The sequence below is a fragment of the Chamaea fasciata genome, unplaced genomic scaffold (genome assembly GCF_029207755.1).
Source record: "Chamaea fasciata isolate MVZ Bird 193981 ecotype frontalis unplaced genomic scaffold, bChaFas1.0.hap1 SCAF_17, whole genome shotgun sequence".
Classification (NCBI taxonomy): Eukaryota; Metazoa; Chordata; class Aves; order Passeriformes; family Sylviidae; genus Chamaea; species Chamaea fasciata.
This window is the reverse complement of record NW_027094102.1, coordinates 6,346,244-6,415,637: the sequence shown is the minus strand read 5'-3', so window position 1 is coordinate 6,415,637 and position 69,394 is coordinate 6,346,244. Positions and strand designations below refer to the sequence as shown.

Here is a 69,394-nt window from a genome sequence, read left to right as displayed (position 1 = left end):
TGATGGGAATTGTAAATCCCAGGAAGGCTGGAAGCAGAATTCCTCTGGGCAGACCTTTCCCCCTGTACCCCAGTGCTCCCCATCCCCAGGAGTGCAGGAGCACCTCTGCTATGGAGACAGGCTGAGAGAGCTGGGGGAGGGAAGAGAGAAGAGAGAAGAGAGAAGAGAGAAGAGAGAAGAGAGAAGAGAGAAGAGAGAAGAGAGAAGAGAGAAGAGAGAAGAGAGAAGAGAGAAGAGAGAAGAGAGAAGAGAGAAGAGAGAAGAGAGAAGAGAGAAGAGAGAAGAGAGAAGAGAAGAGAAGAGAAGAGAAGAGAAGAGAAGAGAAGAGAAGAGAGCCTCTTCCAGTGTCTTACGTACATCCGACTCTCTCTCAGGGAGGGACGTGGGGCAAGGGCGTGGAGGGACACGACAAGGGGGCTTGGACTCACACTGACAGAGAGCAGGGTTAGGTGGGATATTGGGAAGGAATTCTTCTCTGTGAGGGTGGTGAGGCGATGGCACAGGGTTGCCCAAAGAAGCTGTGGCTGCACAATCCCTGGAAGTGTCCATGGCCAGGCTGCACAGGGCTTGGAGCAACCTGGGATAGTGGAAGGGAGTTGGAATGAGATGATCCTTAGGGTCTCTTCCAAGCCAAAGCATTCTAGGATTTAATGCTCTTGTAGTTTTGTGCTCCCACAGGTGATGCGTGAACAGAGGAGATGCCATGAGAAGTGGTACAGGAGATGCCAGCCCTGAGATGCAACACAGAGATGGACACCTTTCCCTCCTGGATTTCCAAAACAACTTCAAAAACTCTTTTTTGTCAACAAGGTTTGTTCATTTGCATCAACCCGACTGTGATGTTCACAGATTGCCCTCCTGGAAGAATGGAGCCTTTTTCTCAGGTAAGAGCTTATGGTTTGAAGCAGTGGCAGTGAAGAGAATTTTTCACTTATCTCTGTGTTGGAGACATAATTTCTCAAGTGCCAAAATTCAGTTTTGCTCTGCTGTAGCAGAGGTGAAATAAGGTAAATCATGTTAAGGCCATTTGGAGCTGTGTGAATTGGATCAAATGGGAATTTCAGGCAGGTTCATCATGAAGAAATTCAATTGTCTGATTAACTGAACTGAACTTCTCTGTCCCTGCACGGAAGCACAAGCACTGCTGGGTTACAGCAGAAGGACGTGGCCCTACCACAGGCATGAAAGTGAAGGAGCAGAGTAAAACACAGCCAAAAAGGTAAGAACTGCAGTCAGAAAAATGTAGAGAAAAGTTTGTGTAGAAGGAAAATCTCCTAAAGCCTTTCACTGAGCATGGGCATGGCCATGGGTGTTCACTGGAAGCTTTTTCTGCCTTCATTTACTCTCTGCAGGGTGTCCTGATGGAGGACAACTGGCAGAAGCTTAGGACAAGCTTAGGATCCCTTAGCCAGTGGTCCCTGAGAATAAATATCCCCAGCAACGAGGACTGCTGGAGATAGAGCCCAGCTTGCCCAGGAATCCCAGGAACAAAGTCCCTTTGAGGCTTTGCTGGACTTACCTTGGAGCTGACGGGATTTTGCCCCCTTCTCACAGGAGGAAAAGGAGTCGGACTCATGTCCACCTCACCGGCTGGCATGTTGTTTTCCTGAAGGGCACATAATTGTTTTATGGGGGTTTCGCTCGACTTTGCAGCACTGAGCGGCTCCTTGTGCCAATATTTGATTATGATGATCGAGCTAATAGACGTGCTCGCCTGTCCTTCCTTAACGAATTGGCTGAGCTGGATAATAGAGCACTCAGATTTGTGCTAAATTGCAGCTCAGGGAGCCATCACTGGGAGATGTTATCTTCTCGGAACTGGCGTCCTTTATCGCAGGGAAGGGAATTGAATTGGTTTAAGATGGTACACTGTCAGTTTATAGGTGTGCTTAGGAGAGCTCTTAAGCCTCCTCCACCGGGGCGTAGGGTGAGAGTGGAATGTCAGAGCAGAGTGGGCCTTTGGCTTCAAGGATGCCAGGGAAAAGATACTCGTCAGCATATGGTTGTCTCTAAACACATCGATAAACCATTGACCAACGAGAGTCATTTGGCCTCACTGATGCTGCTGTTAATTGTTAAAAGCTGCTAATGACCAAATCCTCCAGTGGTACCTTCCACTTGTCAGCATTGACCTAATCTCTCCCAGAGAGGCATTCCAGCCATGGCTTTCAGCTGTAAGCAGGAAGGAGGGGGGGCTTTTTCTCAGCCTGGTGCATTTTTCTGATTTTTGCTCTCCTTGCCCCACAGCTCCTCTGAGTGAAGGCTCGAATCACCTCACCCTGCTCCCACAACCAAGGGGTCCTGAAAAACACACAGCTGGGTGATCAGGAAGGGGTTGCCTCGTTCCCATCAGGCTACTGGGGAGAGAAGGCAACTTTGCTCTTTAGAGATGCCATTTAGCATCAAATTCATCCCCCCTGGGCCTCAGAAAGACAGTGCTGAGGCTGGGGAGCAATGGGGTGGGCTGGGGATGACACTGCAGCCAATAAAGCAGCCCCGAGCTGGAACTTGCTCCAGCACAGCTTGCGTGGATTCAAAGGCTCTGGCCTGCACTTGTTAGCACACTCACTTGTCCTACACTTTTATGAGAAGATAAATCCTGAAATGACCTCCTGCTTTGTACAGAAGGGCTCGTGGGATTGAGGCTTTGGAAAGCATGAGGAGGATACACTCTTCAGACAAATAGTTCTTGTTGTTTCAGCTGCCTTCATCCCCATCTCTCAGTGGGATGAATAAACCAGCAACCGTTGTAAAAATGGTAGTATCTGTTTTAAAGACATTTTTGAACCTGTCAACAAGGAAGTATAAGAACCTTTCAAGCCTGCCTTCATATCTATGACTGCAGTGCTCTTTTGTTTAAACGACAGGGACTATCTGTGATGACCCAAAGAAACATGAGCCATCAAGGGGTAGAACACAGACATATGCTCTGCCTGAGCTTCTCCAGGAGGAGGGGAAGCTTGTTTCCCTCATTTCCCTTACTGAAGGGAAATAAAAGTTTGAATATCCTTATTGAAACCAGGACGTGCCAGAACTTTTTCTTGCCTCTTCCTTAGTCACAACAAGTCCCAAAGTCCACCTACACTGAGCATGAGGCAACAGTTGAATGGTTTGGACTCAAACAGGGACTAACCTGGCCTTAGAACTGCAGGGAAGTTGGTTTTGATAAGCCAAGCCCAAGATCAAGATCCTCAGGTTTGCCATTTGTTAGAAGACTCCTTCTCAGGCTCCAACATTTAATAATCCAGCCTAACCATGCTGAGGCTGTTTAGCAATTAAATAACATAAATCCAGAAGCTAGATTAATAAACAGACTGGGCTGTCTAGAGCAGTATACAGGGTGGAGAGATAAAACTATAAAATATTTATTACCAGCTTGGGGATGAAGTCATTAATTTAATAACTACCCACTGCTTTGCTTCTTACAGTTGTTAGGAGTCTGAAGGTTGCAGAAGATTAGGTGGGAAACTTACTGCTTCCCTGCTGTGTGGAGCCTTTCCCATGAAAGCCAGAGCCCAGCTCCCATCTGTCACCCCACTACATTCAGAGGTGGTGAATATATTACTGTGCCGCTTCCCAAAATAAAACAAAACAAAATTTCAGCTGGCCACATGGCAACCCTCTGCAGGATTTAATGAGGACACTGCCCTTTGTGCACGAGGCCACTTCCAACAGCTGTAGAGATGAAGGCAGGGGGATCTCTGACCATGCTCATGATGTGGCTCCCACGGCGAGCCCAGCCCTGGCAGCACCGCCAGTGCAGGTGCCTTTGGGGACCAAAGCTTTGGCTGCCTCTTGTCCTGAGAGGTCGGGAGCACTGTCTGAGCCTCCCTCATCAAGGATTTCTCAGTGGGTCTTCACGTTTTCAGGAGAGGGAACAAGGGTATTAGTTGGGTCCCTGCTGTGATTTGATATTGGGGAGCATCCAGGACTTAGATCCACGCATCCGCTTTGCAGTGATTATGGCTGGAGTCCCCTGATGAGTGTGCTCCCCTGCTGACAGCTACAATTTGCAGCCATGCTGTAGCAAAAGTCATGGGGGGAGAGAGAGGGAGGGAGGGCAGCTGTGTGCCCTTGGCATGTTTTGTCACTGGTTTTGTCCAGGGACAGCAAAGAGGTGCCAGCTGAGGGAGCAGGGTTTGATCGGGAGCAGTGTGTGCTGTGGGACATCACTGCTGATGAGGGGCTGAAACACTGCTAATCCTCCCCGATGACTGCACTGACAGCAAAGGTAATCAAATTCCCTAAATAATTGAATCAAATCGTTAGCCTGTTTTGTAAAATAAATGAACTAGAAACTGGCACAGCTTGTGAACACCGACCACAGCATGGATGAACACAGGGGTGCAGCCACCCAGCCCTGCCTGGCCTGTGACTGCTGACTCCCTTGGGAGGGATCAGCTCCAGCAGCACTCGGTGTCACCCCGTTCCCAAGACAGGCAGGGGAAACAGCTCAGGGAGTACTGAAGGGTGCTGGGGGGCTCCTGTTGTGACAGAGCTCAGCCACCAGCCTCTCAAGAGCTCCATTGGCATCCCTGATCCTCTTCCAGTCCTGGCGAGCTGCAGAGCCACAGGACTGATCCCAAGCAAAGCAGGAATGAGTGGGAATCCTAAATGGGTGCCTTGAAGAAGTCAGAAAGGTCAACGGGAGAGATGGTGGCCAGGGATGGAGAATGGAATCTGTGCTGTCCAGGCGAGAAAGGAAAACAGCAGCTGCAAAATAATGCTCAGGCTTCTGAGGCTCCCACAAAGGAGATTCTTGCATGAGGTTTGTGGGCAGCTCAGAACAAACAAGTCCAAACCTGGGTGTCCAGGTACTGAAGATGAGAAGCTCTGGATGGATGGACCTGCAATATCTTGGCCAAGAATTTGTACCACAAACAGAGTGAGATTTTAGGGGTACTTTTAGCAGGGTAGGGAAGAGAAGGAAAGAGAGAGAGAGAGGTTTCTTCTGAATCACAACAGACCTGCGAGATATTTCTATTGTCACCCAAAAAGTACCAGAAAGGTTTCTGCAGAGCATTCACCTCAATTTTTCTCTCACAGCAGACTAATTTGAATCTGTCAGCACAAGCATCTTTGTCCTGACCATCCAGTACTGCAGTACACATCCAGCACAGACAGGGCTAACTGCAGAGGCCCCACTCCGGTATCATGTCATCACATTACCCTTTCATTTCTCTTATCAATGCTGCCATTCAGTTCCACTCCTTATTCCCAGCCCTTATCACAACGAGCCAAAAAAGTGCAGAACATCAGTTAGGAGGGAAAAAAAAAAAAAAAGAACAGGTGAAATTCTGATTTTGTCAGCTAAAATAGTTTCTAGATGAGCTCTGCCCACAAAGAAGCTGAATCTTGGTGATTTAGTTGCCAAATTTTACATTTGCTCCCTCTCCCCCATCTCTCCTCTCAGCTCTGAGCTCAAAGTGGAGTCCTGACATTGCAAAGTGTTAATAGAATTAGTCTCCTGCTATAAACTGTTCACTGGGGCTTGTTAGCTCAATTGTTGATGCTAAATTCTTATCAGCAGAGCCACTTAAAAGAGCATTAATCAAGAAAGGCTGAACTCCCTGCCTGGGTCACAGAAATTTAATTAAATCCCGAGTAAAACTGGAAAATCATTTTGAAAAGAGAAGAGACGAATGCAAAATGTTTTTCATCATTTGACTCTGCATCTCCGCAGTTCAAACCCTCAGCTGTGATTTCAAAGGATGTTTTGCCACAGCAAAGGCTGAGGGAAACACAGAAAAGACTTTCCTCAGTGCCTCCTTTAACACAAGGTCCTGGTGCTCATCCAGGGTGAATGAAATATGGAAACCCACAGATTAAGGCCTGTTAAGGATTTGCACCCACAAATTCAAAGGAGCAGAATGCAAGTCCAAATAACACAGTGATCTGCTTGAGAAAGGTTCTGTTATGTTTAAGGTTGTGTTATGGTTAATAATTTATGGATTTGCACCTATTTTCCATTTGTTTTGCAGAGAGTCTCATGCAACAAACCATGCAGAGAAATATCAGTATTGCTACGACCTCGTGTGGGATATTGTGTGTTGTTCTGGGATGTCTCTTTGAAAAAAGAAAAGATTAATTTATCCTTGAACAGGTGCGGAGAAGGACTGGCAGAGCGATTAGCAGAACCGAGATCCTATCTTAGGAGAGGAGATTAAAAGAGCTTGGCTTGTTTAGCCTAGAAAAACAAAGGTTAAGAGGGGATATGATTACTTTTCATAAATACATTCAGGATGGGAGGAAGGGGAATGATTTATGTTAGAGGATATATGGGTGGGAGGATCAAATAAGACACATCTTGGTCAGGAATAAATTTCCACTGGAAATTTGAAGATGTTTTCCTATTGCTGGAGGAGGGAGGTTTTGGAAGGGCCTTCTGAGCAGGATGGATATGCCCCCGTGGTCTTTGAAGGGACAAATGTATCTGCCTCAGCCTGACCAGTGAGTCTGGTGGGACACGTAGGGCTGCCAAAGGCAAAGGAGGGAAGTGTGATATGGCTGCCACCTGATGGCATTTTTATTATTTATAAATCCAGAAAACCCATTGATTTTATTTAAGCCATGAATCACTTGAAAGATACGGGAATGGTTTTCTTCCTCCATCAATATGAAAAGCTCGATTTCTGAGATTTTTATTTGGGAGCTGCCCCCTAAATCATGGCACATGGGCCACAACGAGGCAGCAGAGGGACAGGACTGAGAGCTGGGCTTGCTGGTGCTCCTGGCAGTACCAAGAAGACATGAAACACCTCCCTGCTCCATGTCCCCCCTGTCAGGGATGTCTGGGAACACCTTCTCCCACTCTCAGCCAGGCTGCAGCATCTCCTGGCTGCCTTCCTTCAATGACACACTTAAGTGAGATGAATCCAGGGCTTTAGGAGTCCTTTTTCCTTGTGGCACTGGTTATGTGTGGTGCAATCCAGTGGAAATCAAGACATATGTTCTTCCTCTTGCTTCAGCAATTACTCACAGAGCCCTGAGATGAAGTGAAGCAAGAGGACACACACACACACACACACACACATATATATTTATATAAATATAGAAATTCTTTGTATGGCAGGAGGATCTCAAGTGATTTGCTGTCAGTGTGTTAATATTATTTCTAGTGTAAATGCACATGTCTGCATGTATTTGCATATATTCACGTGTGTGCATATGCATATATAGAATATTTGCATATGAAAGTGGTATAGAGCCAAACTGACCACAGAAAAGGCAACACAGCATATTTTACAAATTGAAAAAAAAAAAAAGGTGAAAATATACCCCTATTAATTAATGCTCCTCCAGCTCTTAATTTATGCGAGTTCTCCTGTCACTCACTAATTACCCTGTTGACTTAACCAACCATCTGTATCGCCAGGCTGCAGGTCAGCTCAGTCTGGCTGGGCCCTGGTTTGGGGGATAAAATCCATTTCTACTGTTTGATATCCCAAATAAATGAAATCGTCTCATTTTTAACTCAGCATCACTAAGAGTTCAGAAGCTAATTCATTCTGACTGTTGTTTTGAAAATATTTATTAAAGAAATCAGTCTTAAAAAATGAAGGTGGAAACTGTAAAACACAGGGAAATAAAGACAAGGAAAATCTTGGCTTCAGCTTGGCATTGTGAAAATTGCTCGTTCTCAGAAATTACCTCAGCTAATGAAGGATGGAGACTGATTCTCCCTGGAAAGACTGTGGTTGCTGAGAGTAGGGACCTGTGCCTGTGAGGGACCCTGACCTGCCCCAGCCAGGGAGAAGATGCTGAGGTGCCACGTCTGAACCCCGCGGCAATGCCTGTACTGCTGGGGACACCTTGTGGTGCACGGCTGGGACAGAAACTCTGTCATTTAAACGCCACCAGACTCTGCTTTCCTTATCTTGCTCTGCTTTTTCCACTCCCAGAACCTCCTGGGGCTCTCCAAGCCAGGGGCAGCTGCCCACAGGCATTTGTAGACAGGAGAGAGTCACTGATCTATTGCTGACTGGAACTCCCGGCTCACAAAGCCCCAGGGAGCTGTAAGGAGGAAAGGAAGGACTTTGTAAAGAGCAGGGAAAGAGGAACGCAGAGAATCAGCAGTTGGAGAGCCATGGAATGATGAAACACCCAACCATTCTTTTTTTTTTCTGAATGTGGGGACTCCTGCAATATTATCGGGCAATTTTTGGTATCCTCCAGGGCTGGAGCCCTGTGCTCTGACACCCACAGAGGTGTTTTCAGCCACAACTGAAGAAAAGAGATGGGGAAAAGCTGCCGGGGGAGGAGAACCAGTGGGAAGCTGGAGATGAGCCCATGGAGCAGTGACAGTGTGGCTGTCTGGGCACAGCGTGGCACGGGGAATTTGGGACACGTGCAGCAGAGACGTGCAGGAGTTAGAGGTGCAGAAAACAATGTGACCCTTGGGGATGGCCGTGTCCTTTCAGCTGCTCCCTCCTCATGGCTGTGCTCCTGACATGTTTGGGGTGCAGGCAATGAGGCAGTGGGTAAATATCCTCCCTGTGTGTTTCTCCCTGTCATTCTCTGGCTGGAAACAGGAGCTGCAAGCCTCACAGATCTTGGAAGTTTAAGGCTGCTAGGAGTCGTGAATACACCCAGGAGGGGGACATCGTATTTGGGAATCCCCAGAACACTCCTCAGGTTCTTACTGGGCTTCCTGAGGACTCCTTGATGCCAGAAAGAGGCACAAGCAGTGCTCTCCTACCCCTGCAAGCTCTCTGCTGACAGCACAGCTGCTTTAGCAACGACTGCATTTTTTTTTAAGCCAGCTTTTATTTTACCAATTTTTGCACACAAAAACCTCACCAAAACCAAAATCCAACTGCTATTTCCCAAGTGATTCCAGCAGCAAAGGGAGCAGATGCTGAATGGGTTCACACGTGCAAGGAGTTTGTGTGTCCTGCGTTTGCAGTTTCCAGTGTGTTGCCATTATCCCTGAGCATTCTCCCTGTGAAAGACGAGGAAAGTGCAATCACCACGGCCTGTTTCGGTTGAATCAGCAAGGAGGAGTTTCAGAGCTGGCTCTCCACGAATAATCCCATTCTCCCAGGCAGCTGTCTTCTGCAAAATGAAAGTGCAGACATCTACAGTATTACCCTGTGCCTGTTTGCAGAGTCTGCTGTTATCACATTAATGAAGGGAGCTGAGATAATCACCTTAAAGCATAAATAAATCTCGGATGCTGATTCACTTTCTCTTATTTGAGTCTCATTTACCAGGGTAATTCTTATTTTTTTTCTGCTGCAGGCTTGTTGTGTCTGCCAAGACAGTTTTTTTTTTTTCACAATTCATCTCCAGAGAACTTGAATTAAGAGGCTTCTTGTCTTGTTGCAGTTATTCCTTCTCATTTCACAGCCATATGAAGTCCTACATCCAAGGCCAGTCCAGACAATTTTATTTCATCTGCAGCATCAGCCAATGGGTGATGGGTGGGTCACTTACACACGAAAACAAACGCACTTTTAGAGGATAATTTCTCTCAGTCTTAGACAGGTGACAGGAGACACCTTTCCCCCAGGTCACTGAAGGAGCTCACACGGGTGTGTAAAATTTAAATTCGTGGCCTGACACTCAGTTATGGGACAGGGATCCCTCACAAAACGAATGGCATGTCAGATATAGTGAAGTTTCACAATATTCCATGTTTCCTTCAAGCCCCAGCCCTTGGAATCAAGTGAATCTGCACCTCACTTATTTATCTCTCCGTAAATTCACATCTGGCATTTATGGTTGCAGGGGAAAAAAAAATAATCTGAGCAGGTGACTAAATCTGGATGTTCATCGGCTCAAAACGAAGAATATCAACCAGTTCCCACCACATTTTTTTTTCCTGAATTCCCATGATTTTTTTTTTTTCCCCCAAGCCTGACTAATGGCACCAGAACATCTGGTGCTGGCCAGGCTCCACACAGGAGGTTCGGCTGCCGTGCCTGTGCCAGCAGCTCACGGGCATCTCCCAGTGCCCCTGTCCCCGCATCCCTCCCGCATCCCGAGATGCCCCGATCCCACCAGGATCTGGGACAAGGCGCTGTCACAGCGCCATCGCTTGCACCAGGATTGGGACAACTGGGACAACTGGGCGATGAGCTGGAGGAACGGGTGTGGAGATAAAGCCTCGTGCTGGGAACAAGAACTTTGGGAAGGGCAGAGAGTCCGGGAATGGGGGAAGGCATCCATGCTGCGATGGGGAAATGTTCCCAGGAACGCTGCGATGGGAAAAACGAGAGTCACCGCCTGTGTCTGGCCCTGGTACGCTAAATGAGTGTGCCCGGCAAGCTTTTGGTAGCAGGGGTGGCTTCTGAGAGAAGCTGCTGGACGTTTTCCCCGAGTCTGATGGAGCCAATTCCAGCCGGCTCCATCCCCGGGACTCCCCTCCCGGAACCAGCCGTGGTACAGCCCTGCCCCCCGCGCCGGCTCTGCGTGGTACGGCCCAGACTGCGCCCCCCGGCGGGCAGCAGTGGTGCGCTCCCTTCTCCCCCCGCCCGCGGCGGTGGGGCGCTCCGCGCATGCGCAGTGCCGCGACCGGCGCTCAGCTGGGCAGTGTTTACAGCCCGAGCGCGCCGGCCTCGGCTGAGCCGAGCGAAACCGAGCCGAACCGAACCGGACCGAACCTACTGGAGCCGAACGGAGCCGAGCCATCCGTTGAGGTACCGCTTTTGTCTTAAATCACCGACTAGCCTCCCTTTTACTGCTCCCAGGGCCGTGTCAGGGCAGGGATTGCCCTGGAGACGGGCCGGGGGTGAGCAGCCGCGTTTCTGTGCCTTGTGCATTGTTCCGAGCCCTGCCCCGAGCGCCGGGCGGTGTTGGGGTGCCTGGGCAGGAGCCGCTCCAGTCCCGGTGTTTTGTTCCCGGCGTCGGGCTGGGCGCTTGGTTCCCGGTCTGGTTTGTTTTTCTCGGAGGGGAAGATGGCAACGAGGGGATGTCTCAACACGCAAAGCCGCCTTGGATGTTTCTGGTTTGGGCAGCGGTCCGAATTTCTGCGCGTGGACTTTGTCCGTGCTCAGATTTGGGGAGATCTCTGTTTTGCCTTAGAAGTGAGGAAAATGCTCCCGGGGTTTTGCTGCGGAGGGGAGAGAGTTTTGTTTTGAAAAGTTTAATAAAAATTAGCCCTGCTTGGTTCCCGTTTTCCTCCAAGTTAAGCGAATGCGTGGAATCGCATGAAGAGAGGGGTTTGAATGGCAGAATTTTAAGTTCTGCCTATAAACCATGCATTTTACTGGAAGTAAGTTAATGTCCAGTGAAAGTGATGATTTCAGAAGTGACCGACACCTGTCACAGCTCGGATATTCCTTGATCCCGTTATGAAAACGTCTCAGCCAGCTGTGTTTGTTGTTGTTTTCATGGTGTAGGACATGGAAGAGGTTGTCCGTGGAGCTGAGCTAAAACCAGGTCAGACCAGTCGTCCCAGTGGGGCTTGCGTACATCAGCAGGAATTTGTTGGGGATCCAAAGTGGAGCACTGTTAAAGGCACCATTTCCTAATCATGCTTTAAATCTAAAAAAAGTAGATTTTTTTTTTTTAATAGCAAAAAGTGAAAGAATGAAAGAAGCCTAAGAATGAAAATATAAAAAAGAAAGTCAAGGGAATCCAAGCTCCTTGGTGAAGAGAGTATTTTAATGTGGAGTGTTAAATAAAAGACCAAAGATACAGGCGGCCCTGTGTTGCAAATGCAATGAGGTTTTTTGTATGTAAGAGGAGGGGGAAAAAATAATTTGTAGATTAACCCACCTGAACCTTCAACCTGATGTGTTCCCACTGTGAAGTAATAAAACACAATCATTTTTTGTAGAGAAAATGAAGGAGTAACTGTAGAAAGTGGAGTGGTGGCGTTTTATTTCCAGTGTTATTAATGGTCTTGAACTGGATTGATGTGTTTAGGACGTGAATGGATTAAGAACTGGCTCGAGTTCCCTGCCTAAGTATATCCTGTTTTGTGTGCCTCTACAGGTAATCAGAACGGTGTGTTATTTGAACAACTGTGAAATCTCCTTGGAGTCCTGTAGCTTTGCTTTGTTTCCTGAGAAAATGAAAGTGTGTAATTTGCTCTGGCTGAATGTAACAAATAAACCCCAACAATTTCGCTGTGGGCAGATCTTCTCATCTCAGGAATGAACTCCAAAGCTGCTGCTTTGTGGTTATTACTGTGAGCAGGGGAAGGCATTGTAAATAAACACGTCTTAAAAATTGTGCTGTGCTTTCTGGATGGAGTTTTTTTTCCCCTAAGAGACGAGAAGGGGAGAAGAGGCCAGGTTAATTTTGAGTGGATTTGCTCCCCTATCCGTTTTCCTTTCAAACCTGTAGGCTGCAGTGGGAATTCTCTCTGGAGCTGCTGTGTTTGTCATTAAGTGCTTTAGTAATGGTGGTGGCTCAGGCTCTGGGGATGAGCTGTGTGAAAGTGCATTTGCTAAAGTGCATTTGCCAAAGTAAGCAAGGTTGACAGGTCAGAGTTTTGTTGGGTGTTTTGAACCTCTGTGCAATCAACATCCTGATGCACGTTCAAAGGAAATGCAATTTGAGATTTTTCTGGATTTTTCTGTGTTTTAGTCTCTTCGGTTGCCATTGCTGTTAGAGGTAGAAAGTTTGTGTGTGACAGGAGCTCTGACAGACAGTGCAGACTTGCCCTGCTGTCTGGGCTTGCAGTGAAAAATGACCCCTAAGCGCAGGAGCTGGAATAATCCTTTATATAAAAGGGTTCAGCTGATGTGCTGGTAAAATGGTGGGAGGGTTTGAAGACAGGCCTCTCACATTGAAATTGCCTATTGTGATTTTTTTCCCCCACTGGTGTCAGGTACTGGATGCCAGATCTGCTGCATTTTGTTTTCCATTGTTGGGATGGGGGATGGGAGCGCTGGGATGAGGCTTTTCTGGAGCTTGTGACCCTTGGAGTAGGTAAAGACCTCTCTCAAAGTACTCCATGTACAGCAGCATCATTTAGTGTTGGAGTGCATGTTCTGTACCTCACATTGCTTTGTTGTTATTTCACTTTCAGTGTTTATAGGAGGCTGCTGAAGATGGGAGGCGCGGTGAGTGCGGGAGAAGATAACGACGAGTTAATTGATAACCTGAAGGAGGCCCAGTACATCAGGACAGAGCTGGTGGAGCAGGCATTCCGAGCCATTGATCGGGCAGATTACTACCTGGAAGAGTTCAAAGACAATGCCTACAAGGACTTGGCATGGAAGCATGGCAATATTCATCTCTCAGCACCGTGCATTTACTCGGAGGTGATGGAAGCTTTGGACCTACAACCAGGGCTGTCGTTTCTGAACCTTGGCAGTGGCACTGGTTATCTGAGTTCCATGGTCGGGCTCATCCTGGGTAAATACCTTTTCAGTTTGTGTTAGAGCTTTGAAAACAGCTTTTGAAATCAGGGATGAGGCATTCCTCCACTAATGGAGCTGAAAAGGTGTCTGGGAAAGTAAAGAGTGCATTAATCCAGCTCGGCAATTTATCAGGATTCTCACAACCTTCTCTCTGGAACTGGATGGGATCCAGATTTCCGTGGCAGATCAGAACAGACAGCAATGTAGTTCCAGAGGTGGCTGTAGTGGATTCCTGCAGGTCTGGACACAAACCTGGGTTTGTTTTCCCTTAAGCAAGACCCCGGGTCAGGATCAGGAGTACAGAGTTGAAACTGGGACTGAGCAAGTCCACAAAAAGCTGTGACTATACCTACCTACTCCATGCCTGGTTTGTTTTCACAGTCCTGTCTGGACTGAGACATGTTGGAGATCCACTTTTGACTTTTAACTCCCCAACACACAGATGGGAATATTCTCTGGAAAGCACTTTAGTGCAGCAAAACTGATTTTGTGACCACATCTGCAGTGGCACAAAGCAAATCATCCAAGTGTAATTGGACAATTTAAATTCCCCCTGCAGTGTTTCAGTCAGAGTTGTGCTGCCAGGATAGATGGCAAGTGGCTATAGGGTACTCACTTAAGTTTTGGGGAAGTGTCCAGAATTTTAACTGCTGGGATGTTTATTCTCAGGGTAAAATCTCATTTCCCATTTGTGATTTTCTCCTAGGTTTGTTGACATTACTTACAATACCAATATGTAACTCCAGGGCTTTTATATTCTTTTTGCAAAAGTTTCCCTGTCAGTTCTGAATAAAAAGCACGAGTGCTGAACATCTTTTGTATTTTCCAGTTTGTTTCTGCTCTTAATTGAGGTACAGTGTGTGATAACTGTTCCTGATTAATTGCAGAGCTTTTTAGTATATCAGCAAGGGGGTATAAAAAAACATGCAGACCATCGGGATTTTTTTTCCAGGTGGTCACTTTCACAGCAATGGCATCAGTGTTTCTCTCCTATGGAGAAGTTTCCTCCATAGTTAAGAGCAAATGGTTCAGAATCAATTGTGCACAAGAGGCTCATTTGCTGCCAGAAATTGCAGGTATAGGGTTGCAAATCCCATTGTAGCAGTGAGAGAGCTGACCCTACACGAACACTGGCCCTGGCACTCATGGAACAATCTGCTGGAGGAAGGAACCTAGAGTGCATTAGTCCTGCTGGATTTTCTGTTGTTGCTGTTGCCATTCCCTGGTGTTCTGCACTTGCAGGTCCTTTTGGGGTTAACCACGGTGTGGAGCTCCACTCTGACGTGATCGAGTACGCCAAGCAGAAATTGGACTTTTTCATTAAAACAAGCGACAGCTTTGACAAGTAAGAATGCAAAATGCCTGTTGGGATTAATTTGGTGCTTTTGGTTTTACTCAGGGCAGTTCTTGCTCCCATGTGGCCCCTCTGGATTCAGGGTAATCTGAGGATTCAGGCTCCTTAGGCTTTCTGAGCTGCAATGTGTGACCTTCGAAGCCTGCGTGTGTGGTGGGGAAGTTTCAGAAATGTTTGCAGTGTTTTTAATAGCAGTGCTGATGTTGCAGGGCTTAGAGGGAGCTGAGGAAGTTTATTTTTAAATGCACTTGCAGTAACAGCTTAAAACTTGCAAGTAACAATACTTGGTTGTGCTTGTGATCTGAGAGCCTGCATGGTGATGAAATTATGAACTGGTTTTTGTGGTGGCCTAATATGTTTTATCTGAGAAGAAGGAAAAATGGCATTTTAAAATATGAAGGTAGTTTTATGATGATTAAGTTGGTACTAAAACTGCCTGGGATTTGATTTATGTTCTTCCTTAGACCCTCCATTCTGCTGCTGTCACAAGTAATAACTTCCCAGCTAGATAACCATTGCCAATAGTAACCTCAGCAATAAAAGTTGTGGCTGTCACATTTTTGGATCTGTTTCACAGTTTGTTCAAACGAGGAAACAAAGCATCTGTGAATACCTGATATCCTCCTCTCCTGGGAGGAAGAAAATTAAAATCATGACATGCAGGATTTTAGGCTGCTCAGCCTTTTGCTGTTCCTGCTGCCCTGGGAAGCTGCTGAGGAGGGGGTTGTATTTTCTCTGTGTTGGCAGAAGACTGAAAGTTTCTGGCATGGATGGTGCTCAACAGGGTTTTTTTCAGTCACATTGCTATTGTTTGAGGAGATGTTTTAAGGAAGACTTTCTTCTGTCTCCAGACAAATGTAGCTGTGGAGCAAAAGCAAGCTGAATGAAGAAAAACATGCCTGGAAAATTTGCTTTGCTGAGTGATGTCTGCTGGGTTGTGCTCCTGGAACAGCGTGTGCAGGAACTGTTTTCTGGCTGCTCTGAATGTCCAGCACTCTTTGCAAACCCAGAAAGCTCCAGGAAGCATTTAGGAATAAATAGGTGCTATGTTGAGCTGCCACTCAAGATACCAGCAAAAGAATGGATTGTTGAACCACTTCTACCAAAATCAGCCTTTAAACTGGGCTTAAAATTTAGGGAGTTTTGGAGCTTGTAAGAAAACAAGAGGCATCAGAGAATCACTCTTTTTTTTTAAACTGAGTCAGAAATACTCTAGGCAAAAAGTCTCTTTTATGAAGGGTGAAGTCACAGCTCTTTTGAAGCTGATGGCAAGACTTCCATTGGTTTCAGCACAACTTACTTCTGTAGCATCAGGTGGTAATTCCCCACATCTGAAAACCTGTTAAAAGCTTTTGAAAATGCAAAAATAAACCCAGCTGCAGTTCTTAAAAGACTTTGACATTTGGAAGCAGAGGTCTAATATTTTTATTTGCATATGACAACTGAGTCAGCATCAGGTGACTAAAAATAGCTTGTTCTGAAGAGTTACCTGCAGCTCAAGTATGAAGTTATGCATCCTTATCCTTTGGAGATTTTAATCCATGAATTCTGACCTCACTGTGCTGTGGTTTTGAGACTTCTAGCTGTGGTCTGTTACACTAATGTCTAGAATAGATGGGCTTTGGGGGAAAAATCCTGTAAAACTGTGGGGTTTTTTTCAAGTGTTTTTCTTAGTTCAGTTTTTCCAGAATTGTGATAACAGTTCATTTGATAAATTGTCATATTCTTGTCTGACACAAGTCTTTTTCACTTTCAGGTTTGAATTTTGTGAGCCATCCTTTGTCATAGGCAATTGTTTAGAGATTTCTCCAGACTGCACTCAGTATGACCGTGTTTACTGTGGAGCTGGAGTCCAGAAGGAGCACGAGGACTACATGAAGAACCTGTTGAAAGTTGGGGGAATTCTTGTCATGCCTCTAGAAGAGAAGGTTGAGTGGCCTTTTACTTATATTTCAGTTATTCTTAATTCTGATCTTGGTTTAGTCAGTAGCTGTTCCTTTATCTTGCTCTTGTAGCAGGCTGAAGAAAGGATTAAGTGCACGGGTTTTCATATGACTTAAAACTGAACTCTGCACATTCCTAATATTTAAGAAATTTGTAGTTCTGCAGCCTTCCATACATTGAAATCTGTTGTTAATTGCAATTTTATTTCCACACTGCAGAAAATGTGAGCAAAGCTTTGTTTAATTACATAATTTAGTGTTGTGCTTAATGGCAAAACACAGCTTTTTGCACCCTGACTGGCTCTTGGAAGAGCATGCAGGATGTCTCTATTTACAAGTGTCAGTGGATTATTTTTAGTAGAAAGTGGGTCAAGTGCCTGACCTTTTACCTCTGTCAGGGAACGTGAGAGGAGCAGGGTGCAGGGTTTCTTCCCAGTAAGAGGCTGTGCAGTGGGCTGGGGTAGGAGATATGATCTGCAGACCTTTTCGGGGCGGGTGATCATGATGACTCAGGAGTTTTCCCAGAGGTCAGACACAGCTGCTTTGGTCCAGCCTGGAGGAAGATCTAGGCAAGCAGAGTGACCCAAATTACCAGTGCCCATGCTCTGTTGCAATAGAGGAAGTTACTTAGGGCTAATCCTACAAGGAGTTCCCAATGTTTTTTTCTTTTCCAAAAAACTAACGTTGTTTCTCCGTATCACCATTTACTGTTGCAGCTTCCAGTACTTCAATGTGTCCAGGCAGAAAAGTCATTTGTTCATTTTTGGTGTTCAAAAACCTCACTGTAGTTCCCACAATGGACAATAATCTCCCTGTTTTGCTTTAGTTGACTAAGATCACTCGGACTGGTCCCTCTGCCTGGGAGACGAAGAAGATTCTTGCTGTTTCCTTTGCTCCTCTGATTCAGCCAAACCACGCAGATTCAGGAAAATCAAGGCTTGTTCACTTGCGTGAGTACAGACATTCCTGAGCATGGGGGAATTCCTTCTGCTGCTTGGCTGTGATCTATAACATCCCTGGCAGTCCTTTCAAGGAAAATTACTCCAAGTCCTTTCTTTTTTTGAACAGTTTGCCGTCTTGTGCAAGCGTTGGAGTCGAATGAAATAGATTCTAAATCACAGACTCACAGAATGGCCTGGGTTGGAATGGACCCTAAAGATCATCTAATTCCAATATCCCTGCTGTGGACAGGGACACCTTCCACTGGGCCATCATTCTAAACACAAACGATTTCTTGTGAAGTTGTATCTGAACTTTGCAGGGTGTTTTATCCTTGTTTTTGCACATTCTGTTCCAGTCCTGAATGATTGAATCCTATCATCGTTCTCATGCCCTGTTCCACAAGGAGAGGAAAATGCACAAGCAATACCTATGAACAAATGTTGTTTCTACCCAAAGATTCTCACCCCCAGCAATCCAGAATCATCCTGAACCTGGAATGCTTGAGGGATACAAGTTATGCAGTTTTGGTTATTTGTTTGAAATGCAGGTTGTATCCGTGGCCCAAATCTTTAGATTAAAGACTTCAGTGTCAGGAGGCCTCTTAAGAACACATGAAGACAGAGGTACTTTCATAAAGAGATTAGTCGGGCTTTGGTCTTAACCTGGAAAGGTGTCTGCTTGACAGAGAGGAGCTCAGGAAACAGTCCACAGCATGCTAGAAAGTCCAATAAGTGCATGTTTCAGCATGTTCTTGCTTTGTAGTGAGACCTGCACATAAATTACATGTAGTTATTTTCTGCTTCTTTCATTCAGGTCCCAGGAAAGCTCACTTGTTGGCAGAGACAGGGACTTTTTGTGTCAGTTTTAGTTTGTAGATCTGTGTGCATCTATACATTTTTGAAAAAAAAATTGCTGCATTTCTAGGCTGGCGGTAAATAAGTGCAGAAGACAGAACAGTCTTCTGGGCCATTATTGTGGGAGGCATTTTAATACAGTAGCTTACTGTAATGTTTCTATAATTACTTCTTCAAAATGGTTTCCAGCCTGTCTTCACCCACTAAGTCTGAAGCAGTTTTTGAAGAGCAGAGATAGTATTTGTGTTTTACAAGTGCAGAACTTGGCAAAGCTGAAGGAACTGTACAATAGAAAAATCATTTTATGGAAGAATTAAACAGACTTCAGGTCTAGTTATCTGCCGCAGGAAAATACCTTATTCTAAGCCATTAAACAGTCACAGCTCCCATCACTAAGTCTGCATTCATACAGTCTTAAAGATGTGCATCATAGAATAATTGAGAACTTGAAATCAAGGCAGGAAATTTTTTAATGAGAGAAACGCGCAATTAAATTTTCTTTGGAAAGTTGCAACGCGGTTTATCCGAGTTGACAGGAGCTGAATGGAGCTGTTTGCGTGATCCCAGCAGGGAATTCAAATGGCCTGATTTAATCTGAGCAAACAGAACTTTTCCTGGGAGTCCTCCTGGGGGGCGTTTCTCTGTCCTCTGCTGACGGGTTCCGTTTGGTTGCAGCCCCCGTGGCCGTGCGCAGCCTGCAGGACCTGGCTCGCATCGCCATCCGAGGCACCATCAAGAAGATCATCCACCAGGAGGCCCTGAGCAAGGCTGGCAACGGGCTCAAGAACCCGCCCAGGTTCAAGCGGCGGCGGGTGCGGCGCCGGCGCATGGAAACCATCGTGTTCCTGGACAAGGAGGTGTTCGCCAGCCGCATCTCCAGCCCCTCGGACGACAACAACAACAGCGAGGACATGGAGGACGACAGGCCGGAGGAGGAGGAGACCAAACCCTCTGAACTAAAGCCAGACCCCCCCGTGAACTTTTTGAGAGAAAAGGTCTTGAGCCTGCCTTTGCCCGATCCCTTGAAGTATTACTTGCTTTATTACAGGGAAAAGTAGTTTTTTCCTTCTTCTGGGGAGTGGGAAGTAGGCAGAGAACAAAGTATTCCTTAGGGCTTGACAAACGTGTCCCACTTGCTTGCCTGCCAATGTGACACCCGAGGCAGTAGGCTGGCTGGGGAATGTGGCTGCTGTAAACTTTGACATTATAGCTTTTTTGAGTTCCTTCCTTCTTCTCAGTTGTGTGCTATAGTTTTATCCTACAGCAGGGATTCCTTAGGAAGCAAGTTGGTGAAGTGCTCAGCTGCTTATGGAAAGGAGGATTTAATTCCCTTGAAACTAACTGCAGGAGATACCCCTAAAAATCTCATGGCTGCTCTACCTGATACCAGTTGGGAAAAACTCCTAAGCAGTTCCCCAGAGACCTTTCCTGTCTGTGCTCTCTCCCACTAAACCTGCCATGTGTTTGCCATGGTGTGTATTTAATGGAGGATGAAGATTATTAGTTAAAACCTGACCTGGCAAATCATGTTTCTTCCAGTAATCTGAAAAGCACAACTCTTACAGAAAGGAAAGAATTTTTGGAATTACCCTTGTGGCATCCAGGTTTTGAACGAGAAGGAAAGCATCAGCTCCCCTTTGGTTGGTCTGTTTTGCTTGTAAATTATATATAATTTTTCAGTAAAAAAGTGTTTTACAAAATATTGGTTTTGTTAATGGGAAACACCTTCTAGAGAATGAGTTGTTGGGTTTTGTTGGCTTTTTAAAGCAGTGGAGGCAAGGGAGGAATTGCAAAGGTGTTAGACAGGATGCAAAGGTAGTCAGGGATGGGACTGTTACCTCTGGAAGTGTTTACAGAGTACTTCCGAGTGTGGAAGAGGGTAGAGAAGAGCTGCAGAGCAGTGAGTTTGTGCAAGCTGAAAGCAGTATCCATGAATTTTGCTGTTGTATGAGATAACTCATATCGTCTGGGCTGAGCAGAGTGAGGTGCAGAGCACCAGCCTGAGCAGTAAATCAGCCAAAACAGTTTTGTGGAGGGTCTGCAGAACCTGAGAGCAGTCTAGAGGGCAGCCAGACTGATGCAGTTCTCAGGTGTTCCTGTGTGTGTGCCCCTGCTGTGGCAAGGTGGCCAGAATACAACTTGTTCACAGAATACAAAGTGTTCCTCAGTGGAGTGAAGCTGCTCAGCTTGGTAGGCGATTTTATTCCTGCAGCAGCAAAGTAGAAATTTTAACAGGTTCATATGGAAGGACTTGCCATTCTGCAGTTCTGTGGATGTGAGCTGTAATTTTTATTCCCAGATCTCTCTGTCATGGTGATGGAAGGAGATGCCATGGAATCATAGGATCACAGAATCATTTGGGTTGGAAGGGACCTTAAAGACCATCTTGTTCCAACCCCTGCCATGGGCAGGGACACCTTCCACTAGGCCAGGTTGCTCCCAGCCCCATCCAGCCTGGCCTTGAGCAGTTCCAGGAATGGGGAGTTCACAGTGTCTGTGGATGATAAAAAATACTCTGTTTAGAAGAGGTTTACTTGGTTCAGCCTGTTTGGAAAATGTACCTAAACTGGTAAAGGCTGGAAAGAAACCCTGGAGTTTGTGTTGATGTGAAATAGTCCTGAAGCTGGGGGGCATGAAAAGCTCTCTCAGCAGGTGATGAAGCTGTGTTAAGGCATTGCCCCATCAGAAGCACTTAAATTGGTATCACTTTGATATCTTTTGGTTTTTTAATGTATGTTGTCTCCTCATTTTCTGAGGAGGAATGAGTGAAGACTGTATTGCCAGGTGGTCCTGAGTTGCACAACTTGCTTCATGAAAAATAGTTTCAAAGTTGTGTGTGGCTTTGAAAATAAATGAATAACTTCTATGTTTAAGCCTGAAGTGGAGAACTTTTCCTTGCTTAACAGGATTTTTGTGTCTCTTTGGGAATATTGTCTGATAATCCTGTATCATGTGGCTGCTGGCATGTAACACAGTCATAGGCTGGGTTTTCCCACTGGCTCCACTTCTGGTTTCAATGGTACCCCAAGTTATCTTGCTCCCTTGGATTTTGATTTCTTTATTTGCAGTGGGGCAGTTCTGTGACCACTGAGCTGATGGTTTCCTGTAAAGGTGCTTGTCCCCATCATTGGATTCAGGCAACTCCCTTGAATTTCTTTCTACAAATGCAATTCCTGAATGTGGTGGCAAAAGGAGGGTTAATAGAATCTGTGTGTGATTATTCTCAGTGCTTCCCTGCAGGCTGTGGCCTCTTATTTACTGGAAAATTCTGCTTAGTGGGTGTTACGCCAGGTATGTGCCTTTCTGGATTGTGGCACAATTCCCATGCCCCTCCATAGTCTACGGTGCCTCCTGCTTTTGGCTACCAGGTCATCCTTCAGTTTAATCACAACACTTTTAAAGAAGTTCCTTTAAAAATGACATTAAAATTCGGGTTCCTGTTTGTAAGCCTTGCAGAGATTCTGTTAAAGCTGACCATTTGAGGGAGGATTATCTTTCATTTATCCCTTGCTTAGTTTTTTTATCCCCATCCCAGCCCCAGTTGTAAAAGGTATTTTATCAGATTTTTCACCAGATTTGCCTTTTTTTATTACATTTGCTAGATTTTTGTAGCTTTCTATAAGATGCATAAATACTGCTATTTTTTCCTGGATAAGGTTGAAAAAATATACATATATATATATATATATATATACATATACAGGAAATTTATGTTCTAGGTTGTCCAATTGTCCCCTTGTCCAAAAAAACCCCACAGATCTAAACAGATCGATATTTTATGTATAACTGTGAAATAGTATTGCTTATAGCCTGTAAATAAAGGGGAATTGTAAATGCATTTTCCCTGTGCACAAGCACTTGCACTGTAGTTTTGTAGGCATTTCTAACAGAGGGATTGAGGCAGAGCTGGGTTTGTATGGGTCTGTGAGCCGTCCAGGAATTGTACCTGCTTTGTTTCCTTTTGTGTTCTCAGTAGCTGTCACCTTTTTTTTTTTTTTTGTATGTTACTCCTTCTTGGTTTTGATCCTGCAGCAAATTTGCAAAAAGAACTGAACTTCAGGCTGCTTTAGTCATGAGTGTGTAAGCTGAAAAATCTTTGTATATAAACCAGAATTCAATTGGCCTGAGGCATGCAGAAGTGTTATGCAATTTAAACTTTATTAATAAATGTTTCTGTATCAATAAATGCAGTAAAGACTTTTTAGCTTTCTTAACATGGCTTTGCAACATGTTGTGATTAGAATACTTTGTAGGCGAGTGCTTATTTCCATAGTTGGAGGTCAAGACAAAAACAGCAGAAAAAAGTGCTTAACAATGTGGTGCAGGTGCGTGGCTTTGGATGAACTCCTCAGAATGTGATCTCTCAAACCTGCCCAGATGATGAGTTCCAAACCTTGAAGAAATACAGTTGTGCAGGATGAATCTTGGGATCAGCACACACAGGACTGATCTAGATTTAATGTGTCAGAGTGGTGAAAGAGTGGACTTAGTACGCTGGCTGTTTGACCTGTAAACAACAGATATCAAAAGGTGATTTCATCTATTTCTGTACATCTAGGAGTTGCCTAAACCAAACGTGTCAGGAGTTTGTTCTGTGCATTCTGAACTGTGCTCCCCTCTTGTCCCCTGGGCTCTGAGTGTTTAATTAATGCCGAGTTTTAAGAGCGGGTGTTCAAAGCTTTCATTTCTCCAGTATTGAGAACAATATTTTGGTTTCAGCTGTGGTAGGAATCTGATCATAATGGCAAATACAGCTGCTGCTAATTAAATGGAGTCTGTTAACCTTTATTCCATAGGATAATTGCCTGTCTGTGTGTTTCTTCCTGTCATCTGTGTGTATGATAAATGTCCTTTTCCCAGCTATAACAGGAGATTAGTTCAACGTTAATGTTTTCCTTCACGTGATGCGTGCTGAAAGAAAATCCTTCTCTGCTTTGGAAAGCCGTGGATGTGTCATACAAGTGGTATTGAGGAAATTAAATTTGTCAGATGATGTTTATGTTCACTTCATTGTAAAACATAGAACATCACAGTTCCCTGGGGTGTAGAGAAGGGGGCAGGTCTCCTGAGGGAAATCTTCCTGCTGAAGAAAAAGGGACAGAAGGGAGAGTTAAAAAAATAAAGGTGAAGGGGAAAAAAAGCCCCACCTGAGGCACCTCCCCCCAATTTTCTTGCTTTCTACAGGTGTGAAAAGCCTGTGTAGCAGAGGCTGGAAATGCTGGAGCATGGGGCACAAGGGTTGATATCATTCCTGGTGTTCAGAAGATAAGTTTTTGTTCTTACTCAGAGATGCACGCGCCTTTTTAAAGAATTTGTCATGTTGATGGAAAATTAGGCAAAGTAATGTGAGAGTAAGGGGCCTAGGATTGCTGCTGTTCCTTAACCCTTACCAACATCCCGTTTATCGTGAGGGGAGATGAGCAAGGCAGGAGAGATGTGAAGATCAGCTTCTCAAAAAATGTGTGGGTTGCAGAACTTGCCTTCTTGCACTAAAATGATTCCCCATGCTCTGTTAAATCTGCTGACTTGGCTCCAGATCCCATTCCTACAAAGCAGTGGGCCAATCCCCCTCAATCCATCCTGAAGCTGCTCCCCCCCAGCACAGCCAGACTCCCAAATGCAATTCCACAGACAGGACTCATCCCACAGAAATGGGACTGAGCCCTGGCCCAGCTCTCCTCTTTGCAATACAAATAAAAAGGGATTTTTTTGTTGTTGTTGCAGAGGGTTGGTTTAGAGCTCAGAATTTATGCACCACAGAGGCCGAGAGCAAAAGCCTCGTATTTGCAAAGTGGCCAGATGTGCCAGGGGAAATGATGGCTCCCAAATAACTGATGCATGGTTTGGAGAGAGGTTTTTTGTTTATTTTCCCAGCTTTGCAGAACAGCCCCTTAGCAGCTGTGCTGCCCTGTCCTAGCAGAGTCCAGCGTGCTTTGGAAGGAGTTTCGGTGTGGGGAGCAGTGAGGCTGGAAGGACAGAGAACCTCAGCCAGGAAGATTTTCGCGTACCGTGCGTTGCCTGATGCACACGGAGGACGTGCTTCTAATGCACTTAATGCCTCAGTGGAAATAAAACCTGCCCTGTTCATCAGGGCACTGGGATTTCACCTGCCAGATGTTGTATGAAGGCTGAAGATGATAATTTAGCTTTTTACAACACGTTTTTGTGAGCAAGGTTGGCCTGGGTTGGGTTGGGTGGCCGCTAGAGGACACTCTGCCCAAAACCATGAGTTCAGTGAACTTGCTGGGATTTCCGAGTGATGGCAGGGCAAACAAACAGCTGATTGCCTGAGGACTAAGTGCGGAAAGCCTGCAGTGTAATTCTCTTTTATAGCTGGACAAAAGAATACGCGTTTTACCTTCCATGGCATGACATTTTAGGTGAAACCCCAAACCCAACGCTCTCCTGAAACAGAGAATCTGAACCAGGAAGGTTTAAATGTCAATCTTGTCTTCTTTGCCACATTAATTATTTTGTAGTGTATGGTACAAAGCAGATGTGCAGGTTGATGGGAAGCTTTCATTTGTCCTGCCAGGTTATGTGGGATGATGCCATGTTGGAAATTCCTCACATACCTCTATATCCTATTAATTCAACTGGAGACAAATCCTGCCTTCTGCATCTTAATTTTATCATCCAGTGGGGAGAAACAAATAGAGGACTAAGTTTCCTACAGTTCAAACTCAGTTGATTTCATGAGTTTTTTCCCTCTTCACCCCTCAGTTGCCTTGAATTTCTCAAAAACCCCGACGTTTTTCCAAATTACATCCTTGTTGAAAGAAATTATAATTGGTCAAAGACTTTTGAAATGAATCAGCCTTTTACTCTGCCTAAGAAACTTTACAGATTCCAGGGTGGGGTTTTGACTTTATTTGCAGGTTATTTATCTCTGTTAGTGATCTCCCTTTTAAAATCCCTTATGTGTTACATCCCATGCCCACTCAATGGTTGGAGGCATATTTTTGCTTGATGTTGTAACTACATGTAATAAGAGACAGCCTCTTTCCTGAAAGTCTTACAGCACAATACGTTTGATAGGCTGTTAGATAAGACTCTCACTTTAGTTTGCAGAGTGTGCTAGGGCAAAAATAATTGACAGAAAAACCTTAGCCCTGGGTCTTTTGCATCCCAGCTCGGCCCTGAAAGCACAGGGTCGTTTTTTGGTTGCTGTCCATGGAGGTGCAGTCTGCTTTCAGACAGATGTCTGAGGAGAAGGTGAGGAGTTAACTTGCTGTTAAAAAGAAGCAACAAGGCAAAAGTCGGTCAAAATGAAGAGTTTGTATTTCAGCGCCACAATTAGAGAGGGGTGGGGACAGTGTGATCTCCAGTGATGTGCAGAATGGCAGAGAGGGTGGGCGGTTGGACTGTCAAACTGCCTTAATTTAATTGCAAACACATGCTGATGAGTCCCCTCCTCCTGGACCTCGGGGCTGGGAAACTTTTTTTGTCAGCTCCCCGCAGCTCAGATTTGAGGCAAATACGCTCAAGCAAACACCATGCTGATCAAACCTTCAGCTCTTGGAGGCTTTTTGTATTTTCTCCTCCTGCCCGGTTTCTCCTGCTCCTGCCCCAGCCGCTGCCTGTGCTTCAGGACTACAGTGAGATGCATGCATCTGATGTTGGAAACCATCCCCGAGATCCCGCCCCAGACAAACATTCTGTGAGTAACCACTTCATTTTCCTGCCTTTCTTACCTGCATGGTCTTTAGAAAGAAGGGGAAAAGAAAAGAAAATCAAGGCCAAAGGCATAATTTTATCCTTTTTATTTTTTTTTCCTGCAGAATTATCTGCCTCAAGAACTGTTTTGTGCTTTTAAAACACGAAATAGAAACTGCTTCTTTTGGCATCAGTTAATTGCTAATGGGACAATCAAGGGAATTGAAAAATTTAATGAGAGTAATTCCAGGGCTAGCACTGGAAGACACTTTTGGGGAATCAAAGGTCAAAAATGTTAAACTGAGCTTATGGAAAAGATTTGTATATGGGTGTAGGGGAGAGAGGAAATAGAGCAGCTCAGGCTTTTGTCTTCAGTGACACAAACACTTTCCTTATATACACAACACCATTTCAGTACTGAATTGTTAATTACTGGTTTTCCACTTTCTACTTGAACTGTTAAAGCCAAAATTAAGGCTTATTTGGAAAGTAACAACTGTGGTAACTCACAGATTCCTTGAGAAATAAGAAGGTGAGGGAGCTGGTGGCTGAGTCCATTCAAACAGGAAACCTGGAAGAAAAGGACATTGAGTGCCTGGAGACTCCTAAAGAACTCTTACCGATAGGTGCAGAAGAGCACTTCCTGTGATTCTAAACTAATCTTGAATTTAAAAGTGCCTTTAAGATGCAGTGACACATGACAAAATCCTTCCTTTCGTGCTACTCTTACCTGACCCCTTGTCTTGGATGACCCTTTTTCTGTAAGTAGTTGGAAAATCTTGTAAAAAATGAATCTTTGTACTGATCCTCCTTCAACTGCTGCCAGTTGCAAAACTTTTCCAATATCAGTTTGAGCAGCTTTTCCCTTTGCTTACAACAAACTCAATTTTATCTCAGCTGGCTCATCCATACCAGCATTTCTCCCGTGAACATCTCACTAATATTGGTACTGCACTTTCTCTGCTGGCAGCCAGAGGAACATGCTGTGGGCAGGATGCTGGCATTGGACTGCTGCCATCCAGGTCTGCTTTGGTGGGTGGAGACCACAGAGGTTCTTGCATTGGTGGCCCACAGGATAAGATCTACACTTGCTACAGCTGCCAAAGCTTTCTCACTGCCTGGGCTGGTGCTGGAATGATTCTTTTCAGTGTGACCCTGCTCAGTATTTGCTCACAGGGCAGTGCTTGTGTGTTCTTACAGTAACTTGCAGCATCTGACTTCCCACACTCTGACCAACCTTTTTCTCCCCCTTATTCCCCTGTATCTTGAAATATTAAAATATTTAAAATACCCTGACACTGATTTTAGCAAAGTAACTTTCTCCTCCTTGTTTAAATCTAGATTTTATTGAGGAAAAGCTTTGTTCCATTGGCTGAACTGAGGTATTTCTGATATAATTGAAGTTTAATTCCTGCTCTCTGTTTGAAATGAGGGAACGTTTGCTGTCACAGTGGAGCCTGAGTGCCTGAATGTGTTTCTGCCAGAGATCCTTTGAGTGCAGAGGGAAGGAAGTTCACTGTGTCACCAGCTCTTTCCCAGTTCTGGAATGGTGTGGTTCCAAGCTCGCTCTGGCAGCAGAACACTTCATTCTCGGCACCGCCTTGAATGGCAAACTGGCTTTAAAAACAGTTAGAGAAATAGTATAGGTGTGAGATATAAAAATTGCGATATTGCAAAGGAAGATGACTTCACGAACCAGTATTTTTTAAGAGGATTTATCCATTTTTTCCTCTTTTATTACTGTCTGCATAATTATAAGCAAACCACACATTGGAGATCAGAGATCCTCACAGACATAAAGACAGATGAGCCTGGTGAGTGCTCTCTGTTGGCAGATCATGGGCCTTTGTGTGGCAAGGAAGAATCCTGACTGTCTGGCCATCTTGAAGATCTAATGTGTGCAAATGCATTTCCCAGTCAGCATCCCATTTATATCCGTTATAAATAGCATTAGAATAATAAACTTTTTGAATTGTGGAAGATCAAGGAATGCTTCTTAACCAAGGCCTGACTCCTCCAGCTTTTTTGGTATGTTAGTGTTTCTCCTGGGAGAACCCTTGTGTCAGACTGAACATTTGGAATTATAGCAAGAATAGTCTTGATCACGTAGTTATTCTGAGCAGAAAATGTGGGATTGGGATATTTTCCACAGTTAATCTTTGGTGTGAACAGGACTGAGTCTGTGCCTGCAGCTCCAAACACTGATCCCAGGCTCCAGCTCGGTTCCCTCGAAGAACAGCTGCAGTTTCCAGATGGAGTTTGCTTTGAAGTTGGGAGTTTGGGACTTTCTGACCTCTGTGACTCCATGCCACCCTCTCTAAGCATCCTGGAAGAGTGGGGAGGTCTCCTAGCTGGCACAGGCTGTGCTTCACCATTGGCAGCTGGCCCCTGGGGCTGCAGCCAGCTCACAGCACTTGGAGCCGCCCAGCGCCTTCTCTGAGCGATGCTGGGATTGGCATCAAACCAGCTCCAGGATTGATGAGCTGTTACTGGCTCCTCTTGGGTCGCCATTTCCCTCCTCCCTTCCCAATCCCAGCTGGGTACAGCTGAGGATCTGGCCCAAAGTCTGGTTTTAGCAGTAGACTATTTATCTTTGGTAATGGAGTCTGCTCGCTTTATCCCAGGCAGAGAATGGGATGGCAGGAACGACTACACGGTTACAGATAAGCCATAAAAATTCATGGTGTAGAACTGCAAACGTATTTTGGCTTGTGTCTGTTCAATTGGAACACGATTATCCAGATGTGATCTCCTGGTTACCGCTGGGATTCAGGCAGTTCTTCCAGCCAGCAGCCCAAGGAAGGGAACAGCTGTGCAACATACACTCCGAAAATTTCAATAGGTCTTTAACCTCCGCAGCCATTTGTTCTGCAGTGTGACATTTAAAACAATAAACTTCAAAACGTGTGGGCATGAGTAGAAGAAATCCATGGAAAGAAGTTCCCCTCTGGCTGGCAGCTAATGGATTGCAATCCAATTATCCATGGGTTATTCTTCTTTCTGCATTATGCAGGGCACATAATGAATGAGTACTGCTGGAGAAACATAGCTGAGGGCACAGGGCAGGATCCGTGATCTGAACACATCGCTGGCATGAACTGAAGGTGACCCAGTTGTTCACAGACCTGGTTGCTAATTGGGCAGTGTAAGCATGGCCAGCTTGGCAAGTTTTGTTTCCTTTCCTCGCTGTGCTGCTTTTGGTGCCTGCTCAGTTCCTTTCTTCCTCCTGCAGGAGGAAGGCTGGAATAGGACAGGGTGTAGCTCTCTCAGTCTATTAGTGAACACGTTTTGAGAAGGAATTTTATACATTTGCTGGGGAAAGGTTTACTGAGCAAATGAGTTCTTGGAAATGCTGCTCTGTTTGTGGTCTTGTCGTGTGTTTTGGGTTGAAGAAGGGATTACTCATTTCCTCTGTGTGTGATAATCTTATATGTGGCCATTAAATGCACACCCACACATTCTGCATGTGCCAGGTAGAATCTCTTTCTGACCTCTTTCACTGATGGATTTAATCCTTATTAAACCTTCTAGTGGTGACCAAGAACTTCATGTTCTATTTTTAGAAGTCTCTTCATTGGCAGGAAAATGGGGAGGGAAGGTATTTCAAATATATTTCCTTTTAGAAATATTCCAGCATCTTTTGATGGAAGCATTCCTAAGTCTTGTGGTTGTAGCAACCTTGAGTGTTTAAAATCCTGCTTTCCCTGAACTTCCCAGTGCTTCAGCATCTGGTTCCCACTTGAGTATTTGTATTTTTGTTGCTCTCACCCTGTAGGGATACCAGGACTCTTTCCTGTGCTCTTTGAAGAGAAGTCAGTATTTTTTGGTGAAAGAATGTGTGTGTATTCTAAAAACTTTAATGATCATGCTCTTAAAAAAGTGGAAAACTGACACTTAAGTTACAGAAGACCCTATATTCAAGTGTTTATTTTACTTTCTCTGAATCAGAGTCAGAACACGCTTTGGGAGGAGGGAAAGTTTTCTTTCTTTGATGTAGGCAGTATCTTGGATAGATGGTGCAAAGGAATTATGCATCAGCTTAAGAGAGTCATGCTGCCATGAATGCCCAAGAATAGACTCAGCTGCTTTGGGTAGAATCAGACCCTAATCTTCGCCCCACTGCTAATAAGTAATAGCTCACATTATCTAACATTGATGAATTCAGCATCTTTTTATGTAATCTTTCTACCTGAACATGTGCTCAGGACCAAAACTATGTTTTGGAGGTATTCCTTGTTCCTACCCTTCCTGGAAAGAGCTAAAGGGATGCCAGGTGATATTTGAAATTATTCCACCAGGAATGAGGCACCAGCAGATCCCTCCTGCCCTGGTGCTGCCTTTCAGGCATAACATTCCCACCAGCTGACATGGATAGAAAAAGTGAGATCAGACCAGCTTGGTACACTGGCTCCTGGATTATGGTCAGGTTCCTGCCCCAGCTGACGCAGAGGGAGCTCTTTTGAAAATCTGACTCCTGATTTTGAGAGCTGAAATCTTAAAAAGTTGGGTTCAGGAATGCCTGTGGTAATTTCTTAATTAAAATCTCCTGTTTCTTAGTCTTCAAAATAAGTGGTGTGGCAGTGCAGCAGGGAACCACAGCCTGTTCTGCAGAGGGAGGCTCCCTGCAGCTGCTTGCCTCCACTGTTTCAGCCATGATCCCATCACTTCATTTCCTTGTACCTCCATGCTCAACATATTTTCCTTCCTCTTCACTCTTTAAACAATCAAATCTTGATGTCTTAAGCTGGTAAGGCTCAAAATAGCCAGGACTTGGAAAATGCCCAGCCCTGAGCCTCCCCATGGTCTCCTCATCTGCCTTGCAGGGCTGGCAGGGCTCATCTGTCCATGTAAGGGGTTCTGGGATGAAGGCTGTCATTTATTAAAGTCATTTGGGGACTCATGTGGGACAGAGACATTCCTGAGTTGGGGAGCTGATGACAGTGGGTCTGGAAAACTTCATTTCCATCTCAGCAAGGCAGCTTTCCCTTCCTGCCAGGACTGGGGTGGTTTGGCAGGACTGGGGAACCTGCAGAGCTGACTCTGATGTTGTGCAGATAAATGTGAGGAACCAGCATCTTTCTGATAAATGTCCTGGCTCTTCTTCTATATTGGAAACTTGACTTACAGGATATTTTTAGGATGTGTTTAGGATGTCTTTCATGCTCTCCCTTCCTCAGGAAACACTGGGAGGAACTTCAACATCTTATCTCTGTAAAAGCACCTTTACTCTCGGTGTCGTTGGTAGTGATTGTGTGGCTGCCACTTTCTGGGCAGAACCGTCAGCACCAGCACTGAGCACAGCGTTGGGAATACAAAGGATTCTTCAATGAAACAAACCCAGTAATTTCCATGGAACTGCAGTAAAACGCCTCTTGTAGCTAATTATCTGCTTAGTTAACATAGTAATACATGAGTCTGTGAAAGCCTAAATAGATTAAACAGAAGTGGAACTTTCTTGTAAAAGCCATTGATTGCTTTATATCCTAATCACTGATAATTATTTAACACAAGGCTTGCAGTTCTGATTGTTCTGATAGCAGCTGAGAGGCTCAGACAGATTGGAGTGCCATTCTGTAAAGACCCATTTCCCCATCCGTGTGCAAATTCTGGCATTCTTTGTAACCACTGTTAATAATTCCCAAATTCAGAAAAGGTGACTGATTTCTACAGCAAATCCTGGATTATCCACTATTCCAGGTCACTTTCCTGTCAGAGCATGAGGGTTTGGTGAGACTTGAAGCTGAGCCAGTCAAGCTGGTGTTGTCCAGAGGGATCTGTGTTGGGTGATGCTGCTGTCCCAGGCCTCTGCTCTGTGTGAAGGTGGAAGAGGATCCAGAATCCTTTAGCAGCAGCTGTTCTTGTGGGAAGGTTATTTGTAAACCCAGACTACCATCCTTGAAATCATGGGGGAGAGTTAAATCACAAAGGATTATTTTTTCCCCCCCATTTTTCAAATTCCCAGGTGGAAAGAAGTGGGCAGGAGGGAGGGAGCCAGCTGCTGGGGCTTGGGGCAGCTGGGAGCGGCTGCCCTGGGAGAGGCTCCGTGGTGGGTCCCTGTAAAAAGCACATTTGTTCCTGAAAAGAAACGTAAATTTCCAGAGTGAGCGCCCTGGGAATAGAGAGGAACAAGCGTTTCTGTGTGAGAGGAGACTAACTCTGTAGGGAATGTTCTCAATCAAACACATGCAAGCCAGGGAATTCCCAGTGCAGCCCTTCCCTGCCGGCGATGCTTTAGGCTAAGGCGAGGTCTGGAGTAAAAACGCTAAGGAAGAGCCAAAGTATTGGGGTTTTTATACGGTAAAGAGGAATATGTAGGTTCCTCTGCATGTCCAGGGACCTTCTCTGCTGTGCAGGGACATCAGCACTGGTACCTTTTAATGCTGTCTGGGGTACCCGGGGCAGAATAGCCTGGTCCATCCTCCAGGGCAGGATCCACCTGCCTAAACCATGCGTGGCTAATGCCTTTCTCACCTGAAATCCACCGGGTGTTTTAGCCTAGCTAATTGAGATATTTAAAAAAAAAAAAAATGGAATCTGTAGTTTCAGTCAGTGACTATTTGCCCTTTCTGTTTGTAGCAATTTCCTGCCAAAGGTATTGTATCTATGATTAAATAAACAATTTCAGTTCTTTTCATTGTCATGTTTTCTAGACTTCGTATCATTCCCATGGCTTTCTTTTGGATTCTCTCCAGTTATTTCACATAATTTCTTGAAATGAAGTGCTCAGAGAAGAGATACAGTGTTTCTGTTCTGTTTTTGTCTGTGGGGAAAGTTGTTGCCTTTGTGATGGAGAGCAAACCAAAAAGAACTTTACAAAGGACTGAAAGATAGCTGGGGTCCAGAGAATCATCTAAAGGCCTTACCTATAAGAGAAAACAGAACAAAAATTAAAATATTTCAGTAAAATAATGAGCTAAGCTTTATTACATCCTTGGGAGTGGTGTAGTTTAAAAAGAACTGTAGTTCTGGGTGGTTTAAAGGACTGCAGTTGCCCTTGTTCATTAAAATACTCAGAGGCTTTTTGTCCCCACCTGCACCCTGTGACCCGAAGTTGGATTTTACATTTGCTCCCTGCTGCCTTCCCCGAGCATCACCAGCTCCAGCCCTGACCCCTGCGTGTTCCTCCAATGTATTTGTAATGTTCCCTATTACCTGCAGCCAGCTGCCTGGATTAATTACAGGGCCCTTTACAGCCCCCAGGGCAGCGAGGTTGGTGTTTGTGCATTGCAGGGCATAAATCAAGTTTGCATTTCTTCACCTTTTTTCCTGGTCGAGTCTTTCCTTGTCTCCTTTTAACGAGGTCGTGGAGAAGAGGCAGCATGCTGTGCTGTCACTGCTGCCAGTGTTTAATTGTGTTTGGCTTTATGGTGGGCCACTGCCTTGGAAAATCCATAAAGATACCCTCAAATTCACATTGTCAGGGAAGAAGGATATGGAACTCCCTCTGAGAAGAAGGGCAAGAAATGCACATTTGGAGCAGTGCAAGCTAAGCCAAACACACCTGAAAAAGTCAGAGGTGATCCTTTGGGACTGCAGCTTGCAGTGCTCAAACGGAGAAGGTGAATTACAATTAGAAATATTGGGTTTTTCAAATATTGTGAAGCTGTGTTTCTTTCTGCCCTCTAATACTCTGTGCAATATTTACGACTAAGAGAGGTGAAAGATCTCTTTCTATATTAGACTTGTGAATCCTTTGGTCAAAGTGGAAAAGTTAAAGGAAAAAAACGCAACAGAAAAAACAACTTCCGCTGGCCCGTGTGCTGTTGCATCCAGTGATAACAAAGGGGTAACATGGCAGAGATCTGATATTTCAGTATAATGTAAGTAAAACTGCCTTGCATTTTTCTGCCTAAAACCTAAGAAAATTTATTATGAAATTTTTAGCATAGAGTAACTACATTTTACAAGCTATTAAGCTAAAGAAATGTTGCATCTTGGGGCAATGGTTTTAAACTGAAATAAGTCAGGTTTACTTTAGATGTTAGGCAGAAATATTTTACTCAGAGGGTGGGGAGGCTCTGGCACAGGTTGCCCGGAGAAGCTGTGGCTGCCCCATCCCTGGAAGTGTCCAAGGCCGAGTTGGATGGGGCTTGGAGCACCCTGTGGCAGGGGGCTTGGAGTGAGATGAACTTTGAAGTACCTTCCAACTCAAACAAATCTGTGATTCTATGAGTCCATTATCTTCAAATGAAATCAGCTTTACTCATTGTGCAGCCTCTTCCTGAGTACTTGCTCCAAGCTGTTTCAGCCCCCTTGGATCCTCATTGTCAGTTTGGGGTTACCTGCAATGACTGCACCTCTTTCTAATTTGAATTTTATATTTGCCACAATTCTTGTTGCTGCCTGTCTCAAAACAATTGTTGAATTTGCAGCTATTTGTAGAATCCTTGTTTTAAATTCTGCCTCCAAGTGTGACTTTACCGTCACAATGGGCAACTTGTGCTTTTTTCCTCTTAAAGCAAATGTCCTTAAAAGGCTGCCTTAAACTGAAAAAAGAGCTGTGTATTCCCTAAATGTGATAGATCAAGTGGTGCAGGAGAAAAAAAATCCACTTCATTGTGTGCTTTGGACAGAAACTTGCAGCAATCCCTGTTTGTCGGCCTTTTGTGATTTGTTATAATACACTGGGCTGTGCCAGGTGCCAAATCAATGCACGTTCCCTATAGAAGTGTTTCTCCTTGGTTAAGCAGGTTAAACCACTTAGCTCCTATTTCATTATCCCATTAGCAATCCAAACCCCATGTTTTTGGGTTCCAAGCTGATGTAGTTCTGTGGGCAGCCCTTGAAATTTGCCAGAATCCCCTGGACTCCAGTAATTCTAATTGAAGTTGGCACAGATTTGAAATGCAGGCAGCGATAAGCTGTTGTAAGTCTTGGAGCATTGCAGAGCAAAATGGGAAATTCTTATTATATGAGGTTATTTGAGCAGATTTAACCATTTTAGGGCAAAGATGGTTTTAGTAGGGAGCTAACTTATGGGTCCACATGATGATGTGTGCTCCTCTGCAAATCAGGATGAGATGCAAGAATAATTGCATGTGAAGTTGAGGTCTTTTGCTGCAGACTTTTTTCTGGTGCCCATGGGAACGATCCCTTGAGTCCTTTTAGTGTCTGGTTTTCTCTGAAGTTAGAATAAAGAATTTTCTGACTGTAGGCTTGTCCCAGCTACTGGCTGAATTTGCAGACAAGAGCAGACCCCAACCATTGTCCTCACTCCTCTCCACTCCCTTCCCTGGGCTAATGACTTGTTTCTGTCCTTTGCTTTTAGAGATTTACGCTTCAACCACATCAAGGAGATACAGCCTGGAGCCTTCAGAAGACTGAAGAACCTCAACACACTGTAAGTTGGCCACCGAGGGTATCCATTTATTACTTGTGTTAGTATTGTCCCCTAAAATGGCTTAAAGGTGGCCTTGGGCCTTTATTTATTTCAGTCAAGTTGTGCATATCCAGCCAAAGCTTTAAAATTCCCTCTCTTCCACCCCGCGTCATGTTTCTTACCTTTTTTTAATTTAAATGTGGTTAATAACTTTCATTTTTCACAGTTAATCTCTCTGTTTAAAAATAAAGTATGATGACCTCTAGCACTGACTGAGGATGTTTGAGCATTAGAGTAGCCCGTGGAAGGAGTTCTCACCTGGGATCAAGACAGTGGAGGGATGGATTAAAATCTTCTTCCTTTCCATGGTCTCCTCTAATGCATGAACCACATCAGTTGTTCTGTGTGAATTTGACTGAGCATCCTCCATATGCCATCTTTCCCTATGCCTTGCCCTAAAAGAGGAGTTACCCCACTCCAGGTAGGAATGGGGGTAGAAAACTGCCCCTCCAGCCTTGTATCCCACTCTCACATCCCTGTCCACATTGCTCCACTAACCAGCTTCTCACTCTTCCCGAAGGAAATCCTGGGAGCCTCTGCTCCTTCTGGCTGCTGCAGGGCTGAGGGTTTGGAGACAGATCTGAGTAGCCAAGGAGCTGCAAACACACCAGCTCCCAAATCAGAACCAGAAGCTGTGTCAGCACAGCACTGGGCTGGATGCAGTTGGGCTGTTGAGGCTCAGATCTAATTATTTGAGCTGTGACATGGTGCTAACAGCCATAGGATTCCCAGGTCCAAGCCGGAATTCCTCAGTGAGGCAAAGCAGCTCCTTTGGGAACCTGACAGATGTTCACACATTCATGATCCCAAATGGTAACAGAAAGTTCAGGTTGTTTTTTTCTGTCTGGCCTTGAGTGATCTGAAGTCCCTGATCCTGTGAAGGTGGCAGAGCTGAAGGAAGGCAAACCTGGGCAATAAGGCATTCAGTCAGCTCTAAGTTCTTGGGAAAGTGGGATTACAGCAGGACTTTATTATTGAGACCTGCTGAAGTGTTATCTTTGAAAAATCAGCATTTGCCAAAGATTGTTTCAGTCTGTGTGTGGGACTGAGTGGCCAAGCCATGACTGCAGGATGCTCCAGAGTACCCTGGCTGTGGCCCAGGACAGGTGGTCAAAAACTTTATTGCCACTGATGCTGTTCATCCAGAACAGCCCAGTTTAGCCTCTCAAACAGCACTGTGTGGTACTTAATTGCCAAAAAAAATAGGGAAGAAAAGGATGCTTTGGATGGATTTCTGTCATTTGAGATAGGGTCAGATACAGCTAGAAATGAGAAAAAAATATCTAGAGAGATAATAGAGTCCGAGTCTTTAGGGTTTTGTCTTATCACAAAGCTCTGCTGAGGCCTTTTGATCTCCAGCCCTGCTCTTCCACCCCTGGAGCTCTCCTGAGTCGAGGAAACAAAGGGTTCCAGATGATGTCATCTCAGTGTGATGCAGATGTTTGGCAGCAGCTCCCAGGACCACCAGGCGAGTTTCAGCAGAGCCCTGGGGAAAATGAGGATGCTGGCAGGGCTTCACTGGGAGAGATGCTCCACCCAACCTGCTCAGCTTTGTAAGGGGTCCCAATTCCTGCCCTGCCACCACCTTGGACTGGGCAGGTCTCTGACCTGTGCAGGACTTTTGCTTCTGTCTTCTGACTCTTCTCTGCGTAGAGGTGGATACAGAGAGAGCCTGACTGAGGGAGAAGAACCTGTCTCTCTCTAACACCATGAGTTTCTCCAGTTAATTTTCCTTTCTGTTTCCACACTCTCCTGGACAGGGACCTCAAGGACAGCAATAGGCAGGACTGTACCCCCTGGCATTCCTGATCTCATGATTTGGGATGCCAGGGAAGTAAGAACAATGTGTTTTCAGAGGTGGTGGGCAGACACTCCTGCCTTCCCTAAACCATGTCCTATGGCCATTGTCAGAGCTGGAATACTGGGCCAGGTGAAACACTGCTCTAACAAAATGCTGCATTTTTATGTTCAGATTCTGAAAATCAACCTGATTTGCCAAGGAAACTTTTCCATTTAGATAGTATTTCTTATGCTTAGTTGTATTTCCTGGTCTGGCCAGCAGACTGGAACATTCAGTTGTTCTCACACCTGTAGTAGTTAACTCCCATGGCTGAACAGCTTAGTAACTGACTGAGAGAACTTTGGACCTTGCGCTCCTCAAGCAAATTTCTCTCCAAGAGCTTTGGTTTGTCCAACTCCCACATCAAAACTAACAAGAGGTGAAGAATTTGCTGATGTTTCTTAGATGGTAAATTTTGCCTGAGGACTTAGCTTTTCAAGTGATAAAGAGAATAAATCCTGTAAAATCCCTGAGAGATTTCCTGGGAAAATTTGTCCAGAAAATTTGGAGTGAGAGGTTTGGAGGATAGAATAGCTCAGGTTCCACGTGCGGAGCTCTGAGCTTGAAGCTTTCTGCCATTGAATCTAAATAAATCTTCCATAAGCAAATAAATGTTTTTAAAAGAGCTTTTTCCACTAATGGCAGAGGAAGAGCAACAGATTCTGGTGAAGCTTCTGTTCCCCATCTCCTTTAGGGCAGGGTGGCTGTTCTGTGTCCAAGTTTGACAGTTTATAAACCACCCTGAAAAGGAAACCTTTGTAGCCGGTGTTGGATGCAGGAAAATGGGTTGAGAGCCTGACAGGAGAGGAGCCTGTGTGGATGTCCAGTGGGGCTGTTCAACAGTTCAAACCCTCCCCTGGCTCCTCTCCACTTTCCTCTGCTGGGGAGATTTGATAAATCACAGAGCACTACTTCAGCGTTAAAAACAGGAGCCCTGTTTGTGGAAGCGAGGAGGATAGAAGGAGGATAGAAGCCACCCCTGGGCTTCCTTGTTGGCTGCGTGCAGGTGGAGAAGTTCTCTTGTGCTGAACATCTCAGAGAGCTGTAAGATTTCCTCATCCCCTCCTATTGGCTCTGCTCTGTTCCCATCTATGCAGACAGTGCTGTGCGTTTTTAAACCCTTGATATGTCCCCTTGGTGAAAATAAATAAATAAATAAATATTAGGGTAGCAGGGAGAGTGAGGCAAAACCCCCCCTTGTATGCCATCCACACCCCCCCAGCTCCAGGGCAGCTGTTTTGCTGCAGTTTACCATCACTTGCTGCAGGGCTGAAGCCAACGTTAGCTCAGAGCAGGCGCTGGGCTGTGGGAGAGAGAGGAAACTCTGTGAGCCCATGCTGAGGCACAGCCTCTCGCTGCTTTCCAGTTTTTGCTCCTTTAGGTCATTTTTGGGTGGGGATGGATGATGACACCCCTGTGAGGGGTGACACCCCTTCTCCTTGTGTGTTCCCACAGGATCCAGCACTGCCCTGTTACCCTGTTCAGTTCATTGCTGGATTTTCAAACCTCAGCCAAAGCAGCCATTGCTGCCCTTGGGTCTCTCCAGTACCATTCATAGAAATGTCCAACCCAGGGAACAAAGTTTTTTAACATCCCTGGAATGTATTTTATTCTTCCTGAGGCAAGAGCACCCTAGAGAACAGGGGACTGTGGAGACCACATTGCTTGTGCCTCTGCCTGGCCCTTTGCCCTGTCACTGCTCTCATCATGTTTCTCTTTCTGCCCAGGTGAGAGCAAGACACTTCTGGTGAGCCCTGCAGCTCTGCTTTAGGTGCTGCTGGTGAAGTCTCGGGGTGGACAGAGCAGTAATGTGGAGTTTCTGTCTTTTACCCTCTAGTAACTCCTGAGAGAATGTGTTCCAGCCAGCAAGGAGGGGATGTCACGGCCTGCTTGGATCTCAGAATAAAAGTTTCTCCCTTAAATATGGGAAATGGCTATTCCAGATCATTCTGTCAACACGGGGGAATGTGTGGTTGAACATAAAACTCACTTTTTCTCCCCCTCTAAATGCACTACATAATGATTTCTATTACTGGCGTGAGGAAAAAAATAGCTGTTTTGTCACAATGACTGTAGCATGTGGTTTGTCAAATGAAAAGAGGAAAGAGAACATGGTTTGAGTCTGAATTCTGTCCTGTCACATCATTTAATACATTCTTCAAAACAGAAAACCACTCATTTAATGCAACTTAAGCCTGTGCCTGGCAACCTGTAGAGAGGGTGGAGAAGGAGAAAGGAGAGGCAGTCAGGACATAAAACTGAGAGGAAACTGAATGTAAAATGTTCTCTTAGTGAATCTGGGCCAGATCTCACGGCACTTGTATATCTCAAACGTCCCAGAAGAGTTTTACAGGAATAAAACCTGTGTGATTGAGTTCTCCTACTCATGTGGAGTCCAGTTCATGGGGCATGGAGGGGAATGCCCCATCCTATTGCTAGGAAATGTGCTTCTGGTACTTTTAATTTAGCCTGTTTTGCTACAGATATTGTGATAAGGTAATGATAGTGATAATGATCTTCCCAGCCTCTCTCTGCCAGAGCATTTATTACGAGCAAATCTGGGATCTCAGCTTTCAGCCCTCTAAGGGCAGCAGGAATTTGGGCATTTTTGCCATGGATGGCAGCTGGGACTGATAGCCAGGCCATGCCAGGATTTTGCACACTTCTTTGCCTGGATGAATTGCACAGGAGTCAAGGAGCAGACAGCTGTGCAGGAGCCATCCAAAGTCTTTCTAGGAGCCCGATGTGCTGCCTTGTCCATGGATTTCTCTGAAAGCAGCATTTTGGAATAAGTATGCTCTTATGGACTTCATCATTATCTCACTTTCGAATGTTTTCCAGGACTTATCCTTCCATTACAATGGGGAATCCTGAGACAGGAAGCAGAGATGGCTTCTTCCATGCACTTTTTATCCTTTAATCAGGCAATGAACAAATTTTTAAGTATCAGACGATGAGATAAGAGCCCTGTGTGTTGCTTGCCATCTGAACTTCCAGGATTCATCTTATTTGGCTGGGTCAGTGATTACACTCCCTTGAACTGTGCAAAATAGCCAAGACAACAAAACAGACTGGGATAATGCTTTTAAATAGCCCCAAAACACAGCCAGACAACATAATGCAATTTGAAATCCCAGTGGAGATCAGTCCTGGTCTGAACTCTGAGCATTAAAGATCACAATCAGCGAAGGGCTCCGGACTGTGCTGCTGCCTGGGGCTGCTCAGGCTGTTGGTGTGACCCTGCTCACCTGGTCACTGTCACCTGTCCCCTGGGAGGCCAATGGCCAGTGCCAGTTGTTTGACAGGGAAACACTGCCCGTGTTGCCTTTGTCCTGTGGGCAAATAGACAAAAGCCCTCTCCCACACTGCTCTCAGGCGGTTATTTCCAGCCCTTGGGTGTTCAGTCATCAAATAAACTTTTGGGTCGATGCTCAGGGATTGTATTTCCACTCAGCATAGCTGGCTGTCAGAGCGGGATCGTGTGTTCCAAGGAGTTGACATCATTTTTGCATCCTTATGAGTGAGCCCGGGCTATTTGACCTCAGCTGTGTGCATGGAGCCTTTGCTTCCAGCTGTGCAGGAGCTCTCCAGCTTTGTCTGCCTCAACCCTGTGCCCAGCCCTGGCATGTGCAGCCTGGCAGTGGCACCCACACCTGTGGAATCAGGGCAGCTAATCCAGGGAGGATAGTCAAATCCAGGATAAGGAAGTTTTTCTCAACCCCTCATTACCTGACTTCCAAAGTTGTTTGCTCTTGAGTTTCTCACATGCTTTTTTTATGACTCAGTGTAATTCTCCACCTGAGAAAAAACGGGGGGAAAACTGGTGTGGCTCATGTGCCTGGAGGGAATTTGTGAAGCTGTCATCACATGTGTGTGCTTCTGACATCTTTTATCTCTTCTGTCATCCCTGAGGTGTTTGATTTTACCTTCATCTTCTTTACCCACAATTTTTTACCATTTCTCCCCATCTCTTTGTTTTTTTTCTCTCTATCCTTTACCTGCAAAAGCTGTTTTGGGCCAGGAAAAGACCTTGGCTTGTAATGGCAGAGGCTGGCTGTTCTTTTTTCTCCAGAAAAGCGGGGCAGAAATTGGGTTTTGCTGCTGGGAAAGTGCTGAACTGTCTTCTCACCTGCTGCCTGGTGGCAGATCGTTCCTGAGGAGCAGAGCCATGGCAAAAATCAGCTTGTAAAATGCACATCCAGTGCATGTATTGAATGTGACCCAGTGTAGTAAGGTCTGGCTGCTTGCACAGGGAATTTCTGTTTTTCCTATAACACCTGAAAAAGAAATCTTTGCAGTACACAGTCACAGATTCCCTCTCTGCCCACAACCCCATTTAGGAATTTTAAAAATTAGTGCTGGCTGGTGAAATCCTTAGCTCTGGGCTATGCAGCTCTAAAAGCTCCACCAGCTCTGAGTTTTGCCAGGCCTGAACATGAGTGGGACACCGCAGCCAGAGACCCGCGGGAGCGCGGCCAGGCAGCCACGATGAATAGCTAAACTTTGGGTATTAGGGAGCTATTTATAAGTGATTTATTGTGTTTTCTCGGTGTTGGGCTTGGCAGGGGCTGCAGGAGAGCACTGCAGGGCTCAGCTGCGTGGTTGTGCTGCTGCACAGCGTGGCTCTTACAGAGCTGGGCTGTTTCTGGTCACTGGCGCTGGCCATTGATTGCGCTCACAGTCACAGCAACTGCACACACAAGTCACACACGGCTTGTGCCAGGTGGGCCAGAGGTTTTGTGTTAAAATCTGGCACAAGGCTCCCAAGTTTGAAAGAGGTTGTCTCTGAGCAGCCTCAGGAGCCAAAGTAGAATTTATTTCTTTCTCATTTGCGGGTATTGGTTTCAAAGTGATTAAAGCAAAGCTATCAGCATTTTATGGCTCCTATAACTCCACTGGGAACTGGTGTTTTAAACTGCATTTGTACTTTTAAAAACTGGCTCTGCACTCCCCTGCTCACTTGTTGAACACGACCAGGCACCTCCAAACCTATCGTGGTTGTACAAGAGTGGCAGCACTGATTTAATATCTCACTCCCCACTGCTTCTTTCTCCTTGTCTCCCATCCTCTCATCCCTTTCCTGGACCAAATTGTCACTTTGGGGTGAAAACTGTGGCAAAAGTTAAGGAAAATGCTTTGAGCACTGCAGTATTGGAAGTACTTGGCCCCTCTGGGTGAGAAACCTTCTCACTGCCTTGGCTGGTGTGAGTACCCAAACTCTGACTTGTTAACCCCATTAAATCTTAAATTCTGTGACACCTGGGCTCACAATTTTTCAGTGGGCATCCAAGAACAGAAATGCCACAAATCTCACACGTGCTGACTTCACCAGCTGTGTTTTTCTTTCTTGATTTGAACAGGCTGCTGAACAATAACCAGATAAAACAAATTGTGAGAAGATCCTTTGAAGATCTGGAGAACCTGAAATACCTGTGAGTTGGTAGCTCAGTAATTTCTTAACCTCTTTAAAATCTAACAAGCCACTTTTAGTATTTTCCAGTCAAGGACGTACTGTGTGTGTTTGGAGTTCCATTTCAGAGGTATAAAATGTTGCCCTTGAATCCAGGCAGCACATTCTGCTGTGGGTTGAGGGTCATTGCTGTTTCCTGAGACTTTTTAGAACACAACTGCTGATCAGTTGGCCTAATGCTGTTCCCTTTCTCTCCTTTTGAAAGCTACCTTTATAAAAATGAAATTCAGAGCATCCAGCAACATGCCTTCCACGGGCTGCATTCCCTGGAGCAGCTGTAAGTACAGATGAGCCTTGTTTGCATGCTGTGTTCCCAGGCTTGGAGAGCAGCAGGCACTTAGTGAGGGGTAGGATGAAGCTTCTGCTCTTTTATCATCCAGATTTGCCAGACTTTGCTGGGTTCATTTGGAAACAGCTGTTCTGAGTATTGGTTTTGGTTAGTTAGTGCTGAGGTCTCTTCCCACTGGTGTTCCATATGTTTTCTCCTGCTCCCAAACCTCTGGAGCACAGGAAGAACCCAGCTGTGCTTCTGATGGCCTTTATTGCCAAGGACCTTATGATGGAGGAGAGAGGGGTCTGCAGGAGGGCTGGAAGCAGAAGGCAGCTGCTCTGCTGAGTTTGTGTCTGGGGATTCCTTGAGCAGAGAGTCAGATCTGGTCCTTTACTTAAACTGAGGGTGCTGGTTGAGTTTCTCTCTCATCCAAAGCTCTGCTGGGAGTGAAGGGATGAAGGGCAAGCTGAGAGCTGGGACAGCCCAGCCCTGGGAGCTACCAGGGTGGTGATGCTCCCATGTTGCAAAGCATCTGGAAATTCCAGTGGGGGAAGATGATGGATCCAAACAAACACAGTAATGACCTTCCCTCAAGCTGCGTGGCACTCTGTGCTGAATCTGGGATGGAGGGAGCCTCGTGTTTTCCTGGCAGCTGGAGTCCATCACAGTGACACTCCAACAGTCCCCATTTGCTCCCCTTCTGTGTATGGCAAAACTCTGCTGTTTATTCAAAGAAGTTTTGTTTTTTGACTCTTAGTACACCACTCTCGAGGTGAGGTGGACAGACTGAGGTGTGACTCTTCTGAAGTGCCTTCCTAAACTGGGACTGGTGGAGAGAATGTGATCTTGGATATTTGAATCACAGATGCATGGAATGGTCTGGCTTAGAAGGGACCTTAGAGCTCATTTCATTCCAACCCCCTGCCATGGGCAGGGACACCTTCCACTATCCCAGGTTGCTCCCAGCCCCATCCAACCTCGCCTTGAACACTCCCAGGGATGGACCAGTCACAGCTTCTCTGGGCAGCCTGTGCCAGGGCCTCAGCACCCTCACAGGGAAGAATTTCTTCCCAATGATTTATTCTTCCTAAATAATTGAAATATAGGATTTACTTGTATCACTGGAGAACAGGAATCAAAGGTGAAACTGGTCTAATTCCTGAATTGTTCCCAGCCACAGCATTTATAGGGCTGGAATGCAACCAAGGATTTGGCTGTAAAAGAAATAGGATCCAGTTTGTTCTCCAGGTTGACAGCACAAGAGGACAGAGCATAACTGGAAGTTTCAGGCAATCCTAACAATAGGTGTGCCACCAAGCTCAGGTACAATGTGGTTTTTCATCAGCCAGCTCAGCAAAGATGCCTGAGAGAAAATTTAGGAAGCTGAAACTGGCTCTAAGCTGAGCTTAGAGAGCTGATGCTGCCCACGGGGATATTTCAGCAGTGAGCGTTCCAGACTTGATGTCACGAATAAAAGAAAAAAAACCAAAACCAACAAACCCACAAAACCAACAAACAACCCGCTGAAAGTCCCATCTGTTTTCAATCCCAGGCAGGCTTAGCTCCAGAAGAAATAGCTTTGCTCAAATCCTACCCCGTTTTCCTGTCCCCCACAAGCCAGCTTTTCAAGAAAAAGTAAAACCCGATTGATGGACAGGATCAGATGCCTTCCTCAAGGTCCAAAGCAATCTCAGCAGACATCTGAGCCTGATTAGAGCACGTCCCTGTCTTCCCCACAGTGATCCTCCAGTGCAGAATCTGAGTCACCCTCTCCCAGTTTGTGCTCTGATACTGGACCATTTATCATGAATCCTTCCATTACAAATCAAACAGCCATGTGAAGGCTTAGGCAATTACTTCTCAATGCAGTCAGCTACAATAGGAGAATGAGTATTTGTAGATCTGTGATTAATCTGTGTCTGCTGTGAAATTTATGCCTGTGTAAAATAAAGGGGAACAGTTTAGGCACTTTGGGGACTGTACAAAGTCCATCTAAATGCCAGGAATGTGTCAGTTGTGCTGGTGAATGTCACAGCTCATGGCAACAGAGAGGCTCAGGTATTGTGGTGAGCTTCTCTGCAGGCTCCACGTTTCTTCTCTTGATGGCAAGGGGTGAACTGGGACAGGCAGGAGGTCCCCATGGACTCTGGAGTGGCAGATCACATTTTGCATTTTAGAGGAACTAAAAATATGAATCTGTATTAGCAGAAAAGCCATGTTGGCTGCTGTGTTTGCATGTGGAAACTGGGGACACTCACATGGATTCTGGCTTCTCAACACCTGCCCCGAGTGGTGACAGCTGGGGGGCACTGGTGGAGTGATCTGGGAGGACTTCCTGTCTCTTAAAGTGCAATCTGTGTGTGATTTCTGTGTGATTTCTGTGTCACAGGTACCTGCATTTCAACAACCTGGAAAGTCTGGAGCTGGAGACTTTTAGTGACCTGCCTAAACTTGAAAGGCTGTGAGTAAAAATGGGATATTTCTTGGGACTAAAAGGGTGAGGAGAATGGGGAAAACCCCTTTATTTAGTGTAGCAGTTTTGGTAGCATAGAGTGCAATCTTCAAAATGCAAAAATAAACTTCTTTAAAGAAAGAGATTTTACATAATTGCCGAGTAGGAGGGTGACTGAGGATGTGAAGGGAATTTCCCACTTTATGTTATGTTCAGATTTCCATCTAAATAGGAGTAAATCTGCAGAAAGTCCTACAGCTGGTCAAGCCAAGTGAAATTTTACTCTGAGCATAAGGTCAGCAACATTAGTCACTGTTGGGCAGAGTGAGCAAAAAAAAAAGGGGATGGAAAAGGGATAAATTCAGAAGAAAGTCTAACAAGAAAAACACACATCCTTCTTGAGAGCAGTAAGGAAATGGAGTCTCCTGCTCCCCAGGATTGCTTCTAGCAGTAATGAAGCCACCAGCACAACAGTCCATGTGTGGTTCCCACTCCATGGAGAAACCAGCAGGCTTTTCTGGGCTGTATGGAAATGTGCCTTATATCCATATATGCCAAAGAAATAAAATTGTGGGATCCCACACCCTTAGGAAAATTCAGACCTGGATCAGTACATGGCTGATCTCAGTCACTGTATTGGATCCAACAAAAATTCTGGATTTAAATTTTAAAGGAAGGTTTTTCAGCCTCCAAGCTGGGCAACCAGGCTGAACTCTGGTGCACACGTGTGTGTACCGACATTTGCACTCGAGCTGTGCTGCTTTTTTCTCTCCTGCTCCACCACCTACTAAAACTGCTTCGTGTCTTTTGTCAATGGTCTCTTAGGAGTTTTAGATGTAACCAACACAAGTAAATTCCCCTGCCACCATGGGAATGGGGAGTTAATTATCCCCTCTTGGTCCCCATTAAGACTGTGCATTTTAGCTCCATCGGGGTTTCTCCCTAAGAACTGGGGAGTTTTATGTGTGTGCTAAGATTCCGGAAGTGAGAATTTGCCTCAGTGTTGTTCAGAGACAAGCCCGGTTTAGGTGGCTGTTGTCTGAATTAGATTTGCTGATGGATTTGGGTTAATAACTACATGGAGTCTGAGGCAGGAGCTGTCTAACGCCAATGGCTGCCCTTCTAAAATTGTCTCGTTATCTGCACAGGGGCAGGAAACTGTCCCGTCTAAACTGGAGCTGACCCAGGCCCAGAAAACAGAGGGTGGGTCCAGTCTGAGGGGATTTTGTGCCCTTTCTCCTCCTTTTGCAGAGAAACTGCAAGGGTCCAGTTTAAACCTGTTCCATCACATCCTGAGTCACTGTTTCCAGCCCACACCCACTCTCTGCTTTGGCATATTACATCACACCCACCAAGGGATGAAATCCCTCCAGCTCATGGAAACAAACACGGAATTTAAAAACCGAGCTCCATTTTGATGAGCAGCCTTTGCACTGAATTTGAGTTGTGACCTGGGGCGTTATCATCCTCACAGTGCAAATACTTAATAATGTTTTGGCATGGCTTCTCCCACTGCAGATTCTTGCACAACAACAAGATTTCCAGGATTCATCCAGGGACATTCTCTCAACTGGAATCCCTCAAGCGGCTGTGAGTAAAAAACATTGCCTGCAAAGAGGACTTGTTTATCTTCAATCAGATGGGCAGGACCTGAGGAAGAATGTGCCTGGTTGGCAAAGCTTTTAGTTGTTGCGCTTCTAAGGCCACTGCTAAGTTTATGTAACAGTTTTGATTGGACCTGAAAGCTTATTTAAGCAGTTAGAAGTTTCTTTATGCTAGTGTCTAATTATAATCAGCTTACATCTTAATAATGCCACAGGAATGAACATTCCTGGAAAGTCTTCACAACAATTTGAACCCATAAAACATCCTTGAAAAATATAGAAAGTCCAGGTTATGGATATGACCTTGAACATGTCTGTAGATCAGTATCTAACATGGAAAGAAAAATCATAGTCATAAAAGAAAAGGCTTGTTTTCTAGATTGAAATTAGTCACAGGGGTGCTAAGGGGCATGATTCTCTTTCCATGTAGGAATTCCCCAGGGTGCCATTCCCACGCAACCTGTCTGTCTCTTAAGCTTACTTCTTTCTTGCTTTGGTTTTATGACCTCTGGAAATAAGTTCTATTATATGTTTGAGAGGAAAAAAAGCAAGAGGTAAAAGAATTTTGGTGTTCTGCCATGATTTTCAAGTACAATAAAATAATGTATTTTTCACTGTAGCCCTCAGTGATTTCTGCAAGCAGGTACAATGCTTCGCTTCTCTTTAACAGGGAGTATCTTGTGAAATGCACTCTGTAGGTGCCAGAGAAAAAGTTGGGGTGTCTATAAAATGCTCAGTTATGGCCCTGTGTGAGATCTCACATTCTCAGATATGTGACCCTGAAAGTGTTCGGTTTTCCTTCCATTTTTTTGAGCTTTTTGTTTGTTTTTTTGGATGGCTGTGATGGTTTTCAAAATGGCCCAGACCCATCGACTGTAAAACTGTCAGTGGGGAAGGAGGCACAAACTAATCCCCCTGTAGTCCTTATTTATCCTCATGGATAGCACTGCTCATAGGAATGAGGTCAGTGCAGGGAAGAGGCTGGGGGCACTGGGAGGTCACTGGAGCTCCATTTGCTGTGGTTCAGGCTTGTATTGCAGCAATAAAAGTTCTTCCAGTTGTGCAGAAATGCTGCAACCTCTCACAGCTGGTTACAGAAAGGGTCCGATCCCAACACACATAAATAAAGGGGGAGGCCTTCTTGGAGCTAAACGAGAAAAGTTGTAACAGGCAGCTCTTACAGAATTCAGTAAAGGTAGAAATCTCCATCCCAGGGTAAAGCCCAGTATTTCAGTGCTTCAAGTAGTCCTAAACTACACAATCCGGTTTAACCAAATCATTTCTATCTGAAACTGGAATGGTTGATGGTAATTGTTTAAGCATCCTAGTTAACCATGGTGGCAATGCGGTATCTCAAATTTTCACTTGGGGTCTAATCAAATGCAGGCCAAACCACCCAAGTGACCCTTCACTCTGCAGGGCTGTTCCCCTGCTGCTCCCTGGAGAAGGAGGCAGCGCAGCAGCTGCAGGCTGCGCTCTCAGCTGCCTTTCCCTGGCTGTTGCAGGAGGCTGGACTCCAACTCTCTGTTCTGTGACTGTGACCTGCTGTGGCTGGCTGAGCTGCTGAAGAAATACGCAGAGCAGGGCAGCATCCAGACCGCTGCGACCTGCGAGGCTCCGCGGGCCCTGCACGGCCGCTCCATCGTCACCCTCACCGCCCAGGAGTTCAACTGCGGTGAGCCAGGCCAAACCCCTCCACCGGCCACCCCCAGCCCCTGGAGATAGGCTTTGGTCTGGGAATTGCTTCCTCCAGCCCTTCTCTTCCCTCTTCCCTCTTCCCTCTGCTGGCATCCCGATTTCTCCCTCCTTCACTGCTGGAATGGGAAAATCCCAGTGGGGCTGCAGGAGGAAGCTGACATCCCCACAGGTGTTGGAAGCAGCTCTGTTTTGGCTGGTGGGTTGTCTTGGCTTTTAGTGTAGAGTAAGGCTGGTAAAAGATCTGCTGCAACCCTGGCTAAACCAGAAACCAGAGGAAATACCCCACATTAGGCTGAAGAGAAGGGGAGCACTGGGAGAGCTGCAGTGGCTGAAAACACAACTGGAAACCTGAGGGAGGACATGGTAGATATGGAGCTGACTGCTGTGTTTGACTGTGGTGTAACCAATGGTTTTTGTTAGGCTGTTCTTCTTTCAATTTAGAACTTTAAATTAGGTTTTGTTCAGAAAAATTCCTAAAATTAGTTATTTCATATAGAAAAAGACAAATCTCTGATTTTTTAAATGGAGGTAAGACAAAACTCTGATTTTTAAGTGGAGGTTGCCACAAACATTGGCTGTAGTTCCATGGTGCTTTGCTGCTGGCAGAGTGAGTTTGAGAAATTCCCACCCACATGGGCTGGCTGTTAGCATCCCTTCTGGATATGCCAGTCCAGCTGTGCATCATCCTGCTGTGAGCCAAACGTGTGAGCTCAGCTCAAATGTGGATTTTAAAGAGCTCTCCATTGAATCCAGCTTTTCTCTTAGGATTTTTTTTTTTTTTAAATTCTGACCATTTCACAGCTTAATTTAGAGCACAGCCATGCAAAGGGTTGAGTTGGCACAAATGGGTCTGTGACCTCAAAGTGGGGGGATAGGAAAAGCCTAAGGAAAGCAGCTGGGGACACATGGAGTGGCTGTGCCACACAACAGGCTGTCCCCAACACACTCCCGGTGCCACAGTACAGCTGTTAGTGCAAATTTGTTCTGGATTAGGCATGGAAACACAGTGGGGTGTCTGTCAAATTAGCCGGAGCACCTGGTGGGAAGATTTTGCTGGCATTTCGTGGTGTGCCATCTGGGAAGACAAATGATCCAGAATTCAGCACAGAGCTCTACCCATGCAGGTGGCTGATATTTGAGTCAGTCTCAAAGCTGCTGGTACCATTAACCCACAGCTTGGAGCAGCTGTGAGCCACAGAGGTAAATCTGCCCGGGGTCAGTGTTTTGTGCTGTGGGGCTGTGCTGGGTTTGCCTTTGGGGATTTTTTCTGAGCCATTAACTTGAGGAGTGAGGACACTGACCTTCTACTGGAGGAGGTGACAGATTCTCAATTTTAGGAATAGTCCAGCTGGTTTTACTGGATTACTGGTGAGCATGCAGATTGTGAAATGGATAAGGTTTTTGCTGAATCAAGATCAAGCACTTCTAGTCTTGTCCATAAATTCCTCCCTGTTTTAGCACATCCTTTCAATGTTTAACTTGCTTGGTGCTTGAGTACATCTCCAAGTGAAGCACACAGTGAAAGGCTTGGCTGGATAGGGATAGGATGATGAATTAGGGCCATAATGAATGAAATCCTGATGGGAAGGAAGTGGTGGGGTTTGCAGGGAACTGGCTCTGTGTTCAGGTGGAGCAGGAAGCTGCAGGCTGCCAAGGGCAGAAAAACAACCCAAGTGAGGATGCTACTGACTTCTTTCCTTCTTTGGGGGGAGGCAGGGACCAGCTCTATAATGAACCAGTTTACAGTCAGCTCGGTGGGAACTGCCCAACATACTGGGAATAGGAACAGTGACAATTCCCCCGAGCCCTTACAGGTGAATGATGCTATTCCTCCATGGTATTTGCAGGTGTTAGTGAGTTCTGGGGTGCCTCTGAGCAGATGCTGCTGTGCCTGGTGCCTGTTTCTTGTGGCATTGCAGGGTGGGTGCTGTGTGCCCCACCATACCCCAGCTGGGCTCCAGGAAGTTTTGTGCTGCTTTGGACTGGGTTGTGTTCAAATGGTGTTTTGCAGAGAGGCCTCGAATAACCTCAGAACCCCATGACGTGGATGTGCTCTTGGGAAATACAGTTTATTTCACCTGCAGGGCAGAAGGCAACCCAAAGCCTGCCATTATTTGGCTGCACAACAAGTAAGTCACATGCAAGGAGCCCTGGGGTGGCAATGGTTTTCAAGCACTGAGCTCTTCAGTGCCCGTCTGTAATTAAAAAAGTTGTTTCACACACGGTTTAAAAAAAAAAAAAAAAGAAAGAAAAAAGAAATGGCTACTTCATGGGTTATATTTACCTTCCTTTTAACAGCATTCTCTGGTGACCACGTAATCCAAGTGGTGTTTTCATCTGCATTTGAAATATTTCGTCTGTGTTTGTGATGGATTCCAAGAGCTTATAACTTTCCTATAAACATACTCTGCAGGCTGAAAGCAATTGTCTTTTGATCAGGAAAAAAAATAAAATTAGCGTTTCATGTTGCTCTCAGCCACTGTGCTTGCCATTTGTTAACTGCTGAAATGCTTCTCACTAATGGCTGATTGTGCTAGGTATGAGGTTTCTTTCCAAAGGGAAAAACTGCTGTGCCCCACTGAAGGACAAATTTGCAAATTTGCATATAGGTTATGTGCTAGATGCCAGAGTGTTCTAGGAAATGCTGCACAATAAAATATTCTATGCCCACTGTGGAAGTGAAGCTGCTTTGCTGCTTTATGAGCTTCTTGTCTGGTGAAGCCTGAGCAGGGTTCCGTTATTAATAAAAAATGATCAATGTGTGCTTCTCCAGCAAACCCCCCACCAGGCAGAGTTTCAGCTCAGAGCAAAAGTTTATGGCTGAGTTAAGTCCCTTTGGAAAGAAGGTTTTGTTAGGGAAATGCTGGCAGGCTCCCAAAGACAGCATTGTAAGAAGGGTAATGATAATAAATGTTCAACAAACGAGATATGGCCGGAGTGAGGAGACACCAGGGGAATTAAATAAATGCCCAGCAAGCAGATTAGATTGCATAGTGGGTTCAGCCTTTGTCCTAGGGGGAGAGAGGTCCCTTCTTCCCTTTCCATCATCTGCAACCATCCAAGATTCCTTCGTGCTAGGACAAATGGGATGCAGCACTGGGACCTCCTGCCACAGGCTGGGATCCAGGGGTCACAGGTCACTGCAGAAAGAAGGAAGATGTTTCACAGCTCTTGGGCTGGGTTGGAGTCCAAGCTGGGATGGGGTCCCATGGTGACCTCTCAGAGCTTTTTGCTCCTCTGAGGCCTTTGAGGCTCGAGTTTGAATAGCAATGGCAACACACAAGAACAATATTAATTCATTTTTAAATTTGCACTTAGTGAATAAGGAGAACAGGCTTTCCGGGCCAGGACACCCTGACAATGGCAGTGATGCTGTGACATGGGAACAGAGTGCTCTTCTGATGGGCTGTAAATGTCCTGTGTAATCAGTGGGGAGAGAAAAAGCAGCTCACCCAAGGAGCAAATCAGAGCTGGAGCTGCAGTTCGGTGCTGTGAATCAGAACTCTTGCTGCAAATTTCATGAAGTCTCAGAACAGCTCCAAGAAACACCAACTTACTGCAATGCAAAGCCCCCAGATCCCCCCAGGGGGGTCCAATCTTTATTCCCTTCAGATTTTGCATGTTTGTGGCTGTTTTTTCAGTAACAAGATAGACATGAAAGATGACAACCGGCTGAACCTGTTGCAAGATGGTACCTTGATGATCCAGAACACCAAGGAGTCTGACAAAGGCGTCTACCAGTGCATGGCCAAGAACATTGCTGGGGAGGCCAAGACACAGGAGGTCGTGCTGCGCTACTCTGGCACCCCATGTAATTGAGCTTTGAGCAGCCCTTTACAGCCCAGCTGGGGTTGGGGATGGGAGTGGAGCTAAATCAGAGTCATTCCCAGCTCTGTGTGTGCCAAGATGTCCTTGGTGTGCTGGGAGAGAGAGTGATGACAGCCGAGGCCCGGGCTTGAGGGGTTCCCACTGGAGTGGGAATAGGGGTACTCAGGGATTGAAGGTAATTTGGGACTGGGGAGGGAGTGTGAAATCTGGGATGAGTTCTGGAGCACAAGGGTGAAGGGGACATGGGTGTGAGGAAGCTCCAGCACTGAGTGAGTGGGTGTGAGGAGGTGGTAGGAAGATGCTGGGGGCATTGCTCACAGCGAGGATTTGGATGTCAGGGAAGAACCAGGGTGGGTTGCTGGGTGGCAGAAGAGTCCAAGCAGCTTCTGCCCATCAGTGAGCAGGCAGCAGAGCTGGTTGCTAAAGCTCTCCTTTCCTTCCAGCCAAGCCCACTTTTGTGATCCAACCACAGAACACCGAAGTACTGGTTGGGGAAAGTGTCACCCTGGAGTGTGGGGTCTCTGGGCACCCCCACCCTCGCATCAGCTGGACCCTTGGCACGGGCTCTCCTTTGCCACAGGATTCCCGTTTCACCATCACCAGCTCTGGAGGACTCTTCATTCAGAACGTCACCTTCTCAGACCAGGGGCAGTACAACTGCAATGCCAGCAACTCTGAGGGCTCCATCCAAGCCACAGCAAGGATCATAGTGCAAGGTGAGGGCTTCCAGGCTGATCCTGTGGAGATTCTGTGACATTTCTGGGACACAGTGTTTGGTCAGCGGGGTGTATTTGAGTCTTGTGACCGGTTCTGCTCCCATGAACTCCCTGAGGTTGCTGCCTGAGTGTTTCCTGCTGCTCAGTCATTCCTCTCCCTTCCAGATGCTCCCAGGTTTGTCGTCATTCCCACGGATCAGACAGTGACTGAGGGACAAAGTGTGGATTTCCCCTGCTCTGCTGAGGGTCACCCTCCCCCAGTGATTACCTGGACAAGGGCAGGTACTGCCTCACTTGGCTTGTGGTTTCTCTCTCCCATGCCATCATCATCTCATCATCTCTCTCATCCACGGGGTGTGGGTGGGAACAGCTGGTCCAGGGTGGTGGCTCCCAGTGGTGGCACAGGACAAGTTGTGACCACCACAGACCCAGTCCCACTAGAAGGTGTGTTGTAGATCACCAAGCAGGTGTTAAGCACTGAGGAAGGAGCATCTTCGGTCTCGTCACAGGGAAGGAGTGTGATGGTTTTCATCAGCATGAAACACATGGAAAGCCTCACACTCCTTCCTGCAGTGGCCTCCCACCTCCTCTGAAAAGGCAAGGTCTGATCACTCCAGGTCAGTGGATATCAATCACAAAATTGTTTGAGTGAGAAAAGACCTCCAAGATCATGAATTCCAACCTTTAACCCAACACTGCCATGTTCACCACTAAACCGTGTCCCTCAACGCCAAATCTACATTTTTTTTTTTTTAATTCTTCTGGGGGTGATGATTCCAGCACTTCCTTTTGCAGTACCACCATGTGCCAGCTGTGTCATTGTCCTTGATTTGCTGCCCTTGGGGGCACCATTCACTGGCACACCTCAGGGTTTTCTCTTAGCTTAGGAAAAAAGATTTTGGGACAACAGGTGGTGGTGAACTTTTAAAGTCTCAAATAATTGTTCATGCTGGCTCCACTGAACTGATCTCATCTAACACTTTCTGGGACAGAAGCCAGTAATGCTTGGCCCAGAGGTCCTCCAACTTTTCCTTTATGCTTCACAAGCCATAATTAATGGTTTAGGGCTGTGGAGAGTTTGTGGGTATTGTGTTCCAGCTTCCACAGTGATGGCCCTGATGCAGAGTTAAGAAGGACCAGCTGAAATTCTGCTCTGCCAGCATGTTCTCCATCTTCTTTAACCTGTTTTCCTCCACTTCCCAGAAAATATATCTTAGGCACGTGGAATGGAGCATAGTGACAAGAAGTAAGGTTCATAACTGCTTTGTAACCAGGTTTGCACACAGAACTCCATAAATTAAAAAAAAAAAAATCAACCAAGCTTTACAGTGCTTTCACATGCTAAAAGCAAGACAAGAGGAGGGGAAGTTGTGCAGCATTGCCCATCTCAAAGCCACTTTTGAGAGCATGGGCGTTTTGGTATTTGGGATGAATAAATGGAGGAAAATGGAGTATATTAAAAAAAAAAAGTTCCTAACCTGACAGTGTTAAATAATTTTGTTTGGGTTTGTTAAAGCAGTTTAGTTCTCAGCTTTTCTGCTGAAATAGAGGAAATATTGAAACAGCTATTTCTAAACCAAAAAATTAGACCAACAAATTTAAAAAGGCAATGCCAAATGTTCCCATTTATTTGATGAAACAGAGAGTTTGGATAATTTGAAGAGTGATTTGTTATCCATCAAGGGTCAAAAAATCTTCAGGTTGCACTAAGAAAATACTTAGGAGGAAAGAAAAAGGGTTCCAGCTCTTCCCAGCTGATCAGACACGACAACTCAGTGTGTAAAGGTGGTATTTCAGGGCAATTGATGCTGGGAAGGAAATGAAATGTGTGGCTATCACACAGACCCCTCCAGTGATGGTGATGCCTTCAAAATCTAGAAACAACACAAAATACTTTTGAGACAATATTAATATAGGAAGTAATGTAAAGGCGGGTCTTTAATTGGAGGCGTCCAGGTGCAAATATGGCAAATTGCAGTCTGAAAACAAGCCAAAAACGCACACGTGTTGAAGCATGTGTGACATAGGGCAAGTACAGTTTCATAAGTTCAGAAAATTAGCATAATTGACAAGAATCCCCAGTTAGAAACACGGGTAATGAAGTGATTCCCCCACTGGGTTCGACCCCTTTTGAAGCCTCCCTCCTTGCTGCCTGTTTGTGTCTAATATATGAGAAATTTTCTTGGGAAGGTGTCTCGTCCTTGATTCCCGTAAGAAGCAAGATCAGAACTGCTCTTCAGGAATTTACCTGACAGCAGAAGCGCTGGAATTAGGAAACTATAAGCCAGTACAGCAACACCCTCCAGGGCCGTGAACAGATGGGAAGAAGATATAAAAACAAAAATCGTTTTGGCGTTGATGGGCTGGGGGTTGTCACGGGGAATTAACGAGCTGCTCGTTCTCCCAGGTGGGCCCTTGCCCAGCGACCGTCGGCACAGCGTCCTGTCCACGGGGACCCTGCGGGTGGGGCGGGTGGCCCTGCACGACCACGGGCAGTACGAGTGCCATGCCATCAGCGCCATCGGCGGCACGACCCGCCCGGTGCAGCTCTCGGTGACCCCACGAGGTGAGCTGGGCACGGGTTTTTATGGCAAACGACCGTCCGGGCAGGCAGGGAGCTGCCCCCTTTGCTATTCTGCTCTCCCCTGGGAACAGACATCCGCCTCTGCGGGCTCCATCAGCTGGTGGGAAATGTTGGGGAGGTTTCTCGAGTGACGAAGTTTGGGAATTAGGAATGAGCTGCTGCAGTCTGGGAGTTGTCATCGAGGAAATTGCTTTGGTAAAGGAAAAACTGGGTTATTTCCAATCACACGCATCTACTAAATTCTTACTAATATATTCTTACTAATATATTCTTACTAATATATATATATATTTTTTCAATCTTAAAATTTTGTGTTTCCCATAGAATTTTTTGCAAAGTTCTTTTTCAAACAAAAACATTCTGCAAAACATAATGTTCTAGCAAACATTTAACTCTGGCTCTTGATACATTTGTCTTAAACATTCCCTGCCATATTGTAGGTTTAATCTAAATTTAGGTTTTCTAAAATCAAGACTCTGTAAAGCACAAGTCAGACAGGGATGCTTTGGCTTAATTAAAGCTCAATTCCTTTTTTTTTTTTCTTAATTTTCAAATGCTTTTGCCTAGTTTTCTTTTTTTTCTTTATAAATTATTCTTCTAAATAAGCAAACTTCCCTTCGTGTTCACAAACAGGGCAGGGTTTTACTAATGACCCACTGGAGGGAAGGAAACTCTCTAGAAGCGTGAAATTAGTGAAGTTTCAAGCACAGAATTGACAGAATGTTTTAAGACCAGGAAGATCAATATAATTACCTAATCTGGCCTGACTTACACTTCGAGAGAGCCTCATCTGATAATTCCTGAAGCAAGTCATGATCCCTGTTTCAGCTGGAGCATCTTTTCTAGAAAGCCTTTGAATTGAGGATTTTAAATGATGCAGCACATTCCTGTGTAATTGCCCCAAGCAGAGATGCAGAGGAGCAGAAAATAATCAACATAAATTACATAAATTTATGAACAGAGAGCCTGGTAGCGAGACAGAGAGCACAGGGTGAGCTGCTGCCCCTCTACAGAGCCCTTGCAATGGCAGCAACTCAGCAGCTCTGCTTTTCCCACGCTGAGATGCTGTATTACACACAGATTTCTCTATTTTCCTTGATGCATTTTTCACCCCAGTGACGTTTTTTCCCTGTGTTGCACAGTGATCCCGGTGTTCCTTCATCCCCCCCAAGATCTGGTGGCAGAGACAGGCCAGGACGTTTCCATTTCCTGCGCGGCCCAGGGAGACCCTCGACCCACCATAACCTGGGTCAAGGTATGTGGGGATTTCATGTCACTGGGGACAGGGATGGCTCCTTTAGGGAAGAATTACACAACTCTCTCCTTCAACACCTCTCCCAGCTTCAGGAGTTTTGCAGTACACGTGGATAAAGACCAACATTTCCACTGATTTGAGGTTTTTAAAAGAGCATTGCAGTTTCTCACGCTCAAAGCCTTGCACCAAATATTCTCCTGTTCTTCTTTCCGAAAGATTCACTTGAAGACAGTGACATTTCTTGCTCAACCAGCAGTGGGAGCAGAAGGAAAGGGCCTGAGAGGGCAGCAGACCAAGCTTTAGGTTGTGGCAGGGCAGCAGAAAGATGTTAAGAAGCAGGAGAATAAAAAAGTAAAACCTAAAGTCACTTCTACCATCAGCCAGGCTGAGATGTCAGGTTTGAGTGATGCTGACAGAGCCAGCAAAAACTGGGATCTGCAGATCAAGGCCAGCAAAAATCCATCCATTTCAGATTGTCCTAAAACTGAAAACATTTCAACTTAATTTTGTGCTATGAAACTTGTGAGGGCATCAGAGCCTGGGACTTGTTCCAGCCAGCCTGTCTGTGTGGGGTGTCTGTGTGGGGTGTCCTGTGGGGATGACCTGGGCTGGGCCAGGGGAAAGAACTGAGCAAGGGCCTCCTCACTGCGGGTCCCATCGGGAACAGGTGTCCTTGGGCTTCTCTCTGGTTTCTCTGGAAGAGCAATGCTAACATCTGGTGGCCACATTTGCTCATCACATCCTTCCCTGGGTTTGCTTAGCAGGCTGAAGGCTGGGCTGGTGGGAAACTTTCCATGCTCTGACACAACTTCTGTCTTTTGGTGGTGCAACAGGAGGGCATCCAGATCACAGAGAGTGGCAAGTTCCACATCAGCCAGGATGGGACCCTCTCCATTCAGGACCTGGGTGTGGCTGACCAGGGCAGATACGAGTGCATAGCAAGGAACCCCTTTGGCTTCACCTCGAGTGCCATGCAGCTCACCATCACTGGTACTGTATCTCCCCTCGAGCCTTGTAAAGCCCCTGGCTTCCATTTAAGGAGGTGCTGTGCTCTGTTGACAGCTACACTTTGAGCAGATAATTATGTAAGAAATGATTTCTTCAGCTTCTTTGCAGACAGGTCCCTTGGATCGGAGTCACCTCGTTGCGAAAGCCCACGCATCTCCCAGCTGCCCCTCGCTGTTTGATCAGCTGAGCTGCAGTTGCTCCCTGAAAAGCAAAGTGTTGACTTAAACCTCCTCCTGCAAGCCCAGCTGTCAGTGTCCATGTAGTTATTTCCTCTGCTGGGAGGGAGAAACTTATTAAAATGTGTCAGTGTGCTTACAAATCATCGAAACCTCGCACGCCAGGGAAGGGAGGAGCAGAACATCATTGTCACTGCAAATACAGGATTTAAATGTCTGCTCAGTCATAGAATCATAGAATCACAGAATCAGTAAGGCTGGAAAAGACCTCCCAGATCATCAAGTCCATACTTAGACCATGTTCCACTCTTGGGAATGGGAACTGAGTCTGGTTTTCAATCTCCTGCTCTGTGCATTAGGGAAGCTGCAATGAACTAGGAGGAGTAGCTCTCCTCTGCTGGTCAAACCAGAGGTCAGGAGTAGAAATTGTACCTCTTAGAGGGTATGAAAACTGGCAAAGGAAAATAGAAATCAAAGGCAAACAAAGTTTAAAATAAAAGTAAAGAGCTGTTCCTGCAATAGCCAGAGTGGATAGTGAGTCACTTATTAGATGAATTTAATCACATTTTCCATACAGGGGTTGTAAGCAGGGAGCTGAAAATGGTCAGAATGTCTTTGTTGTTGGAAATAATTCCTGAGATAATTTCTGTGGTTTATTCTTGATTGGTGCCTCATTCACCAGCTGGCTGTAGCATATACCAGTAGCCAACTGGGAACTGGTTTGTTCAGCTCTGACAAAGGCCCTGGCTTAAAAAATGCATCCTGTAGTAATTTTAAAGAAGTGATGTCCTTACTTCTGAAGGTATTCCAACACCAACTTTGGTATTTTTGATTTAAAATGATGTAGCAGATGTGTTAACACTAAGTTTGAACTATTATTATGATAAATATCTATTAATTACTACCAATAATTAATAAGTAAAGTGTTCCACAAACAGAAAATTAATATATGAGCAATACATTTAAATTAATTTCATGAATTCGAGAAGCACCTTTGTGGGAAGCAAATATATTATTTTGGATTAACTCACTGTGATTTTACCTCTTCTTTTAGCAGTTTAACCACTAACCAAAACAGACTTTCTCTTTTTTGCGAAGCTGTGTAGGAGAAAACTCTGAATGTGTGTCCACACACGTTTCTTGCAAATCACCTTCTTTTTCACGCAGTTCACATTCTTCCGAATATCTGTCTTAAAAACAAATCACGGAGTTTATATTACACAGGGACACACAGTTTGTCCCGCAGTGAGGTCACTCTGGAGCTGGTGCTGGCACACGGATTTTCGGGAGCTGGGAGGGCCAATTAACATCGAAGCAAATTCAGGGTGTTTTGTTGTTTCTTTGTGCTTTGGGCAGCCACGGATGTGGGGCGGAGCGGGGACACGTTTGTGGCCACGTCGCTGCGCGAGGCCATCAGCAGTGTGGACCATGCCATCAACTCCACACGCACTGAGCTCTTCAGCAAGTAAGTGTGGGGTGGGAAGAGCCTCAAACTGTGGCCTGCCTGGAGTAAAGCATCCCCCACACCCCCAGCAGGTGTTTCCAAATAGGGAAAGAGTTTCAGTTTACCTCTAGACATTTTTGGAAGTTTACTGTCGCTTGAGGACACAAATGGAACCACACTCACCCATCACAATGTGAGATGAGAAAAGAAGGAACTTTATTTTTGGGTTCAGGGTTTAAATAGGGTTTGGACTTTGACCAGCAATTGGGGGACAATGTTAACACCCCTTTGATGCCACTGGTCAAGCCAGAAGTCCATCACAGAGAAGAATGCGAAAACAATCTACTTTGTTTATGTTACAATTGTGAGAACTCCGATACAAGAATGTAAAAACCTCAGAAGGCTGAAAAATCAGAGCGACAGTTTACCTAGAATTTTCCATACCCTGCTGGCAGTGATTGGCTCAGGGCAAAGAGAGAAGCATCTATTGGACCTTGTCATCGTTCTTCAAACCCTGTATCTCTCGCTATTGGCTGCAAGCCAAATTGTCCCTCCTAGAACATTCAGTATTTAGGAAGGAGCACTACAGAGGTAAAAGAGCTTTTTGGAGTGTTTTTAGCGAGGTGTCAAAGGTTTTTTTGGACGCCTGTGTGCAGCTTATCTTTTGTTTTCTGTAAGGTTTGTTATTATTTTTCCTTATTAAACCTTTTGCTTTACAAAACACCTCTGAAGAGCAGTCTCGCTAATTACTTTCAGCCACTTTTCTGCAAAGGCTGGACCCTCAGAAATTGATACATTAGCATGTGGTTTACAAGACTCTGACCAGGTGCTAACCTGTATCACCGGCCTGAAGCAGAAAAGTGATAAAAAACACACAAGAAATGAAGCTTTCTCAAAGCTCATTTTATCACTGGCAACCCACAAAAGGAAGCTATGGGATTGTTTCGAGTGCTGGAGGTTGAAGCTGCACCATGTAGGATGTGTTAGAGCTTCCCAACAGATTTGGGATTCTGGAAAAATGAGATGCACGAGCATCATCTCTTATGTCACTTCCATCTGCGTTTTGTCAGCTGGAGTTGGTTCTGGAGATAGTGAATAAAAAGAAAAATAATCAGAGCAGTCGTTTTATGAATGCAATCGACTTTGTGGAGGGTGAACAGAAATAATAATATAAAAATTCCAGCCATTTCCTCAATAAAAAATAAATTCTCAAGTGAATATGATTCCGTCTTTTCTACCCCAATATATGTTTTTATTGGAAGGATGGATAATTTGCATTAAGCCAGAAACCCTCTGGGTTTCAGCTGTTGAAAAGTGAAAAAATAAATTGCTATCACAGAAAAAACCCAGAGAAACTGAGGGAATTAAATATGTGCATTTTCCTGGGGAAAAATATCCTTTCTTTAATCATCTGCAACGTGCAGGCAAGCCACGATGATCTTATGTACTAATTTGGGGGCCAAGCACTAGACCAGCTTAGAGCCTGACTCTTGCAGCTTGTAGAGTCTCACTGCCCTGGGCAGAGTTGATTAATTTTAATGATCCTACATCACTTTTAATTCCCTCAAACAGGCGCCCCAAGACTCCAAATGACCTCCTGGCTCTGTTCCGCTACCCACGGGACCCCTACACCATCGAGACAGCGAGGGCAGGGGAGATCTTCGAGAGGACCCTGCAGCTGATTCAGGAACACGTGCAGCAAGGGCTCATTGTGGATATGAATGTCACAGGTAGGAGAGATTTCATTTCCCTTCTTCATTTTGTGCACAGTATGAAATGATAACGATGTGTAGACATACAGGAAGTCTAAAATGTGCAATGGTGTATCAAAAAATCCAGATGAATGTTGGGTCTATCAAGAAATGTGTTGTCTGGGTGGCAATTCTTTCTATATCTCTGGTTTTTTTTAACAGCTGAAAGGCTGGTCTTATGTTCACTGAACCAATTTAATACCCAGGAAATGTTTTAATACTCTATTTTGGTAAAGGTTTCTTAGATGGCTATAAAAGCCCTATTCCTTAAAAAAAAAAAAAATTAACTATCTAACTGATAAAGGAGTATCCTTGTGGGTCTGAAGTTCAGACCCTCAACAGCATGGTCTGAGATGTTTCCTGCCCTCCACATGGCAACAAGAACAGTGCTGTGAACTCTGAGGTGTTTGGGTGCTGCCAAACGGGAAGTGGGATATCCCTTTTCTGCCTCTACTACTTTGACCTCTTAGCTACAAACTCAGGTAAGTCCCAGCAACTCAGGTTCCTTCTATTGAGGTAAGATAGCAAACAACAAAGCAATGGAACACCAAAAATACCTAATGAGATCCAATCATGCAGCAGCTGGACCCCAAAACTTCTTACCTGGCACTTCCTTGATATACAGTGAACATTCCCACGCACTGTGTGCTTCTGCCTGTACGTGTGATTCATCATGTAGCAGGCATGTGTGTCTGGGGCCTGTAAATGTTTTTTCCTGCCCGGATGTATTCCAGGGTGCGAGGAGTCTCTCTCCAGGCAACAGGTCTGGTCTGGGCTGGTTGGACTGCCAGGCTCTCCTCCTCATTGCCCTGTCAGCATCCACACAATGCAGCATCATTCAGCGCTTTCACACAGCATAGCAGCGCCCTGGCAGTCACCCACGGCTTCCTGCTGCTGGTCACGTAGGGCTGGGGTGGGTGATGGAGCTCGTGGTGGCAGCAATAACCCAGGGAGCCATAAAATAAACCTAGAATAGGGACCAAGACCACCCTCACAGTTTGCTCTGGCAGTCACAACATTTCTGGTTTCCGGCTCTGTGCAGTTCAACTCTTTTCCCTTTGCTTTTTGCTTTGTGGGTCTGATGTGATCCTGTGCTTCCTTTGCTTCCCATAAATTCCACAGCAACACCATGCCCAGAGACCCTGCTGTCCCATGCCCATCCTGACAGGGGTTTTCACACAAAGCCATCCCATGGGACAGTGGGAATCAGGAGGCTGCAGCTGATGCCTGAGCTGGTGCTCTGCCCTTCCCTCTGCAGGCTATCGCTACAATGACCTGGTGTCCCCTCACTACCTGACCATGATCGCCAACCTGTCGGGCTGCTCCGCCCACCGCCGCACGCCCAACTGCTCTGACATCTGCTTCCACAAGAAGTACAGGACCCACGACGGCTCCTGTAACAACCTCCAGCACCCCATGTGGGGTGCATCCCTCACAGCCTTCCAGAGGCTCCTCAAACCCGCCTACCAGAACGGATTTAACCTCCCCCGAGGGTTTTCCTTGGCAGAAGATGCCAGGGATCTGCCCCTTCCTCTACCTCGCCTGGTCTCCACTGCCATGATCGGGACCGAGACCATCACCCCCGATGACCAGTTCACACACATGCTCATGCAGTGGGGCCAGTTCCTGGACCACGACATGGACCAGACAGTGGCAGCCATCAGCATGTCCCGTTTCTCAGACGGAGCCCCTTGCAGCGAGGTGTGCAGCAACGACCCTCCCTGCTTCTCCATCGCCGTCCCCGCCAATGACCCCCGCGTGCGCAACGGGCGCTGCATGTTCTTCGTGCGCTCCAGCCCCGTGTGTGGCAGCGGGATGACCTCCCTGCTGATGAACTCTGTCTATGCCAGGGAGCAGATCAACCACCTGACGTCCTACATCGACGCCTCCAACGTGTATGGCAGCACGGAGCAGGAATCACGGGAGCTGCGGGATCTGAGCAGCCAGAAAGGGCTGCTGAAGCGAGGGCAAGTTGTAGCCAGCTCGGGGAAGCACCTCCTTCCCTTTGCCGTGGGGCCACCCACGGAGTGCATGAGGGATGAGAACGAGAGCCCCGTGCCGTGTTTCCTGGCAGGAGACCACCGTGCCAACGAGCAGCTGGGGCTCACGGCCATGCACACGCTGTGGTTCAGGGAGCACAACCGCGTCGCCGCTGAGCTGGCTGCCCTCAACCCGCACTGGGATGGGGACCTCCTGTACCATGAGGCGCGCAAGATTGTGGGTGCCCAGATGCAGCACATCACCTACACCCAGTGGCTGCCCAAGGTCCTCGGGGAGGCGGGGATGAAGATGCTGGGTGAGTACAAAGGCTACAACCCCAACGTCAATGCGGGGATTCTCAACGCCTTCGCCACGGCCGCTTTCCGCTTCGGGCACACCTTGATCAACCCATTCCTGTACCGGCTGAACGAGACCTTCCAGCCCATCCAACAAGGCCACATCCCCCTGCACAAGGCCTTCTTCTCCCCTTTCAGGATCATGCAGGAAGGGGGAATCGACCCCCTCCTCCGTGGGCTGTTTGGGGTTCCTGGGAAAATGCGGGTGCCTTCTGAACTCCTCAACATGGAGCTGACGGAGAAACTCTTCTCCATGGCACACTCTGTGTCACTGGACTTGGCTGCTATCAACATCCAGAGAGGGAGAGACCACGGCATCCCACCCTACAACGACTTCAGGGTCTTCTGCAACCTCTCCTCTGCGCAGGAGTTTGAGGACCTCCGAAATGAGATAAAGAACTTGGAGATCAGAGAAAAGCTCAGGAGGTACTGTAGCCTGGATGTGGAAGGATCGAAATTACTGGAGACCAGTCAGTGAAAAGTTCCTGCTTCTTCCAGTACACCCATGGAATAACCTTCCCAGATATTGCCCCCCACAGATGTTAAGATAGGGCAATAACTGTGGTTTAACAATGGGGTAGGACAAATGAAGTTTCTCCAAGTGATCAGTCTGGTTCCGGGTGGAATGTTGTCAGGAACTGTTGTGGTGTAATTTGGGAGCAGATTGAGCCTTGGAGCTATTTTCCAGTCAGACTAAACTGCATCCTATCTTCCCTGGCTGCCTCTTCCAAGGCAGGTCTTTATCCTATTGTTTTTTAGAGAAAACCATTAAAAATATTGTCCAGATGAGTTCCTGACATACAAATGTCTATGTTGGTATCAGATTTATATTATTACCACTCTTTCTTTGAAAGCCTCTTAACCTTTTTTTTTTTTTTAATATCTGTTATCCTGCAGTTTATATGGAACTACCAAAAATATTGACCTGTTTCCAGCTCTTATGGTGGAGGATCTTGTCCCTGGGACCAGAGTGGGACCAACACTGATGTGCCTGTTAACGACTCAGTTCAGAAGACTGAGGGATGGAGACAGGTATTGCCATTGGAAGCATCCCACATCCTTTAGCATTCTCTTTGGGAGGATTTTTGCCTTACAGGAAGAAGCAGAGTCTGTAATTTTTTATTATTTATTGTCTTATGATATGAGGAACAGTGCTCTCTCTCCAGTGCACATGTCACAGTTACTGTCAAGGTGTCCTTTCTTGATTTAATATTCTCATTTCACTGCAGAGGATGTTCCCAATATCTCATGAAAATCCTAGAAAATTCCCACAGGAGCTTCTTTCTAATCCCCGTTTGCTGCTTGTGTGAACAGAACACCTTTGCCTGGTGATGCACTTCGGGCAGGAGCACGAGGGTTTGTGGGTTCAGAAAAAGCCATCTGTGTTTGCAGCCACCTGACAACAGAGCAGACGCTCATTTTGAGGGGTGTGGATGCTGCCACACAGATGTCAGGGAGCTCTTCTTCCTTTCCCAGCCTCACTCGCTCACTCACTCACTCAGTCACTTTCTCAGTCCTCTCCCACTCCTGAGTCATGCTGTGATTACACCCCACTGCAGATTTTGGTATGAGAACCCCGGAGTCTTCACGCCGGCGCAGCTGACTCAGATCAGACAGGCGTCCCTGGCTCGTGTCATCTGTGACAACAGTGACCACATCCAGCAGCTGCAGAGAGATGTGTTCCAGGTGGCATCATACCTGCAGGGCATGGTCAGCTGTGAGGACATTCCTGCCGTGGACCTCCGCCTGTGGCAGGACTGCTGTGAGGGTAGGGAGAGGGATGCTCTGGCAGTGGCTGCTGTGGGCATCACTCTGGGTGGCATTTGTCATGTGCCACAGCAGCTTTTATGAAATTGTAGCTGATTTCTGGCTGCACCATGAGACCCTTGTGTCAGCAAATGGGTGCAAAGAGAACTGAAAATAGAATAGAATAGAATAGAATAGAATAGAATAGAATAGAATAGAATAGAATAGAATAGAATAGAATCATTTCAGTTGTAAAGGACCTGCAGCAGTCATCCTGTCCAACCTCCTGACCAATTCAGGGCTGATCAAAAGTTAAAGCAAATTATTAATTACGTCTTAATAATTATGATAGCCAAATGCTTCTTAAACCCCTAGAGGTTTGGGACATTGGCCACGTCTCTAGGAAGCCTGTTAGCTTCATTTAATCTGTCTGAAATTCCACCTCACTGAGGGCTTTGTTCTCTGGCTGAGGGAGAGACTGAAACAGGACATGATCCCCACCATGTGCCACTTCAGAGATTCATTTGGGAGCCTAAATCTCTGCCAATAAACCTCAGATCCTGCCATGGTCCCTTTGGGCTCCATTCTGGTTCAGATGTCCATTTGAGGTGTAGTGATCCTTTTCCACACCTTTGTTGCCTCCTTCCCTCTGGCCCAAGAGATGTGTCCAGGGTGGATAGTGCAGGAGGGCAGCACTGCCTTGTACTGCTGCAGTTCACAGAGTCCTGCTTTAAACACCAGTGCTCACTGCAGACTTTCCCTTCCTTCCCAAGACTGCCGGACACGAGGACAATTCAGGGCTCTCTCGCAGCGATTCCTAAGCAAGAGGTCTCCTGGCTTCAGCTACCCAGAGGAAAACCCTGCAAAGCACAAGCCTGCCTTGCCCAGGTGTAGTATCACCCCTTCTACCTCCATTTTATGAAACAGAAGTTTTAATAACTCAGTCCACTCAGGCCTCTGCATCTGGCACTTTGCAGAGGTCTGGGGCCAGGGGTGGATCAGTAGGGAGATGCTGAGCTCAGCCAGCCCTCCACACTTCAGTGCAGAGCCCAGCTCTGATGTGTAAATACCTGGGCTAAGGGGCTCTTTGGCTGGCATCTCTTGGCAGGTGAATCTGGCAGTTGGGCCCCTCCCTTTGATGCTCACCTGGGGGCTGATGTTGGAGAAGGCAAAGTGATTCCCTCACCTAGGAAGCTGCTGTTTGCATAACCCCTTTCACTTTTTATCCCTGACCCCAGAGATGAGGCACCTTCTCCAAGCTCTTCCTCCAGAGAGAATCTTGAGTCCCTTGTGGCTGAACTGGAGAAGACAGTCACTTCCCTACGGAAACAGGTAAAACTTGGCGCCCCAATGTTTGTCTTTCGTGGAGTCATGAACCTCAGCAAAGAAAACTTGAGCCAGCATTTTCTTCTTGGTATTTGGGACAGGTCAAAGATTAGCTGTGCAGTGGTGCAGACTCCTTGCATTTGGGACAGGTTAAAGATTACCTGTGCAGTGTTGCAGACTCCTCTCAGAGCTGCTGCTTTCTCACCCCCAGGTGAATGCACTAGAGAACCAGCTGAGGTGGCAGCACAGGAACACCAGCACACATGGACAGGGCAAGAAGACTGGGGACAAATGGAGAAAAAGATGACCATGTTACCTCCTTGTATAAGGTCAGTGTGCCTATTCTGGGCTGGGGCCCCATGGGGTCAGTGTGGGGGGACACCTCAGCAGTGTTCCCAGGCAGGAAGGAATGGAGCAATGAGGTGATGAATGGGATATGAGGTAAGAGACTGCAATGCAGCAGGTGAGACACTCGTTTCTGCTGGAGATGATTAGTGACTCACTGGAACGGGCTGTCTGGGGACGTGGTGGCGTATCCATTCCTGGAGGTCCTTTAGGAACTGGTTTGGCAAAGATGGGGAAAGACATAAGTATAGGATGGGCCAGGTGGATTGGGTGAGGTCTCCTGGGCCTATTCTCCCGGGACTCTGGGTAGGTTTATTCTAACCGCATTTAATGTCATAACCCCAAATCCAACAGCCTCGGAAGGACCTTTGTGGGGAGAGATATCACAAAGCTGGGTGATGGAGTGGATGGACTGGTTCCTTCCCAGGGGAACAAGGACATCTGGGCAGGTGGAGCAATCCATCATTTGCTTACAAACTGGCAGAGGTTTCCCCCTGCCCATCTGAGTCACTGTGCTCCTCACTCCTGAAGGCACCAGTCCTCTGTTTGTTTAGCCCAAGCCAGGGCAGCACAGCTGTGAGGTGCCTGTGTAAAGTCCCGTCAGCCCCTGCCAGCCTGGGGACTCCCACTGCTTCTCAGCAGTGACACAGTCCTGGCCAGAACTCCAGTCCGGGTGTTCATGGGCATGGGGAACACAGCCTGAGCTCCCTTCTTCTGCTTCCCATGGAGATCCCTGCAGCCTTGAGAGAGGGGCTGAACAGCTCCCTGGCACCTGCCAGTCTGGAGAAGGTGGTGAATGGGTTTTATGTGTTACAAATCATTACTTCGGGGACAGGAGCAGAGGAGTTTTGAGAAGCACAGTTCTGCCAAGCAGTCAGTACTAGGAGGAGCATTCATTCTTTGGAAGTTAGATTAAAGGATGGGGCAAGCGAAGGCTGGTCTGTACTAATAAATGCAGCAAAAAGCAGAAAGGGAAAGCCTGGAGGTTGGCCAGGCTGTTTATCAGCATGATTTGGTGTTTTGGTCTTTACAGGTTTTCTATTCAAACAGTGACTCTGCTTCAGAAATGTGACAGAGTGCAGTGTGATTTATGAATTGGCTTTTCCTTGCCATTGTTTCAGATCCTTGATGAGGCCTGGGTTTACAGCGTCCCTGAAAAGTATTGCTGTGGGTTTAAAGGTTTTCCTGCCCCAGACCTGCCACGATCTGTACCAACAGCTCACTCTGCCTCCAGCTGCTCCTACACAGCTTTTCTGCTTTCTTGTGCCATTTCAGGTGCCCTGTGACCTGCACTCCTGCTCTCCACCAGCCAGTCCAACCCTACAGGGCTCAGAGAGCCACCATGAGCCCCCTGATGCTGTGCCTGCTCTCACACCTCCTGTACCACTCCCTGTCCCAGGACCACTGTACTTTTGCCTGTACTGAACCCTCTGCACTGACTGTCTACGAGCCCCTCAGCCCCTGGACCCTTCCTGCCCTTGTCAGCCTCCTGGGGATGAGCTTTGCCCTCGATGATGACAGCCCAGAGTCTGCCAAGGTGCCTCTTTCTTCCTCAGCCCCCAGGAAACAGAGACAAATTGAAGCTGCTTTAATGCCACTGTTCTGCTCTGCTCTTCTTCCCATGCCCTGCTGTCATCACACACCAGCCCTTGTCTGAACTGTCCCATGGACACCCACCCAAAACAATTCATTAAGAGACTAAACCTTTCTCAAATGCACTGTGGTGCCAGGAAACATCTGGAGAAATCACCAAAAAAAAAAAAAAAAAAAAAAAAAAAAAAAAAAAAAAAGATAAAGAAACATGAAGCATAGAAGAAGCCCCAGCCATCTTCTGATGCCATCAAAAAGACCAAGAGGAACCTCAGGGTTGGGTGTTTCATGATGGGGTGCCAGGCATGGCATGGCCACCCTCCATCTCCTGCTGTGCTTTGCCAGTCGTTGGTGACGAGTGGCACACCCCATGACCCCAGAGTCACCTACCAGTCCTCAAAACCATTTTCCTCAGTGTGACGTGCATTCTCCAACTTTCTTCCCCTTTAGGGGACTAATTGGAATTATGCTCCTCTTCCTTTTTTTTTTTTTTTTTCCTCTCCAAAAAAG

At 46.1% G+C, this 69,394-nt stretch overlaps 2 protein-coding genes across 2 annotated transcripts; both read left to right on the top strand.

The window, feature by feature from the left end:
* Window positions 1-10,521: 10,521 nt before the first annotated feature.
* PCMTD2 (protein-L-isoaspartate (D-aspartate) O-methyltransferase domain containing 2) lies at window positions 10,522-23,402 on the top strand. Its single transcript, XM_066198748.1, has 6 exons — window positions 10,522-10,640; window positions 12,983-13,311; window positions 14,559-14,661; window positions 16,427-16,598; window positions 17,440-17,563; window positions 19,085-23,402. The coding sequence occupies exons 2-6, from the start codon at window positions 13,005-13,007 to the stop codon at window positions 19,465-19,467; spliced, it is 1,089 nt and encodes a 362-aa protein (XP_066054845.1). The 5' UTR covers window positions 10,522-10,640; window positions 12,983-13,004; the 3' UTR covers window positions 19,468-23,402.
* Window positions 23,403-25,905: 2,503 nt separating this feature from the next.
* LOC136298412 (peroxidasin homolog) lies at window positions 25,906-69,094 on the top strand. The gene is made up of 23 exons (XM_066199125.1): window positions 25,906-26,069; window positions 35,334-35,405; window positions 42,645-42,716; window positions 42,960-43,031; window positions 45,415-45,486; window positions 46,996-47,067; window positions 48,587-48,756; window positions 50,791-50,908; window positions 52,421-52,590; window positions 53,051-53,323; window positions 53,489-53,605; window positions 55,731-55,889; window positions 57,050-57,162; window positions 57,996-58,152; window positions 59,703-59,811; window positions 61,363-61,520; window positions 62,800-64,303; window positions 64,775-64,909; window positions 65,437-65,645; window positions 66,397-66,511; window positions 66,862-66,955; window positions 67,161-67,278; window positions 68,570-69,094. The coding sequence occupies exons 1-22, from the start codon at window positions 25,906-25,908 to the stop codon at window positions 67,254-67,256; spliced, it is 4,221 nt and encodes a 1,406-aa protein (XP_066055222.1). The 3' UTR covers window positions 67,257-67,278; window positions 68,570-69,094.
* The last annotated feature ends 300 nt before the right edge of the window (window positions 69,095-69,394 follow it).

Coding starts and splice junctions, on each gene's coding strand:
- PCMTD2 (XM_066198748.1), top strand. CDS start 13,005: ATGGGAGGCGCGGTGAGTGCGGGAGAAGATAACGACGAGTTAATTGAT. Junction 13,312..14,558: donor CATGGTCGGGCTCATCCTGG/GTAAATACCTTT, acceptor CTGCACTTGCAG/GTCCTTTTGGGGTTAACCAC. Junction 17,564..19,084: donor ATCAAGGCTTGTTCACTTGC/GTGAGTACAGAC, acceptor GTTTGGTTGCAG/CCCCCGTGGCCGTGCGCAGC.
- LOC136298412 (XM_066199125.1), top strand. CDS start 25,906: ATGCTGATCAAACCTTCAGCTCTTGGAGGCTTTTTGTATTTTCTCCTC. Junction 53,606..55,730: donor GATTACCTGGACAAGGGCAG/GTACTGCCTCAC, acceptor TCGTTCTCCCAG/GTGGGCCCTTGCCCAGCGAC. Junction 61,521..62,799: donor TGTGGATATGAATGTCACAG/GTAGGAGAGATT, acceptor TTCCCTCTGCAG/GCTATCGCTACAATGACCTG.